The following is a 71,191-nucleotide window of genomic DNA, read 5'->3' as shown; positions in this document are numbered from 1 at the left end:
CCAACAACTCTCCTTCTAGGTACATACTCTAGAGAAATTCTCATACTTGGTCACAAGGAAGCATGAGAAAAATGGTCACTGCAGCACTGTTTGAAGAGTAAGACATAGGGGCGTCTGGCTGGCTCAGTTGGGAGACCATGGAACTCTTGATCTTGGAAACAACTTAAAAATCCATCAGTAGGAGAATGGATAAGTAAGCTGTGGCCTATTTGTGCAATGAAATACTAGTTCAGTTAAAAAAAAAAACATAGATCAATTAATTTATAACTCCATATTTATCATCTCGGATGTCTAGAAAACGTGTTCAGGGAGAAAAGCAAGTTACAAAAAGATTCAGAAGCTATAAAGTGAATATCAGAAGTAAAGCATGCGTAATGCCATAGATTATCATGAGAAAATATAGATGCAGTAAATGTTTAATAACAGACAGAAGGATGGGTTTATTTATTTATTTATTTATTTATTTATTTATATGAAATTTATTGTCAAATTGGTTTCCATACAACACCCAGTGCTCATCCCAACAGGTGCCCTCCTCAGTACCCATCACCCACCCTCCCTCCCTCCCACCCCCCAGGATGGGTTTAATAACACAACTTTAGGATGGCAATCACCTCTAGCAAGGAAGAGAGGAAGTGTATCTGTATCATTTTTTAAAAGATTTTATTTTTTTTTAAGTGATCTCTACACCCAATGTGGGGCTTCAACTCATAACCCTGAGGTTAAGAGTGGCATGGTCCACTGCTTGGGCCAGCCAGATGCCCCTGTATCATTTTCTTTCTGATTTAAAAGCATCTGAGGCAAGCAGGTTAAAAGTTGTTAAAACCAGGAAATAGATAAGTGGCTATCTTCTGTATTTTCTGTATTATACATATCTTTGAACTATTTAACAATTTGCTTTTAAAGTAGACACAATCCCTGCACAAGGTTGTTTGATGGTAGAAATTGATGTTTGATTTTGGGGAACCGTTCAATTCCTGGGTCAGAAATTCTCTTTCCTCAGATGAGAATGGTGACCCTTCTTTTGCTACCTGATAGGGTTTTGGTGAGCATCAGATACACCCACACTCGAGAGAGCACTTGGAAAACTATAAATTCTGCTTAATGCTGATACTATTGTTATCACATAAAATGAAATGGCAAAAACATAATTAGCTAAGAACGGCTCAGTCTGAGATTTACAGTTAGAGCACACACTAATTTTGAATTAGGTTATAGATAAAGAGAAGGTACTCAATTTCCCCTTCATGTTTCCCCAGGGTGTTCTAAGCAGTGCAGATAAAGGCTGCTTTCCCAGGGAGGCAGGTGAGAAGGTCCTGGGCTTAACTGTAAGCATAAATCACTCCTTTGGCAATCTACCAGACCATCTATCAGAGGGGCCTTTTAGTGGAAAATGCCAGAGGCAGCAATCGAAGGCAGCTCTTAGAAGTGATTAGTCACAGAGGGGAGTCATTGGAGAGAGGATACAGGTGCATTCTTTGCATTCTTGGGACAGGAAGGCCATCAACACTTGCCTGTGAGCAGCTCAGTCTCTCCCACCTTTGGGCAAGAAACCAACTGCTTCTGATTCGCATTATTGTTGCTAAAATGATCTCAGCCTTTTAGATAGATTGGGAGAAACCAGTTTCCTGGACAAATCTCAGTAAAATCATTGTTTTGCCATCATCAGGTGGAAATCTTGTTAAGAGTTCCACAGCCCCTGGCACCTTAGCTAGGATTTCATTCTAAAATAACATTCCCTCTACAAAGTCTTCTAGCTCCACGCACTTGGGCTCAATGGCCTTCATGAGCTTTTGACTCAAGGAGGCCCAGGGGTGAACTGCAGGACGTTTACATATAATCTCTTAGTTGACCTACAAGATGAAGTGGGGACTCCTTCTGTAACTACCAAGAGTCCCATCCAACCATTCGGAATTTGTATTAAATGTAAAATTTTTTGAAAATAGATTTTACATTTGAGGGCACTTTTAGGTTCATAGCAAACGAGCAGAAGGTACACGGTGTTCACTGATCTCCCCTGCGTCCACGTGCACAGCCTCCTCTCTAGCCACATTCCCCACCAGAGGGGCCGTTTGTTACAACTGATGAACCTACACTGACACGACACGTTATTAACACCCAAAGTTCATAGTTTACATTAGGGTTTATTCTTGGTGTTGTATACTCTGTGTTGTACGTTTTGACAAATGTATAATGACCTGCATTATAGTATCCCAAAGAATAGTTTCACTGCCCTAAAAATCCTCTGTGCTCTGCGTGTTCATTCCTCCCTCCCCGCCAAGCGCTAGTCTTTCTACTGTTTCCACAATTCTGCCTTTTCCAGAATGTCAGGTATATGTAGACCTTTCAGGTTGGCTTCTTTATATATGCAATATGCATTTCCGTTTCCTCTGTGTCTTTTTAAAAATATTTATTTATCTATTTTGAGAGAGAGAGAGAGAGAGAGAGAGAGAGAGAGAGAAAGAGAGAGAGAGCCAGGGAGGGGAAGGGGGGGGAGAGAGAATCCCAAGCAGGCTCCAAGCTGTCAGCACAGAGCCCGATGTGGGGCTGGAACTTATGAACCATGAGATCATGACCTGAGCTGAAATCAAGAGTCTGTTGCTGGGGTGCCTGGGTGGCTCAGTCGGTTGAGCGTCTGACTTGGGCTCAGGTCGTGATCTCACAGCTCTGTGAGTTCGAGCCCCGCATCGGGCTCTGTGCTGATGGCTCAGAGCCTGGAGCCTGCTTCGGATTCTGTGTCTCCCTCTCTTTCTGCCTCTAACCCACTCGCATTCTGTCTCTGTCTCTCTCAAAAATAAATAAACATTACAAAAAAAAATTAAAAAAAAAAGAGTCTGTTGCTTAACCGACTGAGCCACCCAGGTACCCCTCCTCTATGTCTTTTTATGGCTCGATAGCTTGTTTCTTTCTAGGGCTGAATAATACTATTCCACTGTCTGGATGTGCCATAGTTTATCCATTCACTACTGAAGGACATCCTGATTGCTTCCAAGTTTTGGCAACTAGAATAAAACTGCTTTAAATACCTGTATGCAGGTTTGTGTGGATATAAGTTTTCAACTCATTTGGGTAAATAATCAAGGAGCATGATTGCTAGATCTTATGGTGAGTGTATGTTTCATTTTGTAAAAAACCACCAAACTATTTTCAAACAGTGGCTCCGTCATTTTGCATTCCCACCAGCCACGAATGAGAGTTCCCGTTGCTCCCATATCTTCACCAGCCTTTAGTGTTGTCAGTGTTCCAGATTTTAGCCATTCAAAGAGATGTGTAGTAGTATCTTATTTTTGTTTAAAAAAATTTTTTTAAATGTTTATTTATTTTTGAGACAGAGAGAGACAGAGCATGAACGGGGGAGGGTCAGAGAGAGAGGGAGACACAGAATCTGAAACAGGCTCCAGTCTCTGAGCGGTCAGCACAGAGCCCGACGTGGGGCTCAAACTCACGGACCATGAGATCATGACCTGAGCCGAAGTCGGACACTTAACCGACTGAGCCACCCAGGCATCCCTTATTTTTGTTTTAATTTGCATTTCCCTAATGGCATACGATGGGGACATATTTCCATATGCTTATTGGTCATCTGTGTATCTTCTTTGATAAGGTGTCTGCTCAGGTTTTCCCTTTTCTTATTAAAAAAATTTTTTTTTTGAAAGAGAGAGTGCAAGCAGGAGAGGGGCAGAGGGAGAGAGAGGGAATGAATCTTAAGCAGCCTCCATGCCCAGCACGGAGCCTGATGCAGGGCTCAATCTCACCACCGTGTGATCATGACCTGAGCCAAAATCAAGAGTCAGGCGGTCCATTGACTGAGTCACTCAGGCGCCCCTCCTTTTCTTATTTTTGAGTCCCAATAGTTCACTTATATTTTGAATATACAGATATTTATCAGACATTTAGAAAATATTTGTCAGATGTTTCTTTTACAAATATTTTCTTTCAGTCTGTGATTTGTCTTCCCATTCTCTTGACAGTATTTTTGGCACAGGAGAACATTTTAATTTTAATGAAGTCCAGCTGATCAATTATTTCTCCTAGGGATCATGCCTTTGGTGTTGTGAGAAAGTTTTCACCCTGCCCAAGGCCATCTAGGTTTCCCCTGTGTGATCTTCCAGCAGCTTTATAGCTTTGTGTTTTACACTTAGGTCTAGCATTAATTTTTGTGAAGCTTATAAGGTCTGTGTCTAGATTCACTCATGTGAACGTCCAGTTGTTACAGCACCATTTGCTGGGAAAACAAAACAAAACAACAACAACAAAAAAAACCCTACTTCTATCTTTACAATCAAATAAAACTCCCAGTAGGCTGAGTCATTTTCTGAAATTATAACATTGCTCATCAAACAGAGATACCAAAAGAGCATTTTCAGCTCTTTTCCTTTTCTGTTTATTATGTTTTATCAACCTCCCTTCTGCTCCTTCCTTCCTTCCTTCCTTCCTATTTTTAAATAATTTTAGACTTACAGAAAAGTTGCAAAAATAAAAGGGAGAATTAATGTATATCTCTTAGTCAGCTTCCCCTGATGTCAACTACTTATATAACCACAAGGCAGTTACCAAGGCCAGAAAATTAACATCTTTACAATACTACTAATAAAACTACAGACTTTATTTGAATTTTGCAAGTTTTCCTACAAATGCCCCTTTTTCTTATTCTAGAATCTCACATTGTGTTTGGTTGTCTATCTCCCCGGTCTTCTTGGATCTGTGGTGGTTCCTCATTCTTTCCTTGACTCTCACATCCTTGATACTTTGGAAGAGCATTGGTCAATAACTTTGTGGAATATCTCTCCATTTGACTTTGTGTGGTGTTTTCTCATTGACTGGACTGAGACCATGCATTACTGGGAAGAATACTCCAGAAGAGGTCGTGTGTCCTTCTCAGTGGATTCTATCTGAAGGTACATGACGTTTTCTTATTACTGATGATGTTAACAAAGCAGTGTCTGCCAGATTTCTCCACTATAAATTTATTTTTCCCTTTGTAATTGATAAATATCTTGGGAGAGCTACTTTGAAATGATGCTAATATCTCTTTCTTCTCAAACTTTTGTCCCCTGATTTTAGCCTCTATCTTGTCTGCAACAAGTATTATTACAGACACATTATTTCTTAAAACATTTTAAAAATTATTTATTTATTTTGAGAGAGAAAGAGCAGGGGAGGGGCAGAGAGAGAGAGAGAGAGAGAGGGAGAGAGAGAGTCCCTAGTAGTCTCTGTGCTGTCAGCACAAAACCTGATACAGGACTTGAACCCATGAACTGTGAGTTCATGACCTGAGCCCAAGTCAGATGCTCAACCAACTGAGCCCCCCAGGTGCCCCCCAGTGAGTCTTCTTTCTATAATTCAGTGTAGTCTCGTTTTGCAATTAAATTTATTTTGTGTGCAATGGAATATCACATCATATGTTTTAACAGCCATTTCTTAAATTCCTTTTCCTGTGAATTCATGGTTCATATCCCTTGGACATTTTTCTCTTGGGCTAATAGTCTTTATTCTTTTTGGTTTATGAAAGATGTTTATATATTAGGAAATTAGCCCTTGGTGATATAAGTTGCAAATATCCTTTCCTAGTTCATAATTTGATTTTGCTGATTGTAGTTTTTGTCATATAGACAAAATTTTTAAATTTTTTTTTAACTTTTAGTAGTTGAATGTATTAGTCTTTGGGGTTTCTGAAGGTTGTGTTATATTTAGAAGGCCCTTTCCTATGCCAAGATTGTATTTTAATTACTCATAATTTGTCTAGTGTTTGTTTACATTTAAATCTTTAAACCAATTGGTTGTCTTTCATTTCTAAATACATTGTAATTTGATTTTTTCCTTTTTTTTCTTCGTCTGCGTATTTAGGAGAATATTTTAATTATGTTTTTTAAAATTTTTAATGTTTATTTATTTTTGAGAGAGAGACAGAGACAGACACAGAGACAGAGACAGAATCTGAAGCAGGCTCCAGGCTCCGAGCCATCAGCACAGAGCCTGAGGTGGGGCTTGAACCCACGAACTGTGAGATCATGACCTGAGCCGAAGTTGGATGGTTAACTGACTGAGCCACCCAGGTGCCCCTATATTTTAATTATTTTTCTAGGCAGATAATGTTTTAATTGTCCTTTTAATATTATTAATCTTGAATATTATTTTACTGTGTTCACAGACTGTGACCTCTTTATGATTTTTCTATTTTTAGAGTTTGTTGAGTTTTCCTTTGTAGCTTAAATCAGGGTCCATTTTTTGAGACTGTTCCCTGCATGATGTGTGTGTGTGTGTGTGTGTGTGTGTGTGCATACTTTCATTGGATTTTGTGTGTATTTGTGTTTATGTGTATGTATTCACATATGTAATAGAAATTTATATATGATCAAGTTTAATTACGTTATCAAATATTTCACTTTTACCTAATATCTGAGAGATGTGGCCAAAATCTTCCACCATGTAGATTTATTAATTTCACCTTGATTTTCTTTATTTTACATGTTTACTTATTTATTTTGAGAGAGAGAGAGAGTGTGTGAGTGGGGCGGGCAGGGAGCAGAGAAAGAAGGAGAGAGAATCCCAAGCAGGCTCCACTCTGTGAGTACAGAGCCCAAAGTGGGGCTCGATCTCACCAACTGTGAGATCATGACCTGAGCCAAAATCAAGAGTCAGATGCTTAACCAACTGAGCCACCCACGAGCCCCAATTTCACCTTGTTTTTCTATCCATTGTTGCTCTCTGTATTCCAAAGCCATGTTCTTAAGAGCATAAAGGATCATGATTTTTATTTACCATAATTTTACCACCCGTTGATACATAAATATGTCTCATGGTTAAAAAGCAAACAAACAGAAGCAGAAGTGAAAAATCACTACTCAGCTTTATAACATTAAAGCAACAACAAGATGCCATTTTCCCAATAACAGATCAACATTTTTGAAAGTTTGGTAACATTTCATGATAGCAAGCATGTATGAAAGGTCCTAGAACGTTGTGTTACTTCTTGTTACAAGTGAAATTACTGGGTATGACGTTTATTTATTATATTTTTAAAGTTTTTATTTTTTTATTTTTATTTTTTTCAATATATGAAATTTATTGACAAATTGGTTTCCATACAACACCCAGTGCTCATCCCAAAAGGTGCCCTCCTCAATACCCATCGCCCACCCTCCCCTCCCTCCCACCCCCCATCAACCCTCAGTTTGTTCTCAGTTTTTAAGAGTCTCTTATGCTTTGGCTCTCTCCCACTCTAACCTCTTTTTTTTTTTTCCTTCCCCTCCCCAAGGGGTTTCTGTTAAGTTTCTCAGGATCCACATAAGAGTGAAACCATATGGTATCTGTCTTTCTCTGTATGGCTTATTTCACTTAGTGAAATAAGTTTTTAAAGGTTATTTATTTTTGAGAGAGACAAAGAGAGTGTGAGTGGGGGAGGAGCAGAGAGAGGGGGAGACAGAGGGTCCCAAGCATGCTCTGTGCAGAGCCCCATTCGAGGCTGGAACTCATGGAACCATGAGATCATGACCTGAGCCAAAACCGAGTTGGACGCCTAACCGACTGAGCCACCCAGGTGCCCCACTGGGTGTGACATTTAAAACTTTGGTAGATGTTACCAAGTTGGTCAGCCAAAAAGCTTTTGTTTTTCAAGTTTATTTATTTAAGGAATCACCACACCCGATGTAGTGACCCAGGCATCCCTCATGACCCAGGGATTAAGAGTCGCATGTTCTCCTGACTCTTTAGTAGCCCAGACACCCAATTTTCTGAAAAACCTTTAATGGCTCTCTATCCAACCCACTGGGCTCTGAGTCCCCATGTGTCCTCAGAGACAGGGAAAGGCAGTCTGAGCCATTGTTTCCTTTCCCTCCATCAGGGTCGTGCAAAGGTTCTGGGCTGTCGGAGATGCTAAGGCATTGGCTTCTGGCTCCCGTGGGTTTGCCTGGAGCCGTGTGCTGTGCCAGCGGCCCCCCACCCCCCACGCCCCCCCACCGCACCTGTGTACTTCCTTCCTGCAGGGAGCCCTGTGCCAGGCATAGGTTAAGGAGCCCTTTGACGAGGTTGGGAGTGCAGGTGCTCAGACCCACTGAAATCTTACCATCACCCTAGGTCAGGTCCTTAGGGTCATGGACCTCTGTCTCCTTTCCCGACCCCTGGAAACCCCCCTTTCCCAGCACCACACGTCTTCCCTAGCCCCCTCCAAGACTCCTCATCTTCTCCCTTGTTCTGTGGTTTAATACTTTACAAAAGGGGAAAGGCCTTTGCCTACAGTCTGTGTCTGCTTTCTGTCCTACTCTGAGGTAAGGAATTCCAAGTCCTGCTTGTCTCCCAGAGTTGGGGAGACAGAAAGGAAAATTTAAGGGTAAACAGATAAAGGGTGATATCTTATAAATTATTTTGCCATGGCATCTGTCATTATGATTCCACTTTAAAGACTAAGGCTACTTTATTCTTTCCCAGCTCACTTTGTGTGTGCACCCCCAACACACACACACACACACACACACACACACACACACACACACACACACTCTTGTGCATTCCATTTAAAAAGACAGCTGAACTAATGGGTGCCAGGCCTTTCTTATGCCTCTCCGTGGAGCAGAGAGCCCGGTGCTGAATAGCTGCTAACTAGGCCCTCTGGCTCAGTGTCTCCCGAGTTTGTCTTTCCTGTAGGACCATCAAGGTTGCCTGGCAACCACCAGCAGGTCGGCCTCTCTCACGGTTTCCTTGAAGAAAATGGCAACGCTCTCTTTCCCTCACAGTGCAAGCAAGGCCTAATTAGTGTGAACCAGGGAATCAATCATGGAGGGGTTGGGAGCGGTGGTACAGGATGGTAAAAGGGTGTGAAGAGCACAGGGGAGGGCCCAGTGTGAAAATAGCCATCATTTCTTCATTTTATCTCTTCCTGCCTCCATGACGAACCGAGGGCAGGGCTTATAACAAGCGGGAACTTCTTGGGCTTGAGTCTGAGCTACGGTTGAAGGAATAGGGCACCTTGAATCTGGAGAAGACTCCTTTGAAGAACTGGAGATTGGGAGGCACCTGGGTGGCTCAGTCGGTTGAGTGTCCGACTTCGGCTCAGGGCATGATCTTGTGGTTCATGATTTCGAGCCCCACGTCGGGCTCTGTGCTGACAGCTCGGAGCCTGGAGCCTGTTCGGATTCTGTGTCTCTCTCCACCTGTACCTCTGCCCCTCCCTGCTCATGCTCTGTCTCTCTCTCTCTCTCAAAAAATAAATAAACATTAAAAAAATTTTAAAGGAACGCACACATCCAGAAAATGATGCCAAATTTATATCACATGAAGCAAAATTAACAAGAATGTAAAATAACAGGGCACCTGGGTGACTCAGTTGAGCATCTGACTTCGGCTCAGGGCATGATCTTGTGGTTCGTGAGTTCGAGCCCCGCGTCCTCTGTCTCCCTCTCCCTGCCCCTCCCCCACCTGTGCTCTCCCAAAAATACCTAAATATTAAAAAAAAAGAAGGATTGGAGATATGGAAGTCTTTACATATTTGGAAGCCAAGAGTGCAGAAAAGGGATTAGTCTGGTTCTAGTTGGCATGAGAGGGAAGCACACGTGCGCCCATGAGGATGGAGTGGTTTTGTAAAGCTGTAAGTCATTGATAGAGGAAAGGGTTTGTCTTGGGGAGGCAGTGAGCTCCCTGCAGCCCAGGGATGCACACTGAGGAGAGGCGGTGCACAGGTGAGCACTGAAGCCTGTGATGTGTCGGTCTCCAGCTATGGCACCCCATTTTCAGTGGGTCTGTGCTCCCGAGTGGACACAGGTGGTTCAGTGTGGGCACTGAGTCTGCCCCACCTGTACCCTGAGTTCCGAGAACCGGCCGTCCTCCGGTCTCCGTTGCCAGGTGTTGGGTATGCTGTTGACATCCTCCTCATACGCCATGGGAATTTCAGCCCAAGATCTCCTGAATCCACAGCTCCGGTTGGGGCCACAGCTTCTGCGGCCGAGGCTGCTGCTGGGGGCACTGAACACAGAGTGAGTTGGGTCAGTCTCGTGGGACGGACGGTGGAAAGGCTTGGCCCACTCTTGCCGAAGCGGGCAGCAGCTGTGTGAGCGGGGGACGGGGCAGGGGTTACGAGTGGGACTTCCACCAGTGGGAGTAAGGATGGGAAAATCACGGAGCTCATGACGGGGCAAGGAAGAGGGGGAAGTTGATGCCAAGTGACGTGGAAGCTCATTTCAGATACCGAGCGTGAAGCTGACACAGGGACAAGGAAGCAGGAAAAGGCTCTTGAGGGACCAGCTGTTCCCCGGGGACCAGCACTGCCATTTGGTGTGTGCCTGTGATGCGCCATGTGCTTTCCACTTAATTATCTTTAATCATCAACAATTGCTAAGGCAGGAAATACTATCCCCACTGTACAGGGGAGGAAACTGAGGCACAGAGTGGCCAAGTGACTTGCCCTCAGTGACTTAGGAAAGGGCAGAGATTCAAATACAGCTGTGTCTCCTTCGAATTCTACCTCTTTCCACTTTGCTGCCATCCCCCACCCCCCACCCCTGCCCCACAGTGGGCGGGGATCCAGGCACTAAATCTATAGTTGTGCACACACAGCCTGGGTCCCTTGGTCGTAGGGGTGTTAAACCTGAGAGTTTAGCAACACTCAGTTGTGCATTCCATGAAAAAAATAGATTTTTCTTTTATTTTTTTAAGTTTATTTTAAAAATTTATTTTGAGAGAGAGATAGAGAGCAAGTAGGGGGAGGGCAGAGAGAGAGGGAGGCAGAATTCCAAGAAGGTTCCGTACCATCAGCACAGAGCCCCACTCAGGGGTCAAACCCACAAACCGTGAGATCATGACCTGAGCCCAAATCAAGCGTTGGATGCCCAACCGACTCTGCCACCCAGACGCCCCATAGATCTTTTTCTTTTAAATGTATAAGCAGATGAGGTGCCTGGGTGGCTCAGTCGGTTAAGCGTCTGACTCTTGATTTTGGCTCAGGTCATGATCCCAGGGTCATGGGGTCGAGCCCCGTGTCAGGCTCCACGATGAGTGTGGACCTGCTTAAGATTCTCTCTCTCTCTCCTTCTGCCCCTCTCCTCTGCTCACACACTCTCTCTCTAAAAATCAAATAGAAATAAACACAGTAAATGTGTAAGTAGAGGGATAATAGAGAGAGAGCATGTGCATCAAGGGCACTTAGGCAAAGAGCTGGATGACGTTTTACAAATGCATACACCTGTCCGATCATCACCCAGGCCAGGATACAGAACACTTCCATCAGCCCCTGTGTGTTTTTCTTAACACAACTCAGAACTCTATCGGAACAGCTAAATATATACATTAGTGGGTCATGTGCCACTAGATAGACCCTAACAAGATTTGCTAACATAGGTGCTGTGTTTTCTCTGCAAATGCTATGGTTTCCAGAGCTCAGAAGAGGAGGGGACGAGACAATTGTACAGCAGATAAGATCCTGAAGCCTAGCATTTGAGATGATTAATGGTCCCTGGGCTGCGCTCTTTTTTAGTCTGATATGGAAAGAGGGCAGCCTTGTTTAAATTCTCCCTGTTCCAGCCACTCCCCCGCCCCCCACTAACCAGGCCACTCTGTTATCTCAGCAAAGTCAGAATTAACTCGTGTTTAAACTACCGGGAGCCTTAGAGAAGGTGAGTGATTGATAGAAACCCATCTCTTAACAAAGTCAAATGAGCATTTCCGAAGTGTCACCTGGGAACTGAGAACACTGCCTTATAGCCCTTGAAGCTTGGGGGGTGGGGTTCATTCTCCCTGGCAGGTGTGTGGGGCCCCTGCCGCCCCCTGGCTTTGAAGAGGTGAGCAAGGAGGCCTGGGTGGCCATGTCTGGAGAAGGAAAGTGCCAGATGGCTGGCCAGGTGCTCCAGCTTACTTAACAACCTTATCAGATGTCCCGAGGGGCCCAGCCCTCAGCAGACAGTGATGTTTTGTGAAGGCAGCAAGAGAAGGTGTCCCCACTCCTCCCTTCCCTCTTCCCATCTCTTGAACCTGTCCCACATTGGTCACAAGGCCATCCGTTGGTTCTTAGCAGCTGACTGTCAGTCTGTCCCCAGAGGCTGCTGGCCAGGTCCCCACGAGGACCTTGGCTGTCTCCCAAACTCACCAGTTATGGACTGGCACGTGTGACAAATCACTCCGTGGCTGGCTGTGAGGTAGCGTTCCTGTTTGAGTGGAAGGGGACGTATCTTACCACGGCCTGACTGCTCTGCCCTCCTGCACTGAGCCCCGAGCCTCCAGCCTTCAGTTTTTATCAGTGGGATGGAGGGGAGAAGAGAGTAGCCCTGGGTGGCCTCACCCGTGGAAGAAGTGGCCAAGCTTCACCTCCCATCTACTCTGATTATTGGTTACATATCACGAGTGTCAATCTCCAGTTGCAAATGCCCACCCCAGCCATCTTGGGACAGAGCCCAGTTCTTTCTGAATATACCTAAAATGATGTCCTTTGCCTATATTCAGCCTTTGGAGACTAGGGAGGCTAGCTGTCCCCAGGATCACAATCCTTCCTGGCACCCCTGCTCCCATAAAAGATAGAAAGGAGCCTCCAGGTCAGGGTGGCCCCCTGCACACATGTGTTTCCCTCCTGCCCACTCCAAATCCCAGGAATATAGAGAAGAACCCATGTACCGAGGGTGCCCATGATGACGAGGGAAACAGGAAGAGGGTCAACCGTGCATTAAGTGACTAACAGTTTCCAGAAGGAAGAAAGTCATGGGTAATACTGAGCAGGAGTAGCTGAACACTCTTCCTGTCCTGCTGCAAGAGGACAGGAAAAGCTCCAAATGCAGAGTCCGAGGAAAAGAGTGCCAGCTGCTTGACATCTATTCTAGGAGGAGCTGGAAGAGCTCCTCTGGGGACAGACCCCTGGGGCTCCTGTTGTGTCTGATGGTGCTCTGCATCAGCGACCCTCAAATTCCGCGACACTCTAGAATCCCCAGAAATACCCCATGCCCAGGCTGTACCCCTGGGCGATGAAATCAGAATACTTGGGGAGGGGACCTGGGACCCAGCTGTCGTAAAGCTCCCTAACTGCATTCGTTGGGGGGTCATGGTTGAGAACCGCTGATCAAGGGGACACACTCTGTTCCGACATTGGGGAAGGGGTGATCAGCCCATTTACTGCTTGTTCCCACAGAGAGAAGGCTGCTGGTCAATAAGGGGGCTCTTTGTTTTTTTGTTTTTTGTTTTTTTCCTATTTATTTATTTATTTTAATATATGAAATTTATTGTCAAATTGGATTCCATACAACACCAAGTGCTCATCCTAAAAGATGCCCTCTTCAATACCCATCACCTCCCCTCCCCTCCCTCCCACCCCCCATCAACCCTCAGTTCTGTTTTTTTTAATGTTTATTTATTTATTTATTTATTTATTTATTTATTTATTTTAATATATGAAATTTATTGTCAAATTGGATTCCACACAACACCCAGTGCTCATCCTAAAAGATGCCCCCTTCAATACCCATCACCTACCCTCCCCTCCCTCCCACCCCCCATCAACCCTCAGTTCTCAGTTGTTTTTTTTTTTTTTTTCAACATTTATTTACTTTTGGGACAGAGAGAGACAGAGCATGAACGGGGGAGGGGCAGAGAGACAGGGAGACACAGAATCGGAAACAGGCTCCAGACTCTGAGCTGTCAGCACAGAGCCCGACGCGGGGCTCGAACTCATGGACCGTGAGATCATAACCTAAGCTGAAGTCGGCCGCTTAATCGACTGAGCCACCCAGGCGCCCCTGTTCTCAGTTTTTAAGAGTCTCTTATGCTTTGGCTCTCTCCCACTCTAACCTCTCTCTCTTTTTTTTTTCCTTCCCCTCAATAAGGGGGCTCTTTGGATATACCCCCTGGCCTGGGCCCTCATCACCTGGAAAGGTGGGCCAGTGTCTCCCTCCCTCATGGCCCTGTCTCCACCCTCCCTGCCTGTCCTCCACAGCCCTGAGCTGATCTTCCTAGGGATTGCCTCCAATCCTGTCAGTCCAATCCCTGCCCTCCACTGCAGACCAAGAGCAGCTGTGGAGACTCTCCAACAGATCCCCATGCTTTTCTGTCTAGACGAATTTCCTCTCCTGGCCATAATACTCTGGTCAAACTGAGGGCAGGAGTTCATCTTATTCTTCCTGCGCCCCCTCTCCACCCCCAGTGCCTGGCCAGGGGACCCGTGCATAGATGCTCACATAAAGGGCTCCTTTTGCTGAACTGAGTGGTGTCTCTGGGCTGTAGAATGAAGGAAACATGATTTGTCTTTGCTGAGCTGTTCTGGCCACAGATGGCCTGTTCTGAGGGGAAAAGGCGGATTATAAGTAGCTTGAAAGCTCAAGCATTTTTCTCAACCTACCCTTTTTGGCTGTTATTTGTGTTTTATTTTGAATACGTTCAGCGTAAATATCTGTACTGATTTTGCTGATCATTAAAATAAAACATGTTCGTTATAAGTCTTAAAAACCAGAAATATAGGGGCGCCTGGGTAGCTCAGTCAGTTAGGCGTCTGACATCAGCTCAGGTCATGATCTCGTGGTTCGTGCGTTCGAGCTCCGTGTCAGGCTCTGTGCTGTCAGCTCAGAGCCCAGAACCTGCTTCGGATTCTGTGTCTCCCTCTCTCTCTGTCCCTCCCCCGCTTGCGCTCTGTGTCTCTCAAAAATGAATAAACATTAAACAAATTTTTTTAATAAAGTAAACAAACAAACAAACAAACCCAGAGATACATATGAAGTAGAAAGTAAATCTCTCTCTGTTACCCTGCCCAGGAATAACCATTGTCAACAGATCCATGTCTAAACTTGCTGACTTTTTGTTATCTGTGTAAACTCTTTTCTCCCTCAAGTGGGTCCACGCTCTGCATACCGCTTGTCATCAACGAACCATAGTCATGAATGTGCTTTCCAGTTCACACAAAACTCATCTCATGTAACCACTGTCTGAGAGTCCACCTCCCTTTGTTAAACCAGAGTCCCCTCTTGGTCGACTGTTACGTTGTTCCCAACTCTAGCTGCAAGTATCACTTTTAGTTTGTGAAAAAGTACATTCTAGAAATAATCATGAAAAAAAAAATGGGAACAAAAAGCAAAAGCACTCACTCACTGTGTCTCACCCAACTATTTGGCCATAGTTACTTCTGGGCATCTCTCTTCCCATATGTTTTTTTTTTTTTTTTAATTTTTTTCAACGTTTATTTATTTTTGGGACAGAGAGAGACAGAGCATGAACGGGGGAGGGGCAGAGAGAGAGGGAGACACAGAATCGGAAGCAGGCTCCAGGCTCTGAGCCCTCAGCCCAGAGCCTGACGCGGGGCTCGAACTCACGGACTGCGAGATCGTGACCTGGCTGAAGTCGGACGCTTAACCGACTGCACCACCCAGGCGCCCCTGTTTTTGCTAAAACATTTTAGACTCAGGGTGTAGGCAATTTGGATCCTCCTTTGACACTCATTTCACCATGAACTTATACCATATTAGGAGTCAGTGGTCCTGACTGTTGGCTTTGGAAGCTGCTTTAGACTCCTTGAGGGGGCTGTACAGAGTTTTCCCAGTCCTTGCCCTGCTGCAGGGCATCTTGGTTGTAATGAACAGTCTGGCGAGGATGGTTCCATTCTCCTAAGAACTGTAATTATAATTCCTGGTCAGGGGCACCTGGGTGGCTCAGTCGGTTAAGCATCCAACTTCCGCTCGGGTCACGATCTCACAGTTCATGAGTTTAAGCCCCGTGGTGGTCTCTGTGCTGACAGCTCAGAGCCTGGAGCCTGCTTGGGATTCTGTGTCTCCCTCTCTCTCTGCGCCTCTCACGCTCTGTCTCTCTTCCTGTCAAAAATAAATAAGCATTAAAAAAAATAACAATTCCTGGTCAGAGTGATGGTGCTCTCCTCCAAGATGCTTATCACCAGTTCTATGTTTCAGTAATTTCCTTCAATACCTGCCTCCCAAAGGGAAGTACGTGTTCTAGAAGGTGTCTCTCACCGTGTTCTTTCTCACCTACTCTCCCTTCTGTTGCTTCCTCCCCCGACAGCTGCTCACCAGACCCAGTTAGAGATTACTTCTTGAAGACCTTCCCTGACAAAGGGGCGCCTGGGCTCGCTGTCATCTGCTGTGTGTAGCCACGTGGCCCCGTGCTTCCACACCCCTTCTCTGTTTGACAGTGGGAGTTACTCACCAATGGATCCTCAGTGGCTGAAAGGGAGGGCAACGTGGGGGATGGGAGGAGGTTGGGGGCGAGGGCAAAAAGGAATGCCCGGTCCACCTCCCACAGATTGCCCTCTGGCTCCCTCCAGGCCCTCTGGTGCCTGGTGGAGGTAGACAGGAGGTCCATTCTAGCTCGCCCCCCCCATCGCACCTGCCCTCAGAACAGGCCCTCCCCCCACTCCACAGTGCTTGGGCTGCCAGACCCCAGGAGTTAGGTGGTGGACGGGGAGGAGGCTTGTGCTTGTGGGTGGCCAGCCCACCCCCCCTCTTCCAGCCATCGCAGCTGCCCCCATATACAGGGGCCAGGAAGGACTGTTTGTTCAGTCTTCATAACAGAGGGGTGATTACCGGCGCTGGAGGGGAAGACCAGCCAGCCTTGGTCCCCTCACCTGATAGCCTCCCTAGGTTTTATCGAATCTCTGTGTCTCACAATTACCTGTAATTTCATTGCCTTCGTGGGAAGAAGAGTGCTTTTCCCTGCAGCTAAGATTTTTCACCTTCCCTGGACTTTGCCTCCTCGGCCCCCAGCTTCTTCTCCTCATTTCCAGCAAGCATCATGAACAATCCTTCCCCCCACCCCAGCTCTGCCCGCACCCCTACCCTGGCCACTCACTCCTCAGCCATTCTCCCACAGTTGTCCTGCCCCGAGAGAGAGAGGAGGGTGGGACAGGAAGGCCCTCAGGCTTGAGGGACCCCCAGCTTGAGGGACACACTCCATGGGGCTCTGTTCTGTGGCTGAAACAGATACTGAAATAGGAGAGAAGGTGCTGATGGTTTCTTACCTCTCTTTCCTCCCCAGAGACCTTCTTCTGACCCTGGATCTCAAGCACATCTAGAAGGAGGAGAGCAGTGGAGCTCAGGTTTGCCTTTACTCATTCATTCGTTCATTCATTCATTCGTTCATTCACCATTTTAACAAATACTCGTTAGGACTCTAATATGTAGTAGGCAGTTGACAATCAAGGACTACTTACTTAACACAGGCTTATTCAGCACAGTTCCCAGGTGAGGCGTGGCCATAGACATAATTTTAGGACATGGTAGCTGCCTTTGAGAAATTTCAAATCTGCCTGGACATAGAGACGGTTGTAGATTGAATAGCTGATCGGATCCAGCACTGTTGGAGGTAATACTGTTATCCTTGTTTCAGAGAGGAGACAAATGAACCTTGGAGCCTGTAGCCCTCCCTCCTCTCACTGCCTACTTAACCCTTTGTGATTCAGTACTGCCGAACCGCACTGTGTTCTCTGTAGACACCGGGTTCTTTTGCATTTCAGACCTTGGCCCCTGTGGTCCCCACGGCCTGGAACACCATCCCTGCCTCTCCTTCGCCATCTTCTGTAGCATTCGTTTTCAGAGTGCTGAGCTGAGTGCCCATCTAGCCACCTTGCACAGACCTCTACCTGAGTGCTCACCGCATCATACAGAAATTAGCTATGAGCGTGAGTGTCTTTCCAACTAGACGGCAGGCTTCTCCGAGGCAGGACTTGTGGCTCATTCGCCCCAGTCCTGCCACGTGCCACCCAGAGCCTGGTACAGAGCCAGCATTTTAGAAAGATCGGCTGAAAATAACAGATGGGTGAAGTCACTTGTCTAAAGTTGCGCTGCTAGCATGGGGTCAAAATGAGATTGGAACCACAGTTGTTACCGTTAGGCGCCTTTAAGTGAGTCAGGACAAAGCTCCCTCTCTGAGTGGATGGACTGCAAAAAGAGGCAAGCCTTCTGCATGGACCAGTGAGAAAAAGACACTCCATCCCTGGCTGCTGCAGCTCTGTGCCAGGGTCCCAGCTTGGCTGAGCCAGAGCAAGGACAAGATTTCAGCCCCCTTCTTGCTGCCCAGGAGTCCCAGCTCAGACACAGCAAGGGATGGCCTGTTTAAACCCAAGGCAGTCCTCCTCCTTTTTTTTTTTTTAAATTTTTTTTTAACGTTTATTTATTTTTGAGACAGAGAGAGACAGAGCATGAATGGGGGAGGGTCAGAGAGAGAGGGAGACCCAGAATCTGAAACAGGCTCCAGGCTCTGAGCTGTCAGCACAGAGCCTGACACGGGGCTCAAACTCTCATGGACCGTGAGATCATGACCTGAGCCAAAGTCGAACACTTAACCAACTGAGCCACCCAGGTGCCCCAGGGCAGTCCTCCTTCTGAAGCCCATACTCTTCTTCTCTGCCAGTGAACAGGAGCAATTCTCCCTAAACATTTCTAAGTTAAAAGAAAACTCTAGTGTGTGTGTGTGTGTGTGTGTGTGTGTGTGTGTGTGTGTGTGAGAGAGAGAGAGAGAGAGAGAGAGAGAGAGAGATTTTTGGCCAGAGCAACCCTCATCCTGTTGCCTGAGCATAGATACCCAAGACAGTGGGAAGATTGTCCAAGAAACACAGGGCTGCAGGATCACCGAAGATAAAGAAAAACCACTGCTGGGACAGGAAGCATTTTGCTGAGAGCATGGAGGGAAGGTACATCTTCCAACAGTTGATAAGAATTTGGATTTGGAATCTGAAGGCTGAGGAACTATAAGCAGAAACTGAGCATTTCCTGGAATTAGCAATAAAGGACTTAACTATAAAGATGTGAGCCTTGTAGGGCGAGAATAGAGTGGCGGATCTCAACGAGGGGCAAGTGAAACTGAGCCTCAGTTTCTGCACCTGTAAAGTGGGGACGACAATCTCTAAGTCACAGGGGATCAATGACATAATGTAGGTGAAATGATAGGCACAGTAAGTATGTGCTAAATGGCGATGGTGAGATGATCTTCATGAAAAGATTGATGATGATAATGATGGTGATAATAACACGGCGGCCGTGGTGTAACACTTAGGGTAAGAAATGTGTGCCACTGAATATAGAGGTGAAAAGAGCGCAGCCAGCCTCTTCTAGAATAGGAGAAAGAACAAGAGCCTCTCATCCTGCTTTTGTTCCCATCTCCTCCTCTCGTGGCTAATGCACATACCGAGCAGAGTTGCTAAAAACCCTGAAAGAAGAGCCACAGGAGGACTGAAGTGACCGGAGAGGAAGCTCTCAGGTCCTCCAGGCCCCCCTCCCTAGCACTCCATCATCCCACTCACTTGGGGACCTTGTGTGCACTAGGACTCCCAAGAGGGACAAAGGAGTACGGGCTGCTGTGGGGGCTCAGGACTCAATGTTCTTCCTCGGCTGGGAGCACAGTGGGAGGGAGCGGTGGGCAATTAGAAGTTCGAACATCTGGGAGAGGCAGGCAGAAGGCTGCGGAAATATCGCATGTGTCATCCGAGGCACTGCCCTGCATGTACAGAAGGCTGGTATCAGCACTGGACAAATCTTTATTGCATGCCCATATGCCTGCCACTGTGTTAGGCCTCTGGGATCAGTAGGCGCAAAACAAATGGTTCCTGTTTTCACGGTGATGACTTCAAATGTAGCCCAATCCAAATACTCTGTTACTTTCTTTTTTGTTTTTTAATTTTTTCAACACTTATTTATTTTTGAGAGACAGAGAGAGACAGAACGTGAGCGGGGGAGGGGCAGAGAGAGAAGGAGACACAGAATCGGAAGCAGACTCCAGGCTCTGAAGTGACAGCAGACAGCCTGACGTGGGGCTCAAACCCACGAACTGTGAGGTCATGCCCGGAGCCAAAGTTGGACCCTCAACCAACTGAGCCACCCAGGCGCCCCTCTATTACCTTCTGAGTAAAAGCATTCACAACTACTTAGGCCAAATACTTTGGAATATACTTGCCTCTTTTCTGTCTCTCTCTCACACTGCTTATCGAAGCCATTGGCAATGTATCTTCAATATATAGTTCACATTTGACCACTTCATATCTCCTTTCTCACTCAAATCCAGGCGACCATCATCTCTTGCCTGGTCTATTGCCGTAGCCTCCTGGCTGGTCTTTCAATAGTCTCCTCTCCCTGTGACAGCCAGAGTGAATCTTCTTCTTCTTCTTCTTCTTCTTCTTCTTCTTCTTCTTCTTCTTCTTCTTCCTCCCCTTCTTCCTCCCCTTCTTCTTCCCTTTTAGTGTTTTATTTATTTTTAAGACAGAGAGAGACCGAGCATGAGTGGGGATGCGGCAGAGAGAGAGGGAGACACGGAATCTGAAGCAGGCTCCAGGCTCCGAGCCGTCAGCACAGAGTCCGACGCGGGGCTCGAACTCACGAACCGTGAGATCATGACCTGAGCCGAATTCGGATGCTCAACCGACTGAGCCACCCAGGCGCCTTCAGAGTGAATCTTCTGAGACACAAATCTGCTTAAGCTGTTCCTCTGCTCAGAGCCCTCCTGTTGCTCTTTATTTCATTCTGCATTGAAGGCAAGTCCTTGCAAAGACTCAGAAGGCAGTCCTAGTCTTGCCCCTGGTTGCCTCTTTAACATCAGACTCTGAGAGCAACAAAACGAAATCCACTTCCTGGAAAAGGTAGGGAGGAAACACAACCTTGGGCCTCCTTCACCCCTGGCAGATTTTCCTGGAAGCACAGTGTGACAGCCTCCCCACGCGGGACTCTGCATTAACTTGACAAACAGCAAGAATCAGTCATGGGAAGGCAGAGCCTTTTAAAGACATCCCTATAAATAGATATTAAATACAAGTTAAAAATTAAGGACCAGCCAGCCTCACACAGGGAGAAGGTGTTTGCAGTCCTACTAAGGGATCCATCTCCAGAATATATAAATAGTTCCTACAAATCAATAAGGAAAAGTATCCCAGGAGAAAAATGAGCCGAGGGTATGCAAAGGCAGGTCAGCGTAAAAGCATGAATGGCCAATAAACATCTGAAAAAACAAATTAGTCAACCTCATCAGTAATCAAGAAAATCTAAATTAAAACAATAAAATGTCACCTGCTGCTAATGTCATGGGCAAAAATAAGAAAGATTGATGACACATAGTACAGGTGAGGGTGCAGAGTAATGAGAATACAAACCGATACAACCTTTTTGTAATTAGCACTCTTTTAGTTAAAAAATTAGTTAAAAAATTAGTTAAAAAATTAGTTAATTAAATTAAATTAGTTAATTAAAAAATTAGTTAAAAAATTTAGTTAAAAAATTTAGTTAAAAAATTAGACTTTTGAAATGCTAACTTTTCAGGGCGCCTGGGTGGCTCAGTCAGTTGAACATCTGACTTCGGCCCATGTCACGATCTCACCGTTCTTGAGTTCCTGGGGCTCTGTACTGACAGCTCAGAGCCTGGAGCCTGCTTCGGATTCTGTCTCCCTCTCTCTCTCTGCCCCTCCCTGGCTCATGCTCTGTCTCTCTGTTTTTCTCAAAAAAAAAAAAAAAAAAAAAAAAAGATATGCTAACTTTTGACCTAGTAATTCTACTGTTTAATATATGTCTTGTATGTTTATGCTTGTGCTCTAAGGTATAGATAAAAGATTATTCATTGAGGCAGCTTATACAGGTGAAAATTGAAAGAACCCTAAATGCCCATAAATAGGAATATAGTTAAATGAAGGGCGTTCATAGTGTGGAAAGAGTTAGATCTCTAGGTGCTGACCTAGAACAATCTCAAAAATATTACTGACAAATGCAAAAGGCAAGTTGCAAAACGATACGCAAGGCAATATCCATTCGTGTTTAAAGAAAAGAGTGAAGCGAAATCCTATTTATAGATCTCTGATTGTTCATACATTTGTACCAATAATGCATAGAAAGGCCTGGAAGGATAGGTGTGTAATTACGAGGTGGAAGGGGTGGGACTGAGGATGTGAAGGCGACCAGTTTTTACTCTCTTTTGACATCATTTGCCAGACTTTTACCAGAGAATTGTGTTTGTGTATTATTTTTGTAATTACAAGTAATTGTGTTTGTGAATTATTTTGTGTATTTTGTTTTGTAATTATTTTGTAATTACAAATGCATTTGTATATTATTGGTTGAATTTACAAATTCATGTAAACATTAAGTCTCTTTTACAAACACAATGGCTTTCCCACATCCAAACCCCCCAGTATACCCATTTCACGGATGGGAAAGCAGGCAGAGAGAAATGACTTGCCAAAGCCACACAACAAGCCAGTGGCGGGATTGCAGGATGAAGCCGATACTCACAGAGAAGTTAGAGCGGTCAGCCTGGGGTAGGCACACGGAAGTAGGAAACAATCTTTATCTTCAAGGGCCTTACAGCCTCACTGATGGTGAAAATTTGCAAGGTTCCAAGAGAAGGTGGCCCAGCATGGTGAGAGCCAAATTACCGCGTTAACATTGATGGAGACTAAATGCAGATGGTCCCGACTTACTATGGTTGGGCTCAAGATTTTTCAGCTTTACGACAGCGGGAAGGCAATATGCATTCGGTAGAAAGCACACGTCCGATTCTACCTTCTTGTTTTTTCCCAGGTCAGCGCCATGCCATACGATGCTCTCTGGTGGTGCTTAGCCATGTGACCACGAGGGTGAACAACCGATATTCTGACAACCATTCTGTGCCCAAATGGCCATTATTCTGTTTTCGACTTTTAGCACAGTGTTCAACAAATGACATGAGGTAGTCAACACTTTATTATAAAGTAGGCTTTGTGTTAGATGATCTTACCCAGCTGTAGGCTAATGTAAGTGTTCTGAGCACGTAAAGTAGGCAAGGCTAAGCTATGCTGTCCAGCGCATTTTTGACTTATCATATTATCTTTTTTTAAAATTTATTTTGAGAGAGAGAGAGAGAGATTGGGAGAGAGAGAGTCCCAAGCAGGCTCCATACCCCCAGCGCAGAGGCTGATGCGGGGCTCGATCTCACGAACCATGAGATCACGACCCAAGCCAAAATCAAGAGTCAGATGCTTAACTGACCAAGACACCCAGGTTACCCTCAACTTATATTTTCAACTCATGATGGGTTTATCTGGATGTAACACCACTAAAAGTCGTGGAAAATGTGCCAGGCAGAGTGTTGAGAGCTTTAAATGCAATACTTAATTTTATTTCCTGCTGACCTTATAATACGGGTACTACAATTACTATCCCCATTTTACAGATGGGAAAACTGAGGTGCAGATAGGTTAAGCCAGGAAGTAGGAAGTACTGGAGGTCAAATGAAACCAGTTTCACTGCAACCTAACACCCCCTTTTTCTCTTGGGGAAAACTTATATGCCAGAGGTCAGCAGAGAAAAGAAGGCAAGGCCCTATTGTCCTGTTGTCCCTATGCAGTGTTATGCTAGGGACAGGGCACCAGGAGTCCACATTCCAGGGGAAGGGAATTGCTTCCATTGCTCTGCCTTCACGTAGGCGAAGCCTGAGAGTAAGCTTATCAGTGAAGAGAGACACAGGCTGCCTGGATGCCCGACAGGGTGGAGGGGACTTTTACTCTCTGCTGTCATCGCTGTTGTTATGGGAAATTTCCAACATATACAAAAGTGGAGGGAAAACTGTGATGAACTCAATGTCCAAGAATGCTTTTGGTCTAAACTCTGTCCCACAGGGAAGGCTTTCCTGGAAGAAATAAGAGGAGCTCCAGAAAGTCCTGCCTTCTCCATGGTGGGCGGGAATGGATAGGGAGGGCTGTGGAGGGGCGGGGGGGGGGAGGTTGGGCTGACCCCTGAAGAGGGGCTGAATAGAGAAGGGGAAGGCCTGCAGCCCACTCACAGCTGTCTCTACAGACAGACCACCCCAGCCACGGAGCTGGGGACGACCTGAAGGTTAGAGCTCCTCCCACTTGTTTTTTAACTTGAGATATAATGTGCATGCCATAGAATTCACCATTTAAAAATGTACAGTTCAAGGGCGACTGGGTGGCTCAGTCGGTTAAACGTCTGACTTCAGCCCAGGTGATGATCTCACGGTTTGTGGGTTTGAGCCCTGCGTTCAGCTCTGTGCTGACAGCTCAGACCCCAGAGCCTGTTTTGGATTCTGTGTCTGCCTCTCTCTCTGCCCCTCCCCTACTCATGCTCTGTCTCTCCCTCTCTCAAATATAAATAAACACAAAAAAATAAGAATGTACAGTTCAGTGGTTTTGAGTATATTCACAGAGATGTGCAACCAACACCCCCATCTAATTCCAGTACATTTTCATCACCCTGTAAAGCAACCCTGTATTTATCAGCAAAATTCCCATATTCCCCTCTTTCTTCAGCCCCCAGCAACCACTAATTTACTTTCTATTTTCAGGGATTCTGGATTTTTCATATACGTGGAGTCAGGCAATATGTGGCCTTTTATGTCTGGCTTCTTTCACTTAGTATAATATTTTCAAGGTCCATTGATGTCATAGCACATATCAGCACTCCAATCCTTTCATGACTAATCTTCCATCATATAGATATACCACCTTTGGTTTACCCACCCATCCATTCATGGACCTTTGAGATGTTTCCACTTTGTAGCTATCATGAATAACATTGCTATGAACATTTGTATACAAGTTTTTATGAGGACATGTTTTTATCTCTCTTGATCATATATCTAAAGGAAGTATTTCTAGGTCATACAGGAACTCCGTGTTTAAGTTCTTAAGAAACTGCTGAACTATTTTCCACAATGGCTGTAGCATTTATTTCCACCAGCAGTATAAGAGAATTCCCATTCTCTGCATCTTCATTAATATTTATTTTCCTTTTTGAAAATTATAGCTGTCCTAATGGCTGAGGAATGGTATCTCACTATGGTTTTGATTTGTATTTCCCTGATGACTAATGACATTGAGCAGCTTTTCATGTGTTTGTTGGCCATTTGTATATTTTCTTTGAAGAAATATCTGTTTGGATCCTTTGCCTGCTTTTCAACTGGTTTGTCTTTTTGTTGTTGAGCGGCAAGGGTTTTTTTTAAGAAATATTTTTGATGCTGTACCCTGATCAGATATATGATTTGCAAATATTTTCTCCCATTCAGCGGATTGTCTTTTCACTTTCTCGTAAGTGTCTTTTGAAGCACAAACATTTAAAAATTTTAATGAAGCTCAATTTATCTATGTTTTTCCTTTGGTTGCTTGTGCTTTTGGTGTTATACTTAAGAAACTGTTGCCTAATCCAAGGTCATAAAGAATTATGCGTATGTTTCCTTCTAAGAGTTTCATAGATTGGCCTTTATATTTAAGTCTTGGTCTGTTTGGAATTGGTTTTTGTAGATGGTGTGAGGTGTGAAGCTTCTTTTGAGTTATTCTTCAACACCTGCTGCCAGGGAAGCTCCTAATTTTAATTACCAGGCTCGGCACAGAGGCAGCAGGCCCCAAACATTTCCATCTGGGTAGCACTTGATAGTGTAAACTACATTCTCTTATGTGATCTCTCTAATAATCAAGTCAGATAATTACCCAATTTTATTTTGTTTTTTTTTTAAATGTTTATTTTATTTTTGAGAGAGAGGGAGAGCGAGAGCAAGTAGGGGAGGGATAGAGGCAGAGAATCCCAAGCAGGCTCTGTGCTGTCAGCACAGAGCCCGATGCAGGGCTCGAACCCACAAACCGTGAGATCATGACTGGAGCCAAAGTTGGATGCTTAACTGAGGGGGCTGCCCAGGCGCCCCTCCCCAATTTTAGGTGTAATACAGACTTGGAGAAGGTGAGTGAGTTGCTTAAAATCATGTAGGAACCCGAAAGGCAGAGTCAGAATTTGGTACTAGAGGAGATAACCCTGGAAGAGGGGAGAGGGGCGATGGAAATCCTGGGTCATGGTCTCAGTTCTTCCGTTTGTGTTTGTATGAACTTGTACAAGTCAGGTACCTGTTGGGGTCTCAACTGCATCATGGGTGGGCAAGGGAGTTGATCTTGGGTAATTACAATAATACTTTAATGAGCACCTACCACATTCCAGGCTCTGTGCAGGCCGCTTTAAGTATACCACCTCTAATCTTTCCAATAACCTTACTAGGCAGGCAACTCTTCCTTTCCCAGAAGAGAAAAAGAAAACTGTGCAGTCAGTACCTGAGAACACAGTCTGGAAATGTCAAGGCTGGACAGAGAACCCAGCCTGTTTCCTCTCTGCTACCTACCCTTCCTGAGTCTGTGTGCTTATCTGTAAAGGTTAATTAACGTTCCTTCCTCCTACGATTGCTGCGAGCAATGTGGGCAGAGCCCTTCATTCGTGGGCTGAATCCTTACTGGGCACTTACAAGACGCTAAACCCAGCTGTAGGTGAGGATAGCACAGAAAACAAGACAAAATCCCTGCTCTCATGGAGTTGACATTCTAGAAGGGGGAAGGGAAACAGAACAGGGAAAGAAATTTACACACACACATCAGGTAATATCAGACAGTGATGAGTGCTAACAGAAAACAGCGGGTGGCAGTGGAGTGAAAGCAGCCAGGAAGCCATCAGGTGACTCATGCACAGAGGACTGAATGATCCAAAGGAGGCAGAGAGGGAAATCTGGGGGCAGACTGTCCAAGTAGAGGTTATGGGACTAGGTTAGTGCAAGAAGCTTCTCTGTACTTCCACTACGTGCCAGCAACTGCTTTGGGCAGAGTGTTCAGAAATGAATACAGTCCAGTGGTCCAAGTGCTCGCTGTGAGGGAGGAGACAACACAGAGCAGATCATTTCCTGGCCGATGAATGGGTGCATCTAATTACGAGGCGAAACATTAATTAAAAAAATTTTTTTTAAGTTTTATTTATTTTTTTAGAAAATTTTAAATGTTTATTTATTTTTGAGAGAGAGAGAGAAAGAGTGCAAGCAAGTGGGGGAGGGGCAGCAAGAGAGGGAGACAGAGAATCCGAAGCAGGCTCCAGGCTCTGAGCTGTCAACATAGAGCCCTTTGTGGGGCTCCAACCAAGAGATCATGACCTGAGCCGAAGTTGGACGCTTAAACGACTGAGCCACCCAGGTGCCCCTTAAGTTTTATTTATTTATTTATTTATTTATTTATTTATTTATTTATTGAGAGAGAGAGAGAGAGAGAGAGAGAGAGAGAGAGAGAGAGAGAGCAGGGAAGGGGCAGAGAGAGGGAGAGGGAGAGATAGAGAATCCCAAGCAGGCAGGCTCCAAGCCCGATGCAGGGCTCAAACTCATGAACCCTGGGATCGTGACCCAAGCCGAAATCAAGAGTAGGACGTCTAACCGACTGAGTCACCCAGGTGCCTCTGAAACATTAATTTTACCCACGTGTTTGCAAACGTGTCCTGAAGGCGCGGAGACCTCACCGTAAGAGATCACCAACGTGACCAGGTTAGGGCTCCCTGTTAATTTTTCCTTCACAGCCACTGGGCCCCTGTGGTTTCGATCCCCCCTCCAGGCACCAGGGTGCGCTGTATCTTCTCTTGGTGCCGGCTGACGACGACGCCGCGCTCTCCCCACTTCTTGCTGAGCCGCACTTCCGGCGGCAAGCGGAAGCGGGGACTCACAGCCGCCGGAGCCGGAGGCATGGCGGGGGCGGGGCTGGGGGAGGCGCGTGCCGAGCAGGCCGGGGGGTCCGTCTCCCCGGCCCTTTGAACCCGGAGCGTACAGGTGAGGACCTCTCCTTTCTTGGCCCAGCCCCCAAGCCCGTCAGGCCCTTCCCGAGGCCTCCCTGGCTTCCCGCCGCAGGGCGGCCCCCTCCCTGCCAGACGCCGAGGCTCCGCGGCCCCCGCCCTCCCTGAGCGGTCTCTTCCCATTGAGGCCCCGCCCCGGGCTTCTCTTTCCGGGGGCGCCCCCTTGGGTGTGTGTGCCCGCCCCTCGGTATCCCCTTACCGTTTTTGGAAGCTGTCACGAGGAATTGGGGGGGGGGATGCACCGGCCCCCGTGGGGAAGCCGAGACGCAGCAGAGGAAAAGGACAGGTCTAGTGCCACTCGACGAGCTAGTGGCCCGATCCAGCCAGGCTTTCTTCTCGTTCCATAAAAAACGTGCCGAACGCACACGAGGGGCCAGCCCCATCGCTAGGCTCTGAGAAAACTTCGGTGACTGGTGTGGACGTGGTTGCTTCCTATCCGGGGGGTACCGTTTAGTGGGGGGAGTAAATTATTAAACGCACAACCCTGCAAGTACAAGTGCGTATTCAAGTCGTGGCTGTTACTGTGGAGAAGACAAAAAATAAACGGGGAGCCCTGTGTTGGAGAGAATGGTCAGGGAAGACTTCCTGGAGGAGATGGCAGTTAGGCTGCAACTTGAGAAGTTATGGCAAGGGCCTGGGGAAAGACGTTCTGGGCAGAGGGAACAGCACCTGTGGATACCTGAGTTGGCAAAGAGCTTGGCGTGAGGCAGGTCCAACGTGCAGGAGATGAAGCTTGAGAGGTGTCACGTAGTGTGATGGGCGTGCAGAACACCCACCACCTAGTGCCACAGATAGGAGTAAAATGCAGGGACAGAGTTGCAAGCGTGGTAAGTGCCGTGAAGGAGAGGTGTGGCCAGTAAGTTAGTATTTTAGCTAATGGGGAGTCGAAGGAAGACTCTGAGGAAGTGATTATGAGGCTGATGGCTGAATTGGGAGTTAACTCAGCAAAGGGAGGAGGAGAGCATTTTTAGATTTGGTTAACAGCAGGTGCCAAGCTTCCGAGACAGGAGGTAGGGTCCCTCTTGAAGAAAATAAATGGTTAGAGTTAACGGGAAAAGATGAGGCCGGAGAGGCAGAGCTGAAACCTTTGAGCACCTGGTCGGCATGTTGAGGGCTTGATTCTTCTCTTTAAGAGCAGTGGGGAGATACTGACCTGTATTAGTCCACAGGGGAAAGGACGCGGTCACCAAAGCATTTTGGAAAGGTCACTCTGGCTGTTGAAAGGAGTGGATTTAGGTAGGAAGCTGGTGCAGTAACGCAGACTTGAAGTGTAAAAGTTCGGAGAAGGGTGCCGGCAGCTTGTGATAGGAGTAAGTGGAAGATTAGAGAGGACTGTTTAGAGGGTAAAGTCTCCAGAGTTTGGTGACTGATCAGGGGGCCAAGGGAAAGAGGGATCAAGGAAGACTGTCAGGTTTCTGGTTCCTGCTAGCTGGAGAGTTGCTAGGCCATTTACTGGCCTAAGGGAGCTGGGAGAGGGCCAGATTTTAGGACACTCGTAAGTTCCTCTCTTTTTTCGTAAGTCTCACCCTGACTAGAGGGGACTTTCATTACATACTTTTTCTATAGTGTTTGAATTTTTATGAGCGTGTACTTTTATAATCAGAACAGTGAGAGAACAAATTGAAAAAGCCTTGAAAAACTCCATGTCTCTCAAAATCACAATTGTGTGATATAAAATTGTGTGTGTGTGTGTGTGTACAGAGAGGGAGAGAGAGAGAGCACCCACGCTGAGGGAAGGAAATTCAGTGACGATTTCCTGTACGATTTGGAGCTGAAGCCAACAGGTCGTCAGCTCCACTCACCCCACCTCTTCACACCCATCACCCCAGTTACTGGTGTCTTTCTCTTAAAAAGACAAATCAGAGGGGCGCCTGGGTCGCTCAGTCAAGCATCTGACTTGGGCTGAGGTCATGATCTCGTGGTTTGTGAGTTCCAGCCCCACATCGGGCTGTCTGCTGTCAGCATGGAGCCTGCTTCGGATCATCTGTCCCCCTCTCTCTCTGCCTGTACCCCACTCATTCTGTCTGTCTCTCAAAAAAAAAAAAATATATATATATGTAAAAGACAAATCAGAGAATTTCAGATGGGACTATGCAAAGTGTATCCCAATTTTCTTAGAATTAAGCATCTGTTTTGCTTAATATGATCAGTGGCTCTTTCTTAGCTGAGCAACTCTAGTATGCACTTTATCCGACTCAGCAGTTCGTCTGTTAGATGGTGTCTGGTCCCTATTCCTCCTGTTCCTGGGCCTCGTCTGCCTTTCTCATCCCGGTCTGGTCTCCCTCTGACTCCAACCCAGTCTTAGGTTGGCAGGATTGCCCTCGGCAGGGATTGAGTGAGGCAGTTTTGTATGCTGTTTGGTATTTTAAAATGCTTCAACCTTAATACTGTGTTTTTAAGGCTGAATCAGAGTAGCCACATCAATAATGTCACTGTTACAAGGAGTAGCTGTGTGTGACTTAATACCGTATTGTTGTCAGCTGTGGAGGATTTTGCTCACTTGATCATGCCAAGGGTCTTTGAGAAAACTTAGGAGATTGCTTTTAACCTCCCACCGCTTCTTCCAAGCATCTGTTATTAAGTTTGTATCTGATTGGCCGTGCACATTCTGTAACTCATTGTGTTTTCCTTTTTGCTCTGGCTCCTGAGAAAATCAGGGCTAAATGAGACGGTTGGCAGTGCTGCAGGTCCGTGTGGTGTGCCTTCCTGCGTACGTCTGGCTTCGTCTTATTGTCCTACCTTAGTTTTCTCTTCACAATTATTTTCTGATTAAAAATTCTGAGTACAAGTAATACTTTGAATATATGTAATCTTTAAAGAATGACAGTACAGTGAGTGCTGATTTAGGAAAAAAATGTAACCTTGGAGTTGCCAGTGTGTCCCAACCCGTATCCAGTTTCTTACTTTTCTCAGGTAACCACTGTTCTAATTTTATAATACCTTTGCTTTTGATATTTGTGTTCCATATCTATTGATGGCTTTTATTTATTTATTTATTTATTTATTTATTTTTAATTTTTTTTTTATATCAGACAAAATAGGGTTTATTTTTATTTTTTTTCAATATGTGAAGTTTATTGTCAAATTGGTTTCCATACAACACCCAGTCCTCATCCCAAAAGGTGCCCTCCTCAATACCCATCTTTAAATTTTTTTTTAATGTTTATTTTATTTTTGAGACAGAGAGAGAACATGAATGGGGGAGGGCAGAGAGAGAGGGAGACACAGAATCGGAAGCAGGCTCCAGGCTCTGAGCCATCAGTCCAGAGCCCGACGCGGGGCTCGAACTCCTGGACCGTGAGATCGTGACCTGAGCTGAAGTTGGGCGCTTAACCGACTGAGCCACCCAGGCGCCCCTATTGATGGCTTTTAAACTAGAAATTGTTTGAAGCTTATGTGAAGAGAAACAAAATACTCTGCTGCTTGCTGTTTTCATTCATCATTGTGTTCTGAGATTCATTTAGGTTGTTATGTGTAGCTAACATTAATTAGCTAAGCATTAATTTATTGCTTCATGAGATTCCACTGCATGAATATGCCTGGAAGAATTTATCTAGTCTTCTGTTGCTGGGCATTTGGAGTGTCGTCAGTTCGTGCTATTTCTAACGGTCCTGCCGCAGACATTCTTGTTATTTACGTGCAGATATTTCTGTAGATCAGGGTTTCTCATCCTTAGCACTATTGACCTCTTGGTCCAAATGTGGGGGGCCGGCCTGTTTACTTGGTAGCATCCCTGGCTTCTGTTTGGTGGACACTCATAACACCCCTCCTTCCCAAGTTAGGACAACCAACCATTGTCTCCAGATGCTACAGTTGCTCCAGTTAGGAACCAGCGCCCAAGATCAGTGGTTGGCAGACTTTTTCTGCAAGGGGTCGGATAGTAAGTATTTCAGTCTTGTGGGCCCAGTGGTCTTTGGTCTCAGCCAATCATCTATGCCTGTGTAGGACAGAAGCAGCCATAGGTAACCTGTAAATAAATGGGTATGGCTGTGTCCCAATAAAATTTCACTTACAAAAACAGGCAGGCAGACTAGATTTGGCCTGAGGGCATTATGCGCTCTCTTGCTGTAATCTAGATCAGTAGGGAATATATTTTATATCCTCACCCAGTGCGTGTAACTCATATGTATAATTGAAACAAAAGTTTCATGAAATAGTACTTACCCTTACTGTATGTGATACAGTTCGGTGTTTTCTGTTTTTGTTCCACTTTTTAAAATGTCTGGTATATCCACTGAATTTATTTCAAAGCCTCATCAATGAGTTGTGACTAACAGTTTGAGAAATTTAGTTTGCTCAGTCATAGAGATATGCACATCTTTCACTGGACCAGATAGTATCTATACTTATGTACAGCATTTCAGATCCCTTTTAGAAGGAGGCAGAGTATAAATAAATACCACACTGTGTATATGTTTTTATTTCTAAAATATAGATTAGGTCAGTCACTCCTGGTTAAAACCCACAATAGCTGGTGTGGCATTGGTGTGGCCTGGCGTGACGTGTGAAGTGTTTTCTAGTCTGCCTCCAGTCTGCTTTTCTAAGCTTCTCTTTTATTACTCACTCTGTGCTTCCTGGGCTCTAATCACTTGGAATCTCTATTCCCAAATGTATCACGCCTCTCTCCTTCCAAGTGTATTTCCTCCAAGTGAGCGCTCCTCTTTTACTTTGCCTTGTGAATTCTTTACCCTGCAGGGCCCATTTTGAGTGTTGTTCCATGCATTCATTTAACCTACTTGTGAGCACTTGCTGTGCCTCGGGTTCTGCCCCAGGTGGTGGTGGGGATTCAGCAAGGAATTGGGCAGGGTACCTGGGGTCTTGTGTGTGGTGACAGATACTAAAAAGGTAAACAAGATAATTTAAAAAGTGAGAAGGGCTGAAGAAAACAAAATAGGGTGGAATGACAGTTGGTGTGGATGGGAAGGTAGGGAGAATCTGAGAAGTTGCTGTTTTAGCTGAGATTTGAATGGTGACACAGAGGCAGCTTAGCGCTTCAGAAACTTTCTGCTTCCTTCCGGCTTCCACAGTTTCCCAAGGAATCCACAGATGATTGCATTGTTCCCCTCCAGACAATATATCATTTATCTGGTTGCTTGCAAGATTTCTACTTTGTGTTTCCGTTTTTAAGTTTGACTGTGATGGGTCTGGGCATAGATGTCTTTGTGTTTATCACGCTTGGGGTTCTCTGAACTTCTGAATCTTGAGTTTACACCTGTGAGGGTTTGCTTTCGGATTCTCTATTGTATTCCATTGGTGTATTTGTCTGTCTTTATGCTGGTACCACACCTTAAAAAAAAAATTACTTTGGCCTTGTAATATGTTTTGAAATCAGGAAGTCTGAGTCTTCCAACTTTGTTCTTTCACAAAATTGTTTTGGCTGTTTGGGGTGCCTTGAGATCACTTGTGCATTTTAGGATGAACTTTTCTATTTTTGCAAAAAACGCCATTGGGATTTTGATAGGGATGCATTGTGTTTATACGTTGCTTTGGGTAGTATGGACATCTTAACAGCCCAGTAAATAGATTTCTTTAATGAATGTGCACTGAATGTTGCTGTTAACACTGAACAACTCTGATGTAGTTCTAGGTTTATTCTCTTGAATATTCCCAACATCTAAGCGTGCTTTGCAGGTGTTCCTAGTGAATCAGGTCCTTCCCTCAAACCTGTTTTTAGACTCAGAAATGTCGGGACCACTTTCTGACTCTAATCTGAGAAGGAGAACTGCTGATCACTGTCATCTTGGGAGTTCCTGGGTCCAGGGTATAAGGAGGAAAAGCTTTGACTTTCTATACTTCTATACTTTCTATACCTTTCTATATTTGTACTTCGGCCGATTTTGTTTTGTTTTCGTGACTTCTTCACTTTTCCGTGCAGAGATGTGATAATGGATCATCATGTTTCCACCATCAAACCTCGAAGGATCCAGAACCAAAATGTCATTCACCGCCTGGAACGCCGACGGATCAGCTCGGGCAAGGCAGGCACCCACTGGCATCAGGTCCGAGTATTCCACCAGAATGTCTTCCCCAACTTCACGGTCGTCAATGTTGAAAAGCCTCCTTGTTTCTTGCGTAAATTCTCACCTGATGGACGCTACTTTATTGCTTTCTCTTCAGACCAGACGTCTCTCGAGATCTATGAGTACCAGGGCTGCCAGGCAGCCGAGGACCTACTGCAGGGCTATGAGGGGGAGATCCTGTCCAACGGCAATGACCAGCGGTCGGTCAGCATCCGCGGCCGGCTCTTTGAACGCTTCTTCGTCCTGCTGCACATCACCAACGTGGCCGCCAACGGTGAGCACCTGAACCGGGAGTGCAGCCTCTTCACTGACGACTGTCGCTGTGTCATCGTGGGCTCAGCTGCTTACCTCCCGGATGAGCCGCATCCTCCTTTTTACGAGGTGTATCGCAACAGTGAGTCCGTGACCCCCAACCCCCGGTCCCCTCTGGAGGACTATTCCCTCCACATCATTGACCTTCACACCGGCCGCCTATGTGATACGCGCACCTTCAAGTGTGATAAAGTGGTCCTGTCGCACAACCAAGGGCTGTACCTGTACAAAAACATCCTGGCCATCTTGTCAGTGCAGCAGCAGACCATCCACGTCTTCCAGGTGACCCCTGAAGGCACTTTCATTGACGTGAGGACCATCGGCCGCTTCTGCTACGAGGATGACCTCCTCACCGTGTCAGCTGTCTTCCCTGAGGTGCAGCGGGACAGTCAGACGGGCATGGCCAGTCCTTTCCGAGATCCCTTCATCAACTCCCTCAAACACCGGCTGCTGGTGTACTTGTGGCGCCGGGCGGAGCAGGACGGGAGTGCGATGGCCAAGAGGCGCTTCTTCCAGTACTTTGACCAGCTGCGGCAGCTGCGCATGTGGAAAATGCAGCTTCTGGACGAAAACCATCTGTTTATCAAGTACACTAGTGAGGACGTGGTCACCCTGCGGGTCACGGATCCATCACAGGTATGCGGTGCTCTCCTGCTCTTTGCTCCTCCCATCCCCTTGGGAAGATGGGAACATTTCTGTCTTTGCCTATAGCCAGCCTCTCCGAAATTCGCATTTCATGTAGTCTTGAATTTTTGTTTTCCTAGGCCTCAAACTCAAAACGACTCCATTTTTCTCTGGCCACGTGTATTCATTTGGACAAATGGAAGCTAAATCTCAAGCCATTGGCATGTGGATAGTCAACTCTGTGATTATTACCCTGATTCTTCTGCAGAGCATTTTCAGTACCCCTGAGATAGAAGCCCAAATGCTACAGGGTCGAAGTTTGGACTGCCTGTGGATAATCCTGCCTTGATTTTGTGAGGCTGTGATTAGTGGTCTGACTGCTTTAGTTCTAGGAATGAGAATGAGCCCACCATACCAGAAACATTTTCTAAAAATTTAGCCTCTCTTTTTTAAAAAAATTTTTTTTTTTCAACGTTTATTTATTTTTGGGACAGAGAGAGACAGAGCATGAATGGGGGAGGGGCAGAGAGAGAGGGAGACACAGAATCGGAAACAGGCTCCAGGCTCTGAGCCATCAGCCCAGAGCCTGACGCGGGGCTCGAACTCACGGACCGCGAGATCGTGACCTGGCTGAAGTCGGACGCTCAACCGACTGCGCCACCCAGGCGCCCCTAAAAATTTAGCCTCTCTTTCCTGCCCAGATGGTTAATGTCAGTATACTTCTTCATAAAGCCTTTAGAAGGTAACTAATAGGTAAGCTCATCTGGCAGTTAAGTTTTATGACTTTACTCTGACCTTGCCCATGCATAGATTGTAGGGCAGTGAAAAGATTAAAAGGAAGCCAGAGTTTCTTATCCCCCAAGTGAATCATCAGGACTTCAAGTATTAGGGTTTTTCACTTTGGATAAAAGATCTCTTTAGGGGAGATAGCTATTTCTCAGATGGCAATAAAATGGTGTTAAGGGCACAGAAACCTGTAAGACTCTTGGGTTGAAACACCATGTTGAAATTCAGGGTATTTTGGGCATTTCTCTTTGAGAGGCTGTCCACTTTAGTGTTGATCAAGTAAGATACCTACCTTTCTATACCTTTGCCCCCCTGTTCTATTTCCAGAATCTGTCCTTAGATAGGAGTTTGGGAATTGAGAATAGAGAGCAAACCAGTAAACCACAAAGGGGGCTGAGTCTGGTATCTCCCACTGACTTGCAGTTGCTTCTATCGTAGGAGAGACTGTACAGGGCATTGTTTCCTGAGACCTTACCAGGCATCCATGGTAAAATGTTTTCCATTATTTTTCTTCTGAATCATAGCCTGTGTATTCTTCAAGGTGGCGGGGACGGGGAGCGGTGAGTAATAACGGTTGGATGTTACTTTTTCTGCATTCTTCTTCTTCCCTATTAATGATGAAGTCACCCGTTGAGCCATCACGAAGGAGCATCTAGTGTATCTTATGTGTCATGGGGGGTTGGCAGTGAAGCCCTTGACTTCTGTACCCTTCTGTCTTGTATTTCCCAGTCTGCCCTGGAGGCAAGCCTAGTAAAGGTTTGTGTAATTTTATATTCATATAATTGTGATGGATCCTGGTGAAGTCCTGAAATGATCCAAATGTTGTCCACGTATATAGAAAGGACATGACTCAATCTTTTATTTAGGTTTGAGCTATAATTACCTTTTTCTTTTGGAAGGACTAAGTCATCTGTGGTAGCTGCATTTGAGATTATCCTTCTTCCCTTTGCTAAAAAACATGACCTACTTATTTCCGGTAGCTGTAATAAATTGTAGCTAGAATCAGTACTGGAGCTCGGTGTTTTGCTGACAGAGGTTGTAACTTTAAACCCAGTTTGCCCTAGTTGTCCTCCCACCTCCTTCCCCAGTTTAATTTGATAGGTTTCAATAAAGTTAATGAGTAAAAGGCACATGTACACACAAAGCCTTGCTAATATTATGGGTATTATTCTCAGGTTACCCTCCAACCTCTTTAATTTACAGCCGTATTTAATTTCCAGGTGACCGAAAAAGTCATGTAATGAAAGCTCTGGAAGGACTAATGACTAGTAAAACAGGTGGGCCACGTGGCTCCAGGAATTGGTGATGGAGGCTTAAAGTCAGTCATAGGAGGGGGAGTACTAATCCTAACGTTCTGAAAACTTCTAGAGTCCTGTTGGAAGCCTGCAGATTGATTCACACTGCCACATTCATTGTGACAAAACGCAGGGGTTCCTGGAGCTTCCTTGTTAGGCAGAGCAGAGAGCACTGGTTGTTTAAAGGAAGAGGGCCTGTCCCCCAGAGGCCCATTCAGAGAAAGCAGTAACCCTGCCACCTGTGGCATTTGAATGCTTTTCAGATGTCCCCTCTGATCTTAATTGCTACAGATCTCAAATGTGTCTTACAAATGCTCTTGGCTGAAAGAACACTTGTGAAGGAAGAAATGGAAAACGCGACTCTGATTTTCCATTTGTTCAGTGGCAGTTCCCTGCTTGGTGACAACTTGCCTGGGCAGTTTTAGGACACAGTGTACTTAAGGTGTCTCCCTGCATGTTAGAAATCTTAAGAGGGAAAATAAATGCCCCTGAATTGAACTTTCAACTGTACGTATACAAGAGAAAATAATTTGCCAACAGGCAGCTACAGGCTACCAATTACTTTCTCAGCAGGAGGGAGAATTAAATCTGGCATTTTAAAAAAGTGCTTTTTATTTCAGGGTGGGTTGGAGAGCAAGTCAGGAATAATTACTAGGAAGGAAAAATGTTGAATTTGCAGTCTTAAATGAAAGATTGAAAACCTTTCTACACACATACGTGGGCCAGCTCAGTAATTCTAGCAGCAGATCCAGTGGTAAATCCGGCGACACTGGCCATGACTGATGGCCCTGGACTGATCAAGTCCACCGAGGCCTCCTCCTTTCCCAGAACCACGTGCAGCCACGTTGTTGTGCTAGTGCAGGAGTGGAAGGGTTCGCTTGTTTTCCTTGGGTAGTTTGAATTTTCAGCCAAGTGAGAAGTTTCCAAGGCATGGCCTCATACCCGCTGTCTCAAAGCTCTCTCTGTTCTTCTGCAGGCATCTTTCTTTGTGGTGTACAATATGGTGACAACAGAAGTGATTGCTGTGTTTGAGAATACATCCGATGAGCTTTTAGAGCTCTTTGAGAACTTCTGTGACCTCTTCCGTAACGCCACCCTGCACAGTGAAGTCCAGTTTCCCTGCTCAGCTTCTAGCAACAATTTTGCAAGGCAGATCCAGCGCCGGTAAGCTCTTTCAGGCTTAACAGGCTTAATCTCTCTAGACAATTCACTGGTGTTAGGCCAGTAGTTGCTTCCTCCAAAAAACTCTTCCTGTATTCTCTCCGCCCACCTTGGTTTGGTTAGGTCTGCCTGTGGTAAACCCTTGAGTCACCCTGACCTTTTCCTTTCTATCTCCCAGCACCTGTGGAATTACTAGTACACTGTCCGTGATTCCTCCCAGACTGTACGTGAGCTACGGAAAGATAGAGACTGTGTCTTTACTATTTATTGCTGTGTTCTCATGAATATGTTTATTATATGTATTGCATTTAAGTATTTGTGGAGTGATACGACTTAAGGAAATAATTTTAGAACTTCTGGTTAAACAGGATACGATGTGTTGAACACATGAATTTATCTCTGCTTCATCCCCAAATCCTATTAAAGTGACAAAAAGAAGTAAAAGGTGTAACTTTAACAAAAACAAAGAGAATGGGAAAGGAGAGACATTAGAGGCAGGAGATGATTGGCGACGGGATAGGAATCAGTGTTGGGAGCTGAGAAGCTAACTGATGAGTGGTAACTGACTTGACACACTTCAGAGAACAGAAACAAGACTGCAGAGCTTAGCCATCAAGAAACAAGTTGCCTTGCACCAGAGAACTCTGGAAAGGGTCAGAGAATTGGAGGCCCTAGGTACCTCTGAAGATACCTGTAATGTGGGCTTAAACTCAGAGGATTGGGTGAAGTTCTTGCAAGGAGCAATCAGAGGGCTCCTGGTGGCTCAGTCGGGTAAGCGTCCTACTCTTGGCTTAGGCTCAGGTCATGATCTCATGGTGCATGAGATTGAGCCCCATGTTGGGCTCTGTGCTGACAGTGTGGAGCCTGCTTGGGATTCTCTTTCCTTGTTTCTCTGCCCCTCACCTGCTTGTGTGTGCTCTCTCTCCCTCAAAATAAATAAGTAAACTTAAAAAAAATTAAAAAAAAAAAAAGGAGCAATCAGGCCCTTTAGCCCCTTTCTCTAAGCCTACTTAGCCAATTGACTGTGTCTTCTCCACCTCTGCAGAAGGCTGGAGGTTCAGTCTCCTGAGAAACTGAACCATGTAGGCCCTGGTTTCATGTTCGTGAGGCATAGCTGAGAGTAGGGATGAGATTGTCATGCTAAAAACAAGAATTGAATGAAAGCCAACAAACTGAAAGGTAAGATATGACAGCCAGGCTTATACTCCTTATGCAGGAGAATAGAGATTTTTCACTAGGGAAACTGACCAACCCAAAGAAGAGACCTTCAGATACTGACACTTACAAACACCTAGGTCACCCTAAATTAATACCCCCCCCCCCCATCATCAGACAGGGTTTTCTCTGAACCAGAGCTTCTGATATAATTATCTGAGTACAACATTATTGTGAAATGAATGGTTACTCTGGGCCAAGGGCCCAAGCTGAATCCTGCTCTAGTCAGTGCCTCATTGGATGCCACTTTAAATTGCTCCCCCAACCTTGGCCAGTTAGGGAAAAGATCTGCTTTAGGTTTCAAGATAGATCACACTGGAGTGAACAGAAGAATCAGAATAAGCATTACTGCCACTAGGAAAAATGAGCAGAGTAGGTACATTAATGCAGTGGCATCATCTTTATATAAAAGGATAGTAATCAACTAGAAATGGGTATTGGTTTTCAGACAGCTAACTTGCCTTTTCCTTTTTCTCTGGTTCACACAAATTTTCTGCCTTCTAAGCATTTCTGTTCAGTTATGGAAGGATATTTGGAGACAGAATGTGGCTCAGATTGTGGTTTTTTCTTTTTGGAACAAATTTCCTTCTTTTAAAATTAACTTTAAAATTAGGCAGATCATTATCAACTAATTACAAAGCTGGGTACAGCTGGCTGAGTGAAAACATCAAAAGAAGTCACTGGAAAGAAAGTAAACTCCCATGAGGGCAGGGATTTTTGTCTGTTTCATTCACTGCCATATCCATAGTACCTAGGACAGTGTCTTTCATGTGGGAGAAGCTTATTAGGTATTTGTTGAGTGAATGAAGTCACCCAGTGATTATAGGAAGCTATGTTTTGTTTTGTTTTGTTTTTAATTATTTCAGAATGCATCTGGAATTAAGTGAAATTTTAAGAAGTCCCAGGAGAAATAAAGTTTGAAGAGAAAGGTGGTGTTCTAGCTTTGTGATTCTCAAAATGTTGGATCATACCACCAAAAGATTTTGAACAACTGTAGATGTCCTTACATATTAATTTTTAAGTTGATCTTAACATTTTTTTGCTATTAAATTTGAATAATTGCAGAAGATGCAATTTTCAGTGTATATTAAATATTCGTTTTTAAAAATATTATAAGCTTTTTCCCCCCAGCTTTATTGAGATACAATTAGCATATATATGTGCTGCCGAAGCGAGCACGAGATACAATTAGCATATAACATCGTATACGTTTATGGTGTATAACGTAACACTTTTGAACATAGCCAGGGAAACCTAGTTGCAATAGTAATTTGGTGTTAGTATTTGATATAAAAAGTAGAGAGCAAATTATTCCCATACTGTTTGAAATTTCACATTGTTTCTTCTTGTCTTCAAATTCGTATTTGTATCCTAATATAACATTTTATATGAATTGTATCCTAATATATCCTAATATATATTCCTAATAGATCCTAATATATTTTGTTAGCCATCTTATCATGCTTTGCTGCATTGAAAGTACAATGTGTATATAAATTGGAATCATTTTTCATTTCGTGTGAACACATGAATCTAAATGCTCCATTTTACAGTCTCCAGTAATCTTTTGGTAAAAAATAAGTGAAAGTGGATCCATTATAGGTTAGAGCAAATGTTCAAGAAAAAAAGGAGGTGGGGCGCCTGGGTGGCTTAGTAGGTTAAACGCTGGACTTTGGCTCAGGTCATGATCTCACAGTTCGTGAGTTTGAGCCCCATGTCGGGCTCTGTGCTGACAGCTCAGAGCCTGGAATCTGCTTCGGATTCTGTGTCTCCTTCTCTTGCTATGCCCCTCTCTCATTTATGCTCTGTCTCTCTCTCAATAAAAAAACATTAAAAAAAAAAAAAAAAAGGAGGGGAACACTGAGGGTCATGAGTTACTTAAGGAAAATCTTTAGACCAAAATAAAACAGTAAAGAATAAAGGAGCAGTATTGCAATCACTGAAATCATTGAAGCTATAAAAAAGGAAACATTCGTAAAACAGAAATTTAAACTTTGTTAGGTATAGTTGAGAGAGGAGAATAAACAGATAAAAGTAGGAAAATGGGAGAGAAACGATGAAAAGGAATTACAGAATTTGCCCAGGAGGCCCAACATCTGGTTATTTGCAGAGGGTGGGTGGAGAAAATGAAGAGAGGAAATTGTGTAAGACAGTTTCCCAGTAGTGAAGACAGTTTCCCAACTTCCAGGTTGGCAGGACCTTTCAGTGATGTGCTGGGGCTGGCTTGTACTGGCTCACGAGGGCCAGTTGTTAAACATGGCAGGGATTTTTTGCAAGCTATTGCTAAACGTGGTGATGATTAAAAATTAGTTATTTCCTAACTATTTTACTATTATTTATGGTCTTGAGTGTATTTGTGTCTATCTCCTCTGTGTGGTGAAAATACTGTATATTCTCTCTTTCTCTCTCTATATATATGTATACACTCTCTACTGAAAATCTGCTGCTGCTCATCTTTCGACAATGCCACATTCAGTGATGTCACGTTGGTACCTTGAAACTGACCACAGCAGTAGGATTTACAGCACAGAAATTGGCAAGCGCTGCAAATCATGGCTTCTTTCCCCAGATAAATACTTCTTAAGTCTTTATTAGTGTATCACCAGCTCCATCAAGTACCCAATGGAAAAAAGACCAGTATGGAGGCATACCATCATGAAAATTTGGAACATTGAGGCCAAAGAGAAAATTGTAAAAACTTTCAGAAAGAACATACATTTCACATGTTAAAAAATAAGTTAGCAGAATGGTATTGCATTTATCAATAATAACACCAAAAGCTTGAAGCCATTAAAATCATGCCTTCAGAAGTCTGTGGAAAAAAATGATACCGAGTCTAGAATTTTCTATCCAGTAGGGTGGAACAAAGATTTTTTCAGACATGTAAGTTCTTGAAAAATTACTTCTCATGTACCTTTTCTAAGGAAGCCTCTGGAAGACGTGTTTTCCACATAAAACACAAAAGTATGGTACAGGAAATAGTCTGAAACCAGAGAGAAGCAAAGAGCACTCTGAAGACGATGGTAAAAGGGAAGTTCTGGGGTGGCAGAACACCAGGTGGGCCAGCTGGAGGCAGGAGGGTGGAGGTTTCCAAGAGGCAAGTGTCCAGCGCAAGATTGTAATTGTTAGGAGGTCTGGTGGGTTTGAGTGGATCAAGAAGAGATTGTTAGCTCTGTTCCAGTAGACTTGTCAATGTGGGCCTCACGAGGGTGATAGCTGAGCAGAGCTTTTGAAGGAGGTCAGGGAGCAGGCCATGTGGATACTGGGGGGGCACATTTTCCCAAAAAAAGGTAGTGTAGTTCTGAAGGTCCTGAGGTGGGTCTCATGCATTTGAGGAACACCGGGGAGGCCAGAGTGGCTGGGCTGGGGTGAGAAGAAGCCCAGTAGTTGGAGATGTGGTCAGAGGTGGGGCCAGACACCTGAGGCTGTTCTGAGGCTTTGGCTGTAACTGCAGATGAGATTGTGTAGCATTTGAGCAGAGGAGTGACACATTCTCACTTGTTATTTTACCAGGGTCACTCTGGCTGCTGTGTTGGAATAGACTGTAGGAGGGTGGGGTAGAAGCAGGGACACCAGTTAGGAGACTGGTGCAAGGATTCGCTAAATATGTTTCCTGCCACAGGGAATATATATTTATATATTTACGCACCTAGAAGCATGCCTGGCGTATACTAGGCTGTTGGTAATTATCTGTTGATTGAATAACATTGGCTTGGATCAGGGTGGGAACAGTTAACCCTTGAACAACATGGGTTTGAACTGCATGGGTCCACTTACATGTGGACTGTTTACAGTAAATACAGAACTGTAAATGTATTTTCCTCATGATTTATTTTCTTAACAACATTTTCTTTTCTCTAGCTTATTTTATTGTAAGAATACAGTTTATAACACGTGTAACATACAAAATATGTGTTAATCTCCTGTTTGTTTTCTGCTGGTAAGGCTTCTAGTCAGCGGTAGGCTATTAAGTTTTTGAGGAGTCAAAGTTGCATGCAGAGTTCTGACTGTGGGAGAGGTTGGTACTCCTGACCCTGTGATGTTCATGGGTCAGCTGTAATTGTGTGCTCAACGTATTTTGAAAATAGAACCCTAAAGATTAGTGGAGGATGGGGTTTGGGCCGTGGAAAGAGCAAAGTCAAAGACGATTGTTAAGTTAACGTTTTTGTCTTGCAAAAGAGAGTTACTCTCAAACTGTGATGGTGAAGCTGTGGGTGAGGTTCAGGGGAGAAGGTTGGAGGTTCTGTAAGTGGAGAGGTCTGGTAGTTTCTCAGGAAGAAATGTCAGATGCTTCTGCCAGGGCAGGTCTGTATCTCCTGAGAGATAAATCAGCTACTGGAGTTAGCAACATGGAAGTCATCGGTGAGCTCCATGAGAGTGGCTTCAGTGGGATGGTGGGGAAAGCCTCTCTGGGGTGGGTTTAAGGAAGAGTGGGAAGAGAAGGCTTGGAGACAGTACCGTAAGAAGTGTTCTGAGAGTTTTGTTGTCAGGGAGGGCTGGAAGATGATGCCTGCACTGGAGGGGGTGAGTGGTGGTGCTTTTATTATTTTGTGACTGAGGGGGGGGGGAAGTGGCGTGTTTGTGTGCAGATGAGACTGTGTAGCTGGGGGGAGCTCACGGTTTAGGAAAAGGTGGGGAAGAGTTGATGTCGCATATGAGAGGCGATGGGACCTAGTGCCCAAGCGGGGAGGTTGGTCTCACACCGCAGCACAGACAGTAGTATAGTGCAGATCGCCGATGGGGGCCTCACAAGGTTCTCTTCTCCTTGCTTCTATTTGTCGGAACAAAGCAGGAGATGCCATTCGGTGAGGGTGGGCCTGGTGGAGATATGAAATAGGCATCAGAGGGAGTGGGAGGGCTGGCTGGACCGGGGACTGTAGCCTGAGTGCCTGCAGCAGGAGGGCCCCACGACGTTCATGGTTATACATTTAAGTGAGCGTTGTGTGTTTCCCTCCAGCCGTGGAGAACACCGAGCAGATACAGGCATGGAACGGGCAGAGTTGAGCTTAACTAGGGCTGTAGGTTTTCCAGGGAAGTGCCACCAAGCAAGAGAAGGCAGCGTTGTGGAGGATGAGTGCAGTGGATTAAGTGTGGAATTGAAGCATGGCCTGAGGAAAGAGACAGGACACAGGATATGGTCAAGGTGTAGGGTGACAAAAACTGGTAGAATCAGTGGACTGTAGATCCAGGGAGTAGAGGGAATGGGCTGGAAAGATAGGCGAGGAGGAGGCTGGAGAGAGCGGTGCCTCACCCTGATGTTACAGAGAGGTCGCAGTCATGGGTAATGGTGAGACTGAGGATGTAGTACCTCGGAATGAGGGCTGAGGCAGAGAGGAGGAGGTTCAGGAACCAGGGGGCCATGGTGCTGGAAGGATCATCTCTACGAATTTGGAAATCCCCACGAACTGAGAGAGGCATAACTGGACAGAATGACGGTGAGCCAGGATTTAAACGCTGCAAGTTGTCACAGGGATGACGGCTTCATCTTTCTGTCCGTGGGGAGCATGGCGAGTGGAGGTGGTGGTGCCGCTGGAAAAGCACTGCTTTCACCGTGGGCCAGCCCCCGTCACTGGGAGCCAGTGAGCCCGGCAAGGCCGTGGTGCGGGTTGTGAGAGGTCGTACTGGATCTTGGCTGACAAGGAGCTGAAAACGATGATTCCTGCTCCTTCAAAGGGAAAGAAATAAGTTCTCTTTGGCCCAAGATTTAATTTTATGACTTACACTGAGGTGGTGAAAATTACTGTCAAGAAGAGTAACGGAAAAGCAGTATTGATAGCTAGGCTCATAAACGAGGTGTTAATGTCCATTTAGAATCACAGGTTAATGGTGAAGACAAAACACAGAACCCATCTCATCAATCTTTCTGGTCTCCTCAAAGTCAGGAACGTTTAAGTTTTTAAATTTATTTTATTTGGTTTTCATGCCATTAATTTCAGGGATGAGATGTCATGTTTTGTCCCTGGACTAAATTATTTTCCCTTTGTATTTTAAACCATATGATATACTTTGATGTAGAGGTTAAAGAAATACATACTGATGGTTGACATTCTTTCTAAGAAACTGTAGGAAAGTGAAAAAGAATAAAAACAAAATGTGATTACACAGGCACAATTATTTTGACGTATTTCTACCAGTCTGATTTTTTTTTTTTTTAATGTTTATTTTTGATAGAGAGGCAGAAGGTGAGTGGGAGAGGGGCAGAGAGAGAGGGAGACACAAAATCCGAAGCAGGCTCTAGGCTCTGAGCTGTCAGCACAGAGCCCGACACGGGGCTCGACCCACGAGATCATGACCTGAGCCGAAGTCGGATACTTAACCGACTGAGCCATCCAGACACCCCCACCACCAGTCTGATTTTTAGGACTAATTTTTTTCTCTGTTTTTTTTTTTTTTTTATCATACTGTGTAGACAGAGTGTAGCCTGTTTCTTTTACTTACCATTATGATAAATGTTTCCACTGTTACTATGCAGTCTTTGAAAATTATGGTTTTCCATTAGGTTCTTAATTTTCTGTCAATTTATTGCTATCATCAGCAGTGCTTTATTAAAGGGGCAGAGAGATTTTTCTAAGTATGGGATTGCTTCCTTAGGGTAAATTTCCACAAGAAGAGAAATGCTTGGTCAAAGGGTATTAAATTTGGTATTCATTACAAGTGTGAGAAATTGCCCCATGGTTGTTGTTATTAAAAATAAGTGAGATGTGTGACTCTGTGTCCGCGTGACAGTTCTTCAGACGCTGGCGTTTGTGCAGGAGCACAGGTAGCTAGCTCGTAAACTTTGAACACAGAATGAGTAGTTCGTCCAAAGTTTTTTTTGTTTTGTTTTAATGTTTATTATTTTTGAGAGAGAGAGAGAGAGACAGAGAGCAAGCAGGGCAGGGGCAGAGAGAGAGGGAGACACAGAATGGGAAGCAGGCTCCAGGCTCTGAGCTGTCAGCACAGAGCTCGACATGGGGCTCGAACTCACAGACCGAGAGATCATGACCTGAGCTGAAGTCGGCTGCTTAACTGACTGAGCCACCTGGCGCCCCTAGAGTTTTGATGGAAGTTGGCTTATAACTGATCCCAAGGAGAGTCAGAGAGAGGCCACTCTGTTCTACAGGGTTCTTTGCTCTCTAGAACTCTTGATGCAAACCTAGGCTATTATTTGGGGGAAGTAGAATTGAATGGAAGTGCTGTCACAGAGTAGTCACACTCCTTTTAAACTTGTTTGGAAAGTCTTTGTTAACTCTTCTAATGTAATTTAATGTTCCTATTGCGAATTTTTTTCTGTTTCTGAGAATATTTGTAGCCGGGCCGACTTGGGATGTGTGAGAGCTCTGACTTCCTGCATTACCTAGATTTCTGTTTACAGAATGAGTTGTTTTTAGACGTGTTTTATCAGCTTAAAATCCAAGACAGCTTGGTGTGTCCACTAACACAGCCTTCCTCGCTGGTGCTTTATTTTAGGTTTAAAGACACTATCGTAAACGCCAAGTATGGAGGGCACACGGAGGCAGTACGCCGGCTGCTGGGGCAGCTCCCCATCAGTGCCCAGTCTTACAGCGGTAGCCCCTACCTTGATTTGTCTCTCTTCAGCTATGACGACAAGTGGGTGTCCGTCATGGAGCGACCCAAGACTTGTGGAGATCACCCTATCAGGTACACCATCACTGTATCCTCAGGGCTACGGGCGGCCCGCCCTCTCTCTCTTCTTGGACATCATTTCACTGTGACTATGTCCGCTTGTACTCATGGCTTCAGTTGGAGGGACAGGCTGTTTCTGTAATGTGGTGAGTGCTTTTGATCATGTAGGTACTAGTCTCAGTAGTTCTGTCCTTTGCTTCTCCTGAAAACATCCAATTCAGATGAGTTTGTTCCCTTTTAAAGGTATCCAGGGTATAAAACCACATGCCATTTCATAATAGCAGTAGGTTGAGACTTTCTAAATTTATTTCACTCAAATCATTTTATCTCCCGTGTTATCTGGTAGAAAAGCTAGCAGAGATAGTTTGGGGAACAGGCAGGTTTTGGAGAAACTCCCGCTTCCTCACTTGAAGAAATTCTGGAATGTTGATACTGTATTATTGCTAGAAACTTGAGACTGACCTCTTACAGGCAGTCCCTCCCTCACAAATGTCCTCTTCACAGAACCCCCCCTCCCCCGTTGGGAGCTTGTGTTGTTCTGTGTGATGTATTGGGTACTAGGGAGAGGATTGGGCACCACTGCCACCCGTGAGGTTATTTCGGGGGAGGTATGTTCTGGAACCCTGGGCTGGAGAGTGGAAGCTCTTTTTCACGTAGAAACATAGAAACAGTGGTAGCTGGTATTTCACTGTCCGGCTTCATTGTGTATGAAAGAGGCCTGTGTAACATATTCTGTACGATTAATCACCATTCATGGTGTTTCCTTTGGGAAATTTCAGTCAGTTTCCAAAAAACAGTTAACCTTTTTTTTTAATTGCAGAAAGTTTTAAACATATAAAAGCGGAAGAGTGTAATGAACCTGCATGTGCCCACCACCCAGTCTTTTTTTTTTTTTTTTTTTCCCCACCACCCAGTCTTAACAGTTGCCATCCCATCCCATGGTCAGTGTTGTTTTGTCTTTCCACCACCACCACTCCCCCTCGCCCCAAATGCCACCCTTGATATGATGAAGCAAATCCCAGATTTCATAGCATTTTGCTCATATATATTTTAGTAATGTCTAAAAGAGAAAGACTTACAAAAATACAACCTCAGTACCATTCTATCTTAAGAAAGTTATCAAAAATTTATTAAGACCACCCAATACCTAGTTTTCACATTTCCCTGTTGTCTTGTAAATATTCTTTTGTGGTTCCACGTGTTCCCATCAGGATCTAAACAGGGTTCATACATTGTATTTGGTCGCTTCTCCCTTAACTCCGTTTTATTCTATACGTTCCGCTTCCTTCCTCTTTTCCTTGCAGTGAAATTGTTGAAGAAACCATGTTGCTTGTCCTGTAGTGTTTTCCACATTCTGAAGTTTGCTCACCGCATCCCTGGAGTAGTATTTACTATTTTTCTCAGTCTCTCATATTTCCTGTAAACTGGTAGTTAGATTTAGAAGCTCAGACAACTCGCTTTGCTTACAGGCCCTTTGTGTGTTGGGGATTATGTGGGTGAGGTGAATGTGGTTTTCACACGTAAAAGCATATCGTGGGCCTCATTTGATATTGTCAAGTAGTGTGAGATACACTCCCCTCCTTTCTGACCTGCCTCTGATTTGAAAAGATTAACCTAAGTGACAAATTTGGAAATGGCTATTGCCCCTGTTTTTCACTTATTTTTAATTTAAAATGAGAAATGTAAGGATATTAGAGGCACTGGAAGAGGAAATGCTGTGACTTGAACACCTGTATTGTGTATTCCAGTCTCGTCTTTGTCGTTCTGCAGGTTTGCACATGCCAAGTTGTCATCCTGGTTAGAGTAATACTTTGTAGTCGGCTTGTATTTTATAAATGTTTTTCTGTGTTGTTACATAGTCCTCCGAATAGCAGTCCTGATGACAGCATATTGTTCCCTCGTTAGACGCACCACAGTTGATTTAACTCTTCCCCTGTTGCTGAGCCTTTATTCTCGGTCTGCATTTTTTTTTTTTAAATTTTTTTTTTCAACTTTTTTTTTTTATTTATTTTTGGGACAGAGAGAGACAGAGCATGAACGGGGGAGGGGCAGAGAGAGAGGGAGACACAGACTCGGAAACAGGCTCCAGGCTCTGAGCCATCAGCCCAGAGCCCGACGCGGGGCTCGAACTCATGGACCGCGAGATCGTGACCTGGCTGATGTCGGACGCTTAACCGACTGCGCCACCCAGGCGCCCCTCGGTCTGCATTTTTACATTAGAGCTTTGATAGAGTAGCCGTCTTTATTCACATCACTATTAACTTCATTTGGATTAAATTCTGAGGATAGAAATTCTTGGAAATGGGATTATGAGTATCTTTATGGGTACATATGTTTGTTGTCCAAAAGGGAAATTACAGAGCTCTCTATTTCAGAGCTCTCATTTTTCTGGAACTTACCCTAATTCAGCCCCAACCCCCCTGAACATCTCTAGTTCCTGATTCCAGAGGACACTTACTTTGCATATGGGAAAATGTATTTAAGTATGGGGATGAATGGAATTATTCGATGAAAAATGTCAGACTAGTTAGTATTTTGTTTTTGGGTGTGAAAAAGAAGAACCTTTCAAAAGAATTTGTTCTTAACAACTCAAATATGGGTCTAGATCTACACTGTCCTATATCGGAGCCACTAGCTGCATGTGGCTGTTAAGCATTTAAGATATGACTAGTCCAAGTTGACATGTGCTCAAGTGTCACACATCAGATTTCAAAGACTTAATACAAAAAAAAGAATGTGAAATATCTCATTAATATTTTTTACATGGATTATAGGTTGAAATGATAGTATTTTGGATGCCAATATTGGGTTAAACAGAATATTTTATTAAAATTAATTTCACCTTTCTCTTTTTACCTTTTTTAAATGTGACTACTTGGAAATTTAAAAGTGTACATGTGGCTTGCATTTCATTTCTAGCTCTGGTCTAGATACTCTTGGGGCAGTGTGTCTGGAAAAGAGGAGGCTGTAGTTAAGGCTGTAACTAAGGGTTATCTTGGGAAAGAGAAAGGAGCCAGTGACTCAGGACAGCACAGTACAATTCACAGTGACCCCGTGCATACCACGAGCAGCTCAGACAAAGGTGGTTTCGCAGTTCTGATACCCTGAGGCTGATGTAAGAGGAGATCCCGTGAGTAAGATTGAATTACGAGTTGCCGCGTTCCCGTGCTGAGCGGATTGCAAAGTGGTGGTGAATATCTCTGTACCATCCTCTCTTTCTCTCCTTGTTCTGTTTAGGTTCTATGCCCGGGACTCTGGTCTGCTCAAGTTTGAGATCCAGGCAGGCTTACTGGGCCGCCCCATCAACCACACAGTGCGGCGCCTTGTTGCATTCACCTTCCACCCTTTTGAGCCTTTTGCTATTTCCGTGCAGAGGACTAATGCCGAGTACGTTGTCAACTTCCACATGCGACACTGCTGCACGTAGGTGCCTCACCAGAGCCCCGTTACCTGGTCTTCCGAAACGTTGCCCCCTTCTTGTCTCAGTGGACTCTGAAGCAAAAGCTCCTGCCTACCGGCTTTGTTGGTTCCAGATGGTTATACCTCAGTTGGGGAGAGCCGGAGAGAGGAGCGAGGGTGGCCCAACCAAATGGAATTTTTATCGTATCCAACTACTGATTGATTGCAAGTCCTCTGGTCCTTTCCCTGTGGGAATGCCCAGCATTAATTAAGTCCAGTTAGTTTTTGTTCTGTTTTGCATTTTATTGCTATATGAAGATGACAGCATTACACCTTCCCCCCCCCCCCATGTCCATTCTTTGGCATTATGGTATGCGGTCTGAAGTGGGTACATCTTTGCTCACGGGAACTGTGTCCATCTTTCCACGTAGCCGACAGCAGGGCTATCTTTATATAAAGAGAACACAAATAAAGCCTTGGTATTTTCTTACTTAAATATATCCTGTTTGCTGACCGCCTTCTGTCCCGATCTCACCGAATACTTTTCACATTTGTGGTTCCAGGAGGGACTGTGAAAGGGACTGGAGGCCATGGCTCCAGCAGCTGCCCTGGGGAGAGCGGAGTGGTGTGTGCCAGCACGGAAGACCGTTATCTGTCAGGATTGCCGTCTTCCCTGGGGTTTCGTCCTGGTAGTCGTTACAGCTGGAGGGGCCGGGCATAACTGCACGTTGTCATGTGGAAGCACGCTCCCATCTGCACGGTCTGTGTCGTGCAGGTGGGAGGGTGATCCGTTCTCTGGGGCCGTAGCAGATACAGACACCGTGTAGCACGCACAGCAGTTGGGTCGTGAGAGCTGGCAGGCTCCACGTGTCCCTAAAGAGATCAGACTGACTGCTCCTGGATGGCCCGGCCGTCACTGCTCCTCCGAACACCTGCTGGCCCCCAGCCAGCCTCCTTCTGTGCAGTCTCAGCCAGTGTCCTCCGGCGGGCTCGTGAGGCTGCTTCTGTCTCATCCGCATAACGTATCCCCCGCTTATGGAGTCAGCTTGTTTAGTAGCACCTGACTTTGAAAGCAGCTTGAAATGTTGGATTTCAGAGCAGGTTGTGGAAAGAGTCACGGATGCGAACAGATGGATTCCGTATCCCTCTGCCATCCAGATCGACCTCCCTTGGGAGCATAACAAATGTGATAGGAGATACAGAGCCCCACCAAAAACAGTTCAGCTAATTTCATCATCCTCAATATCGAACGGCTGCATTCATTCTCATTCAGCGTGCAGCGCAGGATTTGAGCGCCAGCTATGGGTCGGGTAGATGCTGTGCTGAGATCTGGCGGATGAGACAAATAGGCCAATAAAGAGAATTATAATGCAGGATGGCAGAAGCCCCAGTAGTGGTTCTCTGGGAACAGTGGAGAAGGATGAAGGAGAGGTGGAGGAGGAGAGCCATACTGAGGAAGGGACACTGGAGCCAGACAAACGGGAGTCTGTTGTGTGGGCCAGGGCAGGGGACGTTTCGAGGAGAGAGCCAGCATGCACAAAGGCGCGGAAGCGTGAACAGGGCTGTCAGGGCCGTGGAATGGTAACGAAGACGGCTGCGGCACAGGCTGTGGGGAGGTGGGGGGAGTGTGACCGAATCATGGAGAGAAGTCTTGTGTGTGGTGTTAGGGTTTGTGCGGTGGAAGACGTGATCCGAATTTCACAAAGACTGTCTTTAGCAGTCTGGAAGGTGGTTTGGAGCCGGGCCGACAAGCCAGTGGTGGTAGTCCAGAGGAGAAGAGGAGGGTTTGAATGACCTCACTGGGCTTCTGGAAGGATGAAATACTGAGGCATTCTCCTAGATTCTTGGCAGGTCATGACAAAATCAGGATCCCAAAGCAGTCACACGTTTGTGGGGGACTCAACCAGTCTTTCGTGGTTGAAGCCCTTCACCTGCAGCTTTCTTCTGTGCCAGGTTGCTTGACTGTACCTGAGGGACTGGGGAGTGGAGTCACTCGGGCTGCAGTGGGAATCCCCGCCCTTCTGCCCCATAGGTCTGTGACCCTGGGCGGTGTCCTAGCCCTTCTGAAGCTTAAGGTGTACTTCCTGTCGCCTTACTCCTCCATTCTCCTGGTCGTATCTCCTGTCTTCCATCTCGTCTAACTCCCCAAGCGATTCTCATACGCTTTCCTGCTCTGTTTACTCTCCCACTCGCTGAAATTGCCGTTTGACACCTTCATTCCTCTTCCAAAGCCCACCTTCCTTTTCTCCCTCATCACCTTGCCACCCACTTCCAGACGGGAGTGGAAACAATCACGTGGGGAAATTGCCTTATCTTTCTTTTCACCGTGTCAACCCCATGACTTGTGTCTATGTTCCTCGCCTGCTTTTCCTCCGGAGTCCAGTAGCCTTGCTTCCCTAAAAGGCCAACTCCTCTCCGTGCTCACTGAATCCTGTCTCTTCTAGACTTCTCAATTTCTTCACTCCTGCAATTATTCTTTACTGTATCTTCCTCTTGATAGGTCATTTCTACTAGCACATTAGATACACTCTAGGATGTTCTTTTCTTCTTTTTTCTTTTTTTAAAGATTTTAAGTAATCTCTCCACCCGACAAGGGGCTTGAACGCACAGCCCTGAGATCAAGAGTTGCACGATCTACTGACTGAGACAGCCAGGCACCCTTACGATCTTCTTTATCTTTTTTTTTTTTTTTTAATATTTATTTATTTTTGAGAGAGAGAGAGAGACAGAGTGCAAGAAAGGGAGGGGCAGAGAGAGGGAGAGAGAGGGAGACACAGGATCTGAAGCAGGTTTCAGGCTCCGAGCTGTCAGCACAGAGTCCAATGTGGGACTCGAACTCACGGACCGTGAGATCATGACCTGAGCCGAAGTCAGACTATCAACCGACTGAGCCACCCAGGTGCCCCAGATCTTTTTTCTTTAAAACCTCCTGCTTTGGCCTCTTCTCCCCCTTCAGTTACTGCCCACCTCTGTTACCCTTCACAGAAAAACTTCTCAAAGGAGTTGTTTAAATTAAATGTTTTCACCCCACCACGTCCTGTTTTTCCTCAGCCCACTCCAGATGGGTTTTAGTCCCCCCTCCACTGACACGGCACTTGTCCCAGTCCCAGGGACTCCATGTTGTCAGTTCAGCACACACCTCTCATCCCTTTTGTGCTCAGCCGCCCGACATCGGGCATAATTCATTTCTCTCTCTGTCAGGAAGCACTTGCTTTTCTTGGTTTCCGGGACAGTACGAGTTTCTGGTTTTCTTCCTGCCTTGCTGGTGGTTGCTCATTGGTCCCCTTTGCTGGCTTCTCGGCTCTCCCTTTAGATGCTAGAGTGCCCCAGCCCTTGGCCTTGGATTCTCTCCTCATTTCCTCTGTATACCATTTCTTTAATTGATTTGTCCATTTCCCTGGTTTTATATTCTAGCTATATGCTGATGATTCTCAAAATTATAACCCCAGCCCTGATGCCTTCCTGGACCTCCAGATTCATATATCCCATGGCTTACCTGGCATCTTCATTTGAATATCTAATAGGCATTTCAAAACCAGCATCTCCAAAACTGGGCTCTTGAGTCTCACTCCCCACTTCTAACCCATTGTTTTCCTCCCAGAGTTTCCAGATGGCTTCAGCGTTTACCCATTTACTGCAGGCAATAACTTAGGAACTATTTCCAGTTTTCCTTTTTTCCAGCCCCCACCTCTCCCCCTGGCGCCCACACATCTGCCTTTGCCTTACCAACCGTGGTGATCCCTTACTCCATGTTAGTGACTAGAACTAGGTCAAGACCAGCTGGCAGAAGGGGTTAGTTTACGAATGTCGTGTGACTTCTGTCAGGTCAATTATACTGTAAGGTAGAGGTTTCTGGAACTGTGGGGGAAACATTTCTCTTTTGAAAATGTCTGTGAGGAACCATGTGGCCCACAGTTCCACAACCCACCACCCAATGATCCTATTCAAAAAGAATCAGCCAGGGGTGCCTGGGAAGTTCAGTCGGTTAAGTGTCTCACTTCGGCTGAGGTCATGATCTTGTGGCCTGTGAGTTCAAGCCCCACATGGGGCTCTGTGCTGACAGCTCGGAGCCTGGAGCCTGCTTTGGATTCTGTATCTCCCTTTGTCTCTGCCCCTCCCCTGCTCATGCTCGCTCGCTCTCTCTCTTTCTCTCTCAAAAATAAACAAATGGTAAAAAAAAAAAAAAAAAAAAAAAATTGTTTTTAAAAATTCCCTGAGGAGGGAGCTGAACTGGATGGCAGAGTAGAGAGGAAAGAACCCGGATCATAGATAACGTAGTTGGTTGGCTGGATCACTCAACCCTATAACCCATCCTACATCTGGGTTTCTGGTTCTGGGAGACAGTAAGCTTCCATACTGTTTAAGCCACTTTGAATTGATTTGTTGTTGTTGTTTCTTATAATTGAAAGCAAATTAATAGATGCAAAGAGAAAGGCAGGTCCTCCGTGGAAAGAGTCAGGAAGTTCCTGCTGGCTGGGTATCTTATTAGGTTGGGTTTGAAAAGGCCCAATGATGACTCCTGTTCTCTGATTTCAGTAAGATTCCTGGCTCTCTGATAGCCCCCTTCAGCCATACCTGTACTGGCCTGGGTGTTTCTTATAGCTAAAAGGATGTAACTAAAATGAGCGATAAAGCACTGAGCTCATTGAGCACTTGAGCCATATGAAGTTCACAACCCCTGTGTGTTTATATTAACTGTGTTTCTAAAGGATTTTAGGCTCCTCTCAGTAAATTCTAGTGCCTTCTTTCTACAGATATCCAGTGAACTTCAAGAATCTTTGGAGAATCAAGCTCTTTGGAACCAAAAATGTTTAAGAAAAGCAGAGACGTCAGGGGATTTATCTTTCAGATCTAAACTCTTGCCTGGAACTCTCTTCTCATCCCTATTCTGCAGGGGCTGATGTGTCAATGATCAGGGCCAAGCCGTTCTGGGCCTTTGAGAGAAAGGCTCCATTTAAATTTGGTCTCTTTCATTCAGAGTCCTTGTAGAGAAGCACAGTATTAAATCAGTGAAAAGCCTAAATTAGATAATTTTTAAAAGAACGGTAGCTTCATTATTTTTCAAGTACACAGAGTAACTGCATCTCAGCCATGAAGTGTTCCTTTGTAGAAACCCTTGGAGACTTTTCTTAATGAATGGATTATAATTATTGGTAATCAGCATAACGGTTCTCTGCAATACGTGCTTCGAAAGGAATTGAGCATATTAAATGATTTTGATGTTCCAGAGGGCAATTTTGTTTACAACATCAATCTGCTCAGTGTATACCCTTTATAGCTATAACCCTCTGTTGTTTAAAAAAAGAAAAAAAAGAAAGCAAAGAAAGGAAAAATTCTGAAGACTCTCTCCATCATACAACATTTGATTACCAGAGGCAGAAATAACATGGGAGGATAGAGAGATGCATAGTAGGACTCATTCTTTACCCACATTGTCCTGACAGAACTATGGGAACAGGTCAGGCTTATGAGTGGGGCCTGTCCCTGTCACCTGCTAGCTCTGTATCCTTGGGCTGGCTTGATAATAAGAATTTTACCGAGTTTCAATTTCTCTGTAAAATGGGGTAACGTCTGCCCGGCAGGGCTGATGTGAGCAGTAAATGAGTATTAGTTGAAGCTCTTCATACAGGAAGTAGCCAATAAATCCTAGCTTCCATTCTCTCCCTAGATTTCCTGGCCTGTGGGGGAGGCTCCCCCCGCCCCCTCAATGTCACAGAGACCGCACCCAGCCCTGGTGGTGCCTCTCTGTTCCTTGCTGATCCAGAAACACAAGCTTGCCCCTTCTCTAGGCCCAGCCCCTACACAGGACACCGGTGGCTTTTGAGGGGGTGCCATTCTGCCACCACAGTCTCTGTTCTGAGAAGACCAGAACATCCCTAACCCTCTTGGCGGCCAAATACATTGGATTCAAAGGAGCCTTGTTGCTGACAGTTTGTTGTCGTTGATCGTGAACGTTTACTAAGTGCTCACTCTGGGGTCAGGAGCTAGGTAAGCACCTTATGTTGGAAGGTATTTCTTCATTTCCTCGATTCTGAGATGCATTTTTCAAAATTGGAGTGTATCCAATATGGGGATCTCATCAGTGTCAGTCGGCAACCACAACGTCACCGCTGTCGTCGCCTGTGCAGGTTCACACTGAGCATGCTCTTCCCGTTGTCCTCCTTGCTGTTGAGTAATGTGCGCTGGGGATACCACATGTGTTAAGTGTCCATGCTCTTTGAAGTGTCTTCAAAAAGATTATCCTAGGATTTGGTGTTGAAAGGTTATTTTATATACAGAAAGGTACGGAAGCCGAGCAGTGTGGTTAATTTTGGTATCAGCGAAGCAAAGGTTTGCCACTGAAGGAATGAACGTGAGGCCACATTTTTTTGCAGAGCAGCCACCGAGTGCTTTTTGGAACTAAGAAAGATAACCACTGGCAAACGAAGTTTTACTGGCATACTGAGTTTCGTGGAAAAGGACCGCCTGTCACACAACCAACAAGGCAAATGAAGGAAGGGGAGACTGTCACAGGCCTCGGAATAAATGGAAGAAGTTGTAATGCAACAAGAGGCCTTGTGTGACCAATTCATGCAAAGCGCAGGACTAATCATTAAGGTGTGAACTGGTCAGAAACTTCCTGCTGACTCTGAACAGAAGCCGATTCACTTCCAGGGGCATGTGATTCAAAATAGGAAGAAAATGAAAACTAGAACCTAAGTCAAATGAGAAATACTAATGACACTGGGTGTTCTTCAGTGTGCCCCTAATACCTCTAAATCCAAAAAAAAAAAAAAAAAAAAAAAAGGCCTAAAATGCTCTTTGAATATGTATATGTTTTAAGGGTACTAGTAGGGTTTGTTTTAACTCGATATGATAAGACACACAGAGATGGAAATGACTGTCATGGAGGAAGAAGTCTGTTTTACCTACACGTCTCTAGAAACGGGGCAGGCATATCAGGCCCCATGGGGAGGCAGCTGGGTCAATCGGGAGGTCGAGGAGCCAGGGGAAAATGTGGGTGAGAGCCTTTATTGTGGTCTCTACAACAGGCAAGGCAGGCTGAGAAGGCTTGGGGTTGGCTAATCTGAATAATTTCGGTGAGCTCTGCGACATACGGGCTGGCCCTAGTTGTCTGATACCTGGCTCTGAGGTGATTAGGGCAGCTGGATAGCGGCCCAGAGTATGAGAGCACCATACAGGACGTGGTTGGGGCATTGGCTCCGGATTGGTTGGTGTGTGTGTAAAGGCACACTCCCAGGGAGTTGTTTGCTGTCTCTAGGAGTTAGCTGACCCTGGGAGGGGCAGTCCCTATAAGGTCAGTGAGGTCCTAATAGGTCAAAGCATCGGAAAATAAAAGGTACGGTTAATACGGTACAAAATGTCCTAAGTACTAAGCGTCGTCATGGTACGATCATCTAGGTTTCTTTGTTAGTGCCGCATGGTTGGTAGCCCGCTTCCAGGATGTCCTGCAGTGATCCCACCTCCTCGATTCATGCTCTTGGGTAGTTCCCTCCCACATTGTATCTGGGTTGGTCTGTGTGACCAAAACGACACAAGCAGAAGTGTGAGTGTGTCACTTTCAAGCCTCGGTTTATAAACGGCATCTTGGGGCCAGGCTTCTGCATCCACTCTACCCCCCGCTTCAACCGCTCACTCTGGGGGAGACCAGCTGTCCTGTCGTGAGGACATTCGGACAGCCTTCCGGAGAGACCCGCTTGGCTTCTTGCTAATAGCCATGGGAGAGAGATACCTTGGAAGCGGGTCCTCCGGCCTCAGTCAAGCCTGCGGATGACTGCAGCCTCATGAGAAACCCTGAGCAAGAACCACCCAGCCCAGCCACTTCCAGATTCTTGACTCTCAGAAAGCCTGTGAGATAAATGTGGTTTTAAGCTGCTGAGTTTGGGGGGCAATTTGCTATGTAACAATATCTGATGAACACACATAAATAATGGCGTGTTTTGCAATATGGCACCTTATATTTGAAAAAGTCCATATTACACTCGTTTTTTTTTTTTTTTTTTTTTTACACTCGTTTTATAAATAAGGAAACTAATCTCTGTGACGCTAAGTGATTTGCCCATCGTTACTAGTTAATAGCAGGTAAAACTAATCCAGCCTGTGTCAGAATTCACTTAAATCCTGGATTTATAGAGATCTAAACTGGGGTTTCACTGATTACCAATAACATTCACAGGGAATTCTTACGTTTCAGCGCCTCTGTATCCACTCCCTCCCTTAGAGGGGGATGACCAATAAGGATATTTTTGATTAAGGTTGAAAATCCACATATTTCTCCCTCTTCACATGAGTATGTTGGTTGGCTTATTTGTTCATTTATGTATTAAAAATGTTTTGAGGACCTACTAAGTGCCAGGAACTAGGAATATAAGAATTTGTGTCATAGCCCCAACCGTTTCTGGTCTGAAAATGTTTCTGGATACAGCCGTACCTCAGAGATAGTGCCAGTTTGGTTCCCCAGCACTGCCGTAAAATGGATATCACAATAAAGCGAGTCAAATGAATGCTTTTGTTTCCCTGTGTGTATAAAAGCTGTATTTACACCATGCAATAGTCTGTTAAGTGTGCAGCAGCATTATGTCTAAAAAAAACAATGCACATACCTTAATTTTAGAAATGTCGCTAAAAACTGCCACCTGAGCTTTCAGTGAGCTGTAATCTTTTTGCTGGTGGAGGGTCTTGCCTCAGTGTCAACGGTGCTGACTGGTGGCCGTTGAAGGTTGGGGTGGCTGTGGCAATTTCTCAAAATAAGACAACGGAGAAGTTTGCTACATCAATGGACTCTTCTATCACAAACGATTTCTCTGTAGCTGGTGATGCCACTTGATGACTTTTTCCCACAGCAGAGCTTCTTTCAAAATTGGAGTCTTCTCAAAACCCGCCGCTGCGCCGTCAGCTGAGTGTAGGTAATACTCCAAATCCTTTGTTGTCATTTCAACAATCTCCTCCGCCAGGAGGAGGCGCTGTCTCAGGGAACCGCTTTCTGTGCTCTTCCCAAGAAGCAACTCTTCATCTGTTACAGTTTGATCATGAGATTTCATCAATTCAATCCCATTTTCAGGCTCCGCTTCCTGTTCTCTTGCTGTTTCCACCACATCTGCAGTGACTTCCTCTCCTGAAGTCTTGAACCCCTCAAAGTCATCCAGGAGGGTTGGGATCAATTTCTTCCAAAGTCCTGTTCATGTTGGTATTCTGACCTCTTCTCATGAATCATGAATGTTCTTATTGGCATCCAGAATGGTGAAGCCTTTCCAGAAGGTTTTCAGTTTACTTGCCCAGATCCGTCAGAGGAATCCCTATCTGTGGCAGCTATAGCCTTACAAAATGTATTTCTTAAATAATAAGACCTGAAAGTTGAAATTATGTCTGGATCATGGGTTGCAGAATGGATGTTGTGTCAGTAGGTGTGTAAACAACATCAGTCTCGTACATCTCCATCAGAATTCTTGGGTGACCAGATGCATTGTCAACGAGCAGCAATATTTTGAAAGGAATCATTTTTTTTTCTGAGCAGTCGGTCTCAACAGTGTTTGGGTTTGCAGTATTTCGTGTACCATGTTGTAAACAGAAGTACTGTCCGGACTTTGTTACATCGCTGACAGAGCACAGGCAGAGTAGGTTGAGCATAATTCTTAAAGGCCCTAGGATTTTCAGAGTGGCACATGAGCACAGGCTTCCACTTGAAGCCAGCAGCTGCATTAGCCCCTACCAACAGAGTCAACCTGTCCTTTGAAGCCAGACGTTGACTTCTCTCCAGCTAAGAAAGTCCTAGATGGCATCTTCTTCTGATATAAGGCCGTTGCATCCACACTGAAAATCTGTTGTTTGGTGGAGCCACCTTCATTAACGATCACAGCTGGAGCTTCTGGAGAACTTGCTGGAGCTTCTACATCAGCACTCGCTGCTTCGCCTTGTAGTTTCATGTTATGGAGAAGGTGTCTTGTCTTCCCTTAAACCTTGCGAACCAACCTCTGCTAGCTTCCAACCTGTCTTCTGTGGCTTCCCTACCTCTCTCAGCCTTCCCGGAAGTGAAGAGAGTGAGGGCCTTGCTCTGGATTAGGCTTTGCCCCCAGGGAAGGTTGTGGCCGGTTGGATCTTCTCTGCAGGCCACGAAGACTTTCTCCTCGTCAGCAGTGAGGCTGTTTCTCTTATGTGTGTGTTCACTGGAGTAGCACTTCTAATGTCCTTCAAGAATTTTTCCTTTACATTCACAACTTGCCTAACTGTTTGGGGCAAGAGGCCTAGCTTTTGGCTTCTCTCAGCTTTCAATATGCCTTCCTCACTGAGGTTAATCATTTCCAGCTTCTGATTTCAAGTGAGAGATGTGTGACTCTTCCTTTCACACAGACACTTAGAGGCCACTGTAGGGTTACTAATTGGCCTCATTTCAATATTGTTGTGTTTCAGGAATCAGGGAGAGTGAGAAAGAGGGGGACAACTGGTTGACGGAGCAGTCAGAACACACGACAAAACAATTATGTAACATCAAAGATCACTCATCACAGATTGCCACAACAAATATAATAACAATGGAAAAGTTTGGAATATTGCAAGAATTACCAAAACGTGACACGGTGACTCAAAGTGAGCAAAATGTTACTGGAACAATGGAGCCGACAAGCTTGTAGACATGAGGTTGCCGTGTAAAATCTGCGGTGTCCGAGAGATCCCGTAAAATGAGGGGTGTCGTCGTGCCATCGGGGAAGCTTCCAGATAACCAGTGTCTGAATGCGGAGGTGGGAGGAAGGAGCCGAGGGGTGGGTTGTGCGGTGGGAGCCCAGGCTTCTCTGTGTCCTGTTTTATTAACTCTGATGATGGAGTTCTGTCCCCCCCCCAGGGAGCACTTACAGTTCCGTCCCCCCCCAGGGAGCACTTACAGATCCACAGGACAGCTGCCTGAAACTGCCGCCTGGCCCTGCCAACAGAAGCCGAGTTCCCAGGCCCCATGCTGTGCGTCCCATTCATCGTCCTGAGACCAGAGAGAGATCTCCTGGTCTTCAACTACCGTGTGTCTTCCAAACTTAGTATTAATTAACCAGGATTAGGAGAGGAGACTGTCACTTCGCTTTAATTAATTGTTGAAAGAACAGAGAGGGGTCTATATTTCTACTAAAAGGAAAATTTAAAAAACGGAGGGAATGGAAATATTCTGAATGGGGGAACCCAGAAGTAAAATAAAGGTGGTTTTCAAACTCAGTTTCTTCTCCCTCATCTTTAAAGGGTTTTTTGGGGGGCGGGGGGACATGTGTTATGAGGTTTGAAGTCTGTCCTTAAGGAGGGATATGTTATTGAAAATAAATTACCTTTAGATTGTTTTTCACAGTCAGTTTATTTTGTTTTATTTTATTTTTATTTTAGAGAAGAGAGCGTGAATGGGGGAGGGGGCAAAGGGAGAGAGAGAATCTTAAGCAGGTTCCACACTTAGTGCGGAGCCCAATGTGGAACCTGGTCTCACAAACCATGAGATTGTGACCTGAGCCAAAATCAAGAGTCAGACACCCAACCGATTGACTACCCAGGCACCCCTTCCACAGTCAATTATTTTTAAAGAAATGTTTTAATGTCATTTTGGTTAAAATTTTTAAGAATATAGCTTATCTGAAAAGTGATTATCAACTCAGGGTAGGTTACAGATAAAATTGAGGTCATGGGCATGTTAGAATCTTTTTTTTTTTTTAATTTTTTTTTTTAAACATTTATTTATTTTTGAGACAGAGAGAGACAGAGCATGAACGGGGGAGGGTCAGAGAGAGAGGGAGACACAGAATCCGAAACAGGCTCCAGGCTCTGAGCAGTCAGCACAGAGCCCGACGTGGGGCTCAAACCCACGGACAGTGAGATCATGACCTGAGCCGAAGTCGGACGCCCAACCGACTGAGCCACCCAGGCGCCCCTGGGCATGTTAGAATCTTGACAGAAATTTTGAAAAAATTAGTTGAGATTTTTATTGGGAGAATGAAAAAGTGTGTAAGTTTTCACATTACAAATTGCAGAAAGTTAAAAAAAATCTTATCTGATGAGGTTATGCGGAAGATGGATTCATAACTGAGACACATCTCCCCCAAATCTTGGAGGGACATGAGATTTTCCTGCTTATCAGATAGGGGGATTAGCTTTGGAAGGCTGAAAAGCATTGCATTAGATAAATACTGGTTTTCACGGCTCCTGGGTGACTCAAGCGTCCAACTCTTGATTTCAGCTCAGGTCATGATCTCACAGTTGGTGAGATCGAGCCCTACACTGGGCTCCACACTGAGCATGGAGCCTGCTTGGGATACTTTCTCTCCATCTCGGTCTCTGCCCCTCCCCTGCTCATGCTCGCTCTCGCTCTCTCTCTCTCTCTCTCTCTCAAAAATAAATAAACATTAAAACAAATTGAACAGATACAAGTGGAAACTTTTGCATAACAATTATCAAAACAAAGTGACATGACAAATGACAACACATTTACCAAAGGATTGATTTTCTTAGTGTAAAACATTTTTAAAATATAAAAAGATGAACAATCCCCAGTTAAAAATGGGCAAAGAATCTTATTAGCAGAGTGTTCACAGAAAAAATACATACACGTGGTCAACAGCTATATGAAAATGTGACATTTATGGCACAAAAATAAACACTCAGATCAACAGAACAGAATAGAGAACCCAGAAATGGACCCACAAACGTATGGCCAACTAATCTTTGACAAAGCAGGAAAGAATATCCAGTGGGATAAAGACAGTCTCTTCAGCAAGTGGTGCTGGGAAAACTGGACAACGGCATGCAGAAAAATGAACCTGGGCCACTTTGTTACACCATACACGAAAATAAATGCAAAATGGATGAAAGACCTCAATGTGAGACAGGAAGCCATCAAAATCCTCAAGGAGAAAGCAGGCAAAAACCTCTTTGATCTTCGCCGTAGCAAATTCTTACTCAACACGTCTCCGGAGGCAAGGGAAACAAAAGCAAAAATGAACTACTGGGACCTGGGACCTCATTGAAATAAAAAGCTTCTGCACAGCGAAGGAAACAATCAGCAAAACTAAAAGGCAACTGACAGAATGGGAGAAGATATTTGCAAATGACATATCAGATAAAGGGTTAGTATCCAAAATCAATAAAGAACTTAAACTCAACACACAATAAATAAATAATCCAGTGAAGACATGGGCAAAAGACATGAATAGACACTTCTCCAAAGAAGACATCCAGATGGCCAACCGACACATGAAAAGATGCTCCACATCACTCATCATCAGGGAAATACAGATCAAAACCACAATGAGATACCACCTTACACCTGTAAGAATGGCTAACATTAACAACTCAGGCAACAACAGATGTTGGCGAGGATGTGGAGAAAGAGGATCTCTTTTGCATTGCTGGTGGGAATGCAAGCTGGTGCAGCCACTCTGGAAAACAGTATGGAGGTTTATCAAAGAACTAAAAATAGAACTACCCTACGACCAAGCAATTGCACTACTAGGCATTTATCCAAGGGATACGGGTGTGCTGTTTTGAAGGGGTACATCACCCCCGCCAATGTTTATAGCAGCAGTATCAACAATAGCCAAAGTATGGAAAGAGCCCAAATGTCCATCGAGGGATGAATGGATAAAGAAGATGTGGTATATATATGTATACAATGGAGTATTACTCGGCAACCAAAAAGAATGAACTATGCATTCATTTGCATTTGCAACTATGTGGATGGACCTAGAGGGCATTATGCTAAGCAAAATTAGTCCGTGAGAGAAAGACAAATATCATAGGGCTTCACTCATATGAGGACTTTAAGACACAGAACAGATGAACATAAGGGAAGGGAAGCAAAAATAATATAAAAACAGGGAGGAGGACAAAACATAAGAGACTTAAGTATGGAGAACAAACAGAGGGTTACTGGAGAGGTTGGTGGGGGATGGGCTAAGTGGGTAAGGGGCATTAAGGATCTACTCCTGAAATCATTGCACTATATGCTAACTAATTTGGGTGTAAATTTAAAAAATAAAAAATTTAAAGCAGAAAAAAAAGAAAAACAAGAAAAGAAACAATAACCTATAAAGAGAATATATGATAGTGGCATCCTATCAATAAACCATTATGACTTACATAAAAAAAAATGTGACATTTATTTTTCACCCATCAGATTAGCGAAGGTTAAGTGTTTGATGATGCCATGTTGTCAAGAGCGTAGGGTGCTCTCCCCTACTGTTGGGGGAGTAAACTGATTGAAACTTCTTGAAGGACAAAAGAGCAGTGTCTTCGTAAATATTCATATTTTGAAAACCCAGTTAAATTCTGTGCATTAGGACAAAACATTTGCATATGTGAGCAAGACATATGCACAAGGCCATTTCATTGTAACTTTTCCACTGTGAAAAAGTGGAAACTACTAGATGTGCATTGATAGAGGACAGACAAAATGAATTGCAAGCTCTGTCCATAAAATCGGAGCTGATACAGCTGTGAAAAATAATGAGGCAAGTCCATACATATTGATTTGGAAAGCTCTTTGAGCTGTAGTAATTGAACAACTGTATTTAATGTGAAAACACATTTTTTTTTTAATTAAAAAAAATCTGTGCTGAAATTGAGGTCACTATAGATATTAAATATATACATAGTCATGGAGTCGTAGAACACTTTTGAAAACATACTGAAGATGCTATTAACAATAATTACTTCTGGAGAGCAGACGTGGGGGCAAGGGAATGTGGACATTTACTCTCTAGCTTATTTCTTTTATCTCTGTAATCCTTTAACTGTGAACACGTATTACTTAAAATTTTTAATGAGTTTTGTTCAATTTTTAGTTGGGGTATAAAGCACAAACCATCAAATTTACCAGCTTACTTATTTACGTGCAGGTCAGTATTGCTAAATATATTCACATTGTTGTGCCATCAATCTCGGCAGTTGGTTCATCTTGCAAAACTGAAACTCTGTCCCCATTATGCAATAATTCCCATTTCTCCCTCGCCCAGCCCCTGGCAACCACCGTTGTGCTTTCTTTCTATGAGTATGACTAGTTATGTCCTGTAAGTGGAATCATACGGTATTTGCCCTTGCCTGGTGTCTTTTTGTGACTGGTGAATGTCACTTAGCAAAATGTCCTCAAGGTTTGTCCATGTTGTAGCCTATGTCAGAATTTCCTTCATTGTCGGGGCTCCCGGGTGGCTCAGTTGGTTAAGTGTATGACTCTTGATTTTGGCTCAGGTCACGATCTCACAGTTTGTGGGATTGAGCCTCGCGTCTGGCTCTGCACTGGCAGTAGGGGAGCTTGCTTGGGATTCTCTTGTCTCCCTCTCTCTCTGCCCCTCCCCTGCTCATGCTCGCTCTCTCTCTCTCTCTCTCTCTCAAAATAAATAAACATTAAAAAGAAAGAACTTCCTTCATTTTCAAGGCTGAAAAATATTCCATTACATATACGTGTATACCACCCTTTGTTTATCCATTCACCCCTGTGTGGACACGTACATGTTGCTCTCGGCTATCGTGAATAGTGCTTCTGTGACCATGAGTATACAAATATATCTTGGAGATCCTGCTTTCCATTCTTTTGGATATATACCCAGAAGTGGGATTTAAAGAGTTAAAAAAAAAAAAAAAGTGTTTAGCCAGTGAATTCACCTGTAGCAGCCGGGATGGTATTAGGTAGGCACTCTGTGGGCTAGTTGAGCCTCATAGTCTGAGGCCACGATTTTCTTTACTAGCCCCCGGGGGCTCGGCAATTTCATTGCAGCTCCTTGAGCTTTTTCCCTGTACGGCAAGGAGGGGCCTTAGCAGGATGGTGAACCCGCTGCTCCCTGCCTGCTCCTGCCTGCATTAATTCAGCACATTTCTATAGCTCCCTGAAGAAAGAGGCTGCAGCAGCATTTAATTAGCGGCCAGGAACATGCTTTCCCAAGGACACGACTTATTTTGCAGCCAGCTGTTGCCAGTGGCTCCCTAGCAACATGCAGTGCTCACATCGGATTGCTTCTCTCCAGACAAGTGGGGGGTGGCGGTTGGCCAGTCCACCTGCTGTCACAGCCTGGGGTGGGGGCATGGGGCAAAGGGTCCCTGGGTCCAGGGCTAATTCTCTAAAAGAAGCAAATGATCTGAACCTGTTATTCCTGCAAAGCCAGATGTGGTGCTAAAACCTCATGACCCTTGAACTGCCCACCCCACCCATCCTTCGAGTGCATGATCAGAGCAAACAGCAAGAATATCACCAGCTATAACACAGGTAGAGCAATATGGTCTAGAAAGGTCCATTGGGATTATGAAGTGCAGCTGTGAGACTTTGGGAAAGAGAGATGATCTCACCCCATAGTAAGCAGAGCCTGCCTATTAGAATGGACTTGGGGGTGCCCTGGGAGCACCCCATCTTGGACAAGGGCAAAAGGAAAGCTTCACTCCAACTGGCCCACTAACTGCTCTGGGTTTCCTGGGGCTTTGGGAAGAGGGCATGGGGAGATAGAGGTCAGTGGCAGCCACCACCCTGAACCTGAACTTGCCATTCCTTAAGGGGTCTGAGAGGTGGCTGCTCAGCAGCCTGACTTGAGGCCCTGGTTCCTCCCAGATGCTTCTTCCGCGGAGGCCACAGACTGGACGTTTTTGAGATGAGGTGCTGCTCAGTGACACGCTTTATGTAGCACACGTGGTGTTTTTACAGTTTTGAGGATTTGTAAAATAGCCATGTTGCCATCAGGAGGCCCACAGTCTGGCTTGTGTAACCCCACTTTGCCCATCCATCGGCCCGTTGTGTGTGTGAGTCCCGCGCCCTTCTGCACCCATAGTGGTGAGGGAGGCTGCACCTGCAGGGCCCCCCTTGTATTTACTCATCGTTCCACAGACATTTCTTGAGCTGCTTCTGAGTGTCAGAGCTGAGCTGGGTGCTGGGCTGAACAGACCCAAGGAGACAGGCTGCGGGATTCCTTGAAAGCAGCTGGGAGACAGACGGGTGCGCCAGGGGCCTGGGAGCAGACACCCTGGGTGCCTGACCCACACGGGGCCAGCTTCTGGCAGAGATGCTGCCTGAGCCCAATTCCGAAGGAAGACGGGGGTTAGCCCGGTGAGGAAAGGGGAGAGGAGGGGAGAGGGAAGAGGAGGGGACCCCGCCAGAGGCTGGAGTCACAGAGCTTGGCCTGCCTGGGGACTGGCACAGCAGACCTTCAATTCCCCAAGGCCAAGAGCACCTGAGGGGGTGGTTCTGCTGAGGGCTTGCACTTGGCCCTGAGGAATGTCATCGTGAAACCATGTGTCAGATTTGTGTTTCCTGACCACTCTGGCTGCAGAGTGGATTTGACCTGGTGAGGGCAGTCAGGAGATAGGGAGGGGCTGGGGAACAGGCTGTTGAGGTGACAGAGGAAGTGAAATATCTGTGTAAGGGCTCTTTGGGGTCCTCCCTGTCACACCCCAGGCGGGGAACAGAACTGCCTTCATAGGTGCAGAAACACTGCAGGGTGGGCCTCCCGTCCTCTGCGTCCAGCCTGCTTCTCACGGCTTCTCCTGCCCACCTGGTTCCTGCCTTCTCCCACCTGACTAGCTCCGTACATCTGGCGGCTGACCCTGGAACGTCAGGTGGAGGCTCGGCGCCGTGTGGCCCAGAGTCAGCGCTCAGGCCGTGACAGCTCCTGTTGGATGGCAAAGCCGGTTGAAAACTTGGCTTCTCTCCGAGTTGCTGCCTCTCAGATGAGGACCATCTCTGTGCTTGATCCGGCCCCGGTCCTGGGCCCACCCAGCACACTTGACCAGGCCTCTGTGCCCTGTGGCCTGTGGAGGGGAGGTCAGGAGCACTGGAGGTCTGGCAGTGACCCAGGGGTGGGGAGGGGGTGAGCAGTTGTACGTGGGGGCTGGGGGAAGAACAGGTAGGGATGAGTTAGGCAGGTGGGACGGGGCAGTGCCCGACCAAGACCAGGGACCCAGGAAGAGGCTGTTGTGGAAGGGAAAGTACCAGACACAGTTGGCAGGCTGTGGGACGTCCAGTGAGGCATCCACCGGAGGGTGCGTAATGAGTCTGGAGAACCAGAGCTCTAGCCTGCAGGTCAGGATCGAAGGGCCAAGATCACCCAGGGGAGTGTTCTTGTTGAGAAGAAAATACAACAACAATAGCTAGACTCAGTTGATGGGTCACTGTGTGCCCAGCATGGTATTTAAACTACATGTTCATTAACTCCTTAAATCCTCACGACAACCTCACAAAGCAGAAACTGTTGTGGTTGGCACTTGGAAGACCAGGAAGGAGAGATTAGGAGGCATTTCCGGATCACTCGGCCCCTGGCCCTTGGTCACTGGGTGGGAGAGTGGAGATGGGAGCCTGAGTGGCCTGGTTCCAAAGCTCGTGTTGAGAACTGACTGTCCTGGGCTGCACCCGTGACTGCCCTGCTGTGCAATCCCACCTCTCTAAACAGCAGCGCCGTGTGGGAAGTAACATTACTCCTGTTTCCACAGGAGCCCGTCGAGGCCCGGAGACTTAACTTGCTCCAAATAACACACGCAGTGCGTGGGAAAGTCAGGGTGTGAATCCAGTTCTCTCAAAGTCTGATGCCTGAGCTACTCTCCTGCACTGCCGGGCCAGACAGCGAAGGAGGCGAGGACCCCGTGAAAGACTGAGGCGGGAGTGGGTGTTCAGATGGCCTGAGTGTAGGGGAGAGTGAGGGAGGGACAGGGCTGGAGGGCAGACTCGCTCGGCACTCCCGAGGGAGGGAGTCTAGTGAGGGCTGAGAGTGTGGCGTCTAGGATTCTGACTCCACCCCTTCTCAGCCTCAGTTTCTCCACCTATAAATATGCACAAGAATACTGATGTAAGGGTCAGGAGGATGAAGGAGGAGACCGCACGCCCGACACGGTGCCCAACACCCTCTCGGAGTGGTGGGTGCGAGGGAGGGTTGGAAGGGTTGACCGGGCATTTTCACGTCCTTCTGCCCATGAGAGGGAAGGCTTCGCTTTTCCCATTTCTAGAGAGACCATGGGGGACGACGACCCTTGGTTCTGGCTTCCCTTCCAGCTGCTTCTTATTGATGAAGTGAGAATAGGAAGCCATCACCTCAGGGTCCCCCCACTGTGGAGGCAAAGGCCGGCTTGTCCCAGCCCGCAGGCACCTTCTAGGTGCACGCTTGGTGTTGTGTGAGCCACAGAACAGCAGGAAGCCTGGCTCGGGGGTGGCCGTGCAGAGGGAGGCTGTGGAAGATGGAGTCTTTCTTCTCCAGGAAAAACAAAGCTGTGGCTGGACTCGGTGTCACAGAACTGAGGGCAATGTCGCACAGCACCGAATTCAGAGCCTCCTTCCGTTCACTCTTGAGTGAGGTCGTGGGCTCACTCCCACGGCTCAGCTTTTCATGCCATCGAGTGACATTGTCATTTCTTTGGCTCCCGCAGCATTTGGACCTCTTCTTGGGTTTGCGGGATCCTGCACTGCACGAGTCCCAATCGGGAGCCAAGACCAGCCCCCTGGCAGGGGTGTCACAGCTGAGGCTCTGCCCGCCCCCTGGCCCCGCCACACTTGTGGGGCAGCGACTCAAGTTTTACTATCAAAACTGCCTGTTCCAAATACAGTGCACACTGTGAGTAGCATACGATTATGGAGAATCTGGATAATTACTGCTGGAGTAACAAGGATTAGGTAAAATAATTCCCATTTTATAGAATGGGAAAGTAACTAAGAATAAGATGCGGGGGGGAGGGGGCTGGGTGGCTCAGTCGATTGAGCATCCAACTCTTCATTTCGGCTCAGGTCATGATCTCATGATTTGGTGGGTTTGGGACCTGCATTGGGCTCCAGGCTGGCAGTGCAGAGCCTGTTTGAGATTCTCTCTCTCCCTGTCTCTCTCCCCCTCCCTGCTCACGCTGTCTCTGTCTCTCTCAAAATAAATAGATACACTTAAAAAAAAAAAAAAAGAATAGCATGGGGGTCTCTGTGCAGACCTTTCATGTTATAGTCTTTCTCTAGATTCTTAAGTTCCCTCCGTGGGTGTCAGGACACTTCCTGAAGAGGGTTATAAAGCCGTTGCTTTGGCCATCAGTATTAGCATGCGCACGAACGGAGCTGACAGCCCTGCTTGAGTTAAAGGGGATATCTGCTGCCCAGCGGGCCTTCTGGAAGGTCAGAGGGAATGCAGGTGAGCTAAAAACAGCTGCCATTTTCTTGGGCGCTTCAGCCAGATGAAATGCTTTCTGTGTGTTAACTTAGCGAGTCCTCTCGGCTAATCCTCTGAGCTTCCCGAAGTGCCTACTGTTGTTGTCTCCATCTGATAGATGAGGGACTCAGGCACAGAGAGACTGAGCAAGTTGCCGAAGGTCACAAAGCTGGAGCCGGAATTCAAATTGGACTTCAGAGTCTGCAGCTAAGTCCCTCCCTAGCCCCTGCGTGTGGCGAGGGGCCCCGGGGAAGGACGTGGGGTAGAGGAGGGCACGTGGCGTGTCTGAGACTCCCACTGCCGGCAGGCGACTCTGAGGGAAGGATGGAAAATCCCCAACAGGGCCATAGATCCAAGGCAGGGGGACAAGGAGAGATTCTCCAAGGGATAAGGGCCTTTAAAGAGAGCCATGAATCTCTGGCCAGGGAGGGCGGGTGGCAGATGGGCAGCCGTGGGGCCCAGCCCTGACCAGCTGTTGTTTGCAGAGTAGGGAGAGTGCGTGGTGACAGCTGGATTAGGTGTACCCAGCAACCTCAGGGACTGTCAGGTGGAGAGGCACAGAGCGCGTGCGGCACGCGGAGTGCGCCCTTCTGGCTGGCTCTTCTAGTGCCTCCCAGCCCTCGGGGCTTAGTGCTTGCTAATCTCTGTCCTCACGGCAGCAGGAGGTGACAGGGCCACGCTCAGGCCGTGGCATCTCCCGCCTCTTGATGGCCAGGGAACCTTGGATCAGAGAACCTTCTCCGTTCTAGAAAGCAAGATGTGAATCTCCAGTGATGGACCCAGAGTCCGTAACTGGAGTGAACCATCTCTGCTGGCCTGCTCTCAGCTCTCCTCTCTTCCCCGGCCTCTGTGCCGCCTCCAACTTGGGTCTGCTGATTTCATTTGTTTTGTCTGCCCTTGTGTTTCCTGCCTCATTTCACAGAGGGGTTGAAGCAGCTGTCAAAAACGCTTTCAAAACAATAGGACAATAAATATTTGCATAACTCGGGGCCAGAAGAATGCGAGGGGGAAGCCACCAGAGCTGTGTGTGGAATGCTAGGACCCCTTAGGGACCCCTTTCCAGATCACTGCTTCTTACACTGTAAAGCTTAGAATGAATGACATGCTGGGCATAAGTTCTAGTATTACATTAG

At 45.7% G+C, this 71,191-nt stretch overlaps 1 protein-coding gene across 3 annotated transcripts; it reads left to right on the top strand.

Moving 5' to 3' along the window:
• The first annotated feature begins 27,402 nt into the window (after window positions 1-27,402).
• On the top strand, window positions 27,403-60,399 carry DET1 (DET1 partner of COP1 E3 ubiquitin ligase). 3 transcript variants are annotated; one of them, XM_047086719.1, is made up of 5 exons: window positions 27,403-27,489; window positions 33,388-34,480; window positions 37,526-37,713; window positions 46,375-46,566; window positions 49,789-50,446. In XM_047086719.1, exons 2-5 carry the CDS (start codon window positions 33,398-33,400, stop codon window positions 49,976-49,978), a joined length of 1,653 nt encoding a protein of 550 aa, XP_046942675.1. In that variant the 5' UTR covers window positions 27,403-27,489; window positions 33,388-33,397; the 3' UTR covers window positions 49,979-50,446. The 3 variants fall into 3 exon arrangements, with proteins under 3 accessions (XP_046942675.1, XP_046942674.1, XP_046942673.1); XM_047086718.1 differs by lacking the exon at window positions 49,789-50,446 and adding an exon at window positions 60,358-60,399 and having other exon boundaries at window positions 27,422-27,489; XM_047086717.1 differs by lacking the exon at window positions 27,403-27,489 and adding an exon at window positions 27,694-27,925.
• Window positions 60,400-71,191: the final 10,792 nt, after the last annotated feature.

Source organism: Lynx rufus, unplaced genomic scaffold, assembly GCF_022079265.1.
Source record: "Lynx rufus isolate CCGP_SWC_20201006 ecotype Redwood Valley unplaced genomic scaffold, mLynRuf1.p SCAF_21, whole genome shotgun sequence".
Lineage (NCBI taxonomy): Eukaryota > Metazoa > Chordata > Mammalia > Carnivora > Felidae > Lynx > Lynx rufus.
This window is presented reverse-complemented; position numbering and strand designations above follow the sequence as displayed.

Excerpts from the sequence above, each read along its gene's own strand:
- DET1 (XM_047086719.1), top strand. The coding sequence starts at position 33,398 with ATGGATCATCATGTTTCCACCATCAAACCTCGAAGGATCCAGAACCAA. Across the intron at positions 37,714-46,374 it reads GCAAGGCAGATCCAGCGCCG|GTTTAAAGACACTATCGTAA; the intron begins GTAAGCTCTTTC and ends GCTTTATTTTAG. Across the intron at positions 46,567-49,788 it reads TGTGGAGATCACCCTATCAG|GTTCTATGCCCGGGACTCTG; the intron begins GTACACCATCAC and ends TGTTCTGTTTAG.